The sequence below is a fragment of the Schistocerca cancellata genome, chromosome 6 (genome assembly GCF_023864275.1).
Source record: "Schistocerca cancellata isolate TAMUIC-IGC-003103 chromosome 6, iqSchCanc2.1, whole genome shotgun sequence".
NCBI lineage: Eukaryota > Metazoa > Arthropoda > Insecta > Orthoptera > Acrididae > Schistocerca > Schistocerca cancellata.
The window spans coordinates 721,136,450-721,208,538 of record NC_064631.1 but is presented as its reverse complement, the minus strand read 5'-3'; positions in this window follow the sequence as shown (position 1 = coordinate 721,208,538).

Below are 72,089 nucleotides of genomic sequence, written 5' to 3'. Positions count from 1 at the left end.
GACCATGGAGCAACTCAGCCGGCGAGCGACCATCGCGGGGCTGAGAGCGATACGAAGACAAAAAGAGCAACAACGCGTCCTCCCGAGAATGCGACTCTTTCAACTTCAACATCTGTGACTTGAAAGTCCGGACCAATCGTTCAGCGGCACCGTTTGACTGAGGCGAAAACGGCGCGGACGTCAGATGTTGAATACCATTGGCCTTGCAGAATGACTGAAATTCTGCAGACATGAATTGTGGGCCATTGTCGGAAACAATAGTCCGTGGAAGACCTTCAATGCAAAAGATAGCAGACAACGCTTGGATGGTGGCAGATGTCGTGGAAGACATCCGGACAACAAAAGGAAAATTACTGAAGGAATCGACAACAACCAACCATCGAGCATTCCAGAATGGACCAGCAAAATCAATGTGTAAGCGTTGCCAAGGGGAAGTGGCTTTTGGCCATGCAAAGAATTTCCGCGGCGGTGCGGATTGTTGTTCGGCACACGCCATGCAAGAAGAGCACATATGCGTAATCGCAGCATCGATTCCGAACCAAGTACAGTGCTGACGAGGAAGTTGTTTCGTACGCACTATACCCCAATGTCCTTGGTGGAGAAGCTTTAAGACAGATGACTGTAACGAACGTGGGACCACGACCCTAGACTGATCATTATCAGAACGCAACAACAAAACACCACGTCGTACAAAAAGTCTCTCCTTGCAAGCAAAAAATCGGCGAACCATCGGATCCTCGATCCGCGACTTCGACAAGGGCCATTGCGTAGCAACAAAACGCAAAACGGTAGCAAGGACAGGGTCTGCAGCTGTGGCAGTAGCTACACGACGAAAATCAACCGGAAACGATTCGACCACGTCATCGGTTTCCGCATCAAGGAACATGCAAGCAAGTTCGGAAAAATCAAATGCGTTATCCTCGGCAACAGGCAAACGGGACAACGCATCAGCGTTGCCGTGCTTAGCAGTGGACCGGTACAAGATATCGTAGCGGTACTGCGAGAGGAAAATAGACCAGCGAATGAATTTCTGCGCTGTACGAGGAGGTACAGGCTTGTCCGGATGAAAAAGCGATGTCAAAGGTTTGTGGTCTGTGATGATGGTAAAGTGACGACCATACAAGAAATCGTGAAACTTTGTAACACCCAACACGAGAGCCAAAGCTTCTTTCTCTATCTGGGAATAATTTCTTTGCGCTGACGAGAGCAATTTGGACGCAAAGGCAATAGGGCGATCATGCGAACCATCTTTGTGCGCAAGCACAGCACCGATCCCGAAATCCGAGGCATCTACCATCAACAAAAGGGGTTTCTGGGGATCGAATGGCGTAAGGCAAGTATTTGAAAGCAACGCCGATTTCAATTGGCGAAAGGCGCGTTCGCATTCCGTCGACCAGACGAACGGAACACCTTTACGGCGTAAGCGATGAAGCGGAGCTGAAATGGAAGAGGCATGAGGAAGAAATTTATGATAATAGTTAATTTTTCCCAACACACTCTGTAGCTGCTTCACATTTTGCGGCGAAGGCAAGTCCTGTATGGCACGGAGGTGCTCCGGACTCGGATGTATGCCTTGGGCATTAATTACATGTCCCAGATATGGCAAGTCACGAGCAAAAAACACACATTTGTCCTTCCTCAAGCGAAGACCATTCTGTCGCAAGACCTGAAATAATGTTCGGAGATTTTGTAAATGTTCCGCTTCCGTCTTTCCGGAGATCACTATATCGTCCAGATAGTTTGCTGCAGTAGGGACCAACGCACAAATAGTTTGTAAATATTGCTGAAACAATGCAGGGGCGGATGCACACCCGAATGGCAGTCTTTTGAATCTGTACAGTCCAAGATGCGTGTTAACCACTAATACGCGCTGGGATTCTTTGTCCACAGGTATTTGCAATTACGCATCTGCTAGGTCCAACTTTGAAAAATATTTTCCCGGGCACAGTTTGTCAAAAAGATCTTCCGGGCGGGGCAAAGGAAAAGTAGCAGTCACTAGTTGTGGATTCACTGTTGCTTTGAAGTCCACGCAAAGTCTCAATTTGCCGGAAGGTTTTTGCAAAATCACTAAGGGTGAGGCCCAGAGAGAAGCCTGCACACGTTCAATGACACCTTGGGATTCTAGCTCGTGTAATGTTCTTGCGACCTCATCACGCAATGCGTGGGGAACATTGCGCGCTCTGAAAAATTTCGGTTGCGCGTTGACTTTGAGTTTCAAATGTGCTTCATAGTTCTTAGCGCAACCAAGGCCCGGTGCAAAAATGTCTGCAAATTCCTCACATAGTCGAGAAACACTGGCTGAAGGCACAGTCTGGTTCACTGATAGGACCTGATTTACGATAGACAAGTTAAACAATTGAAATAAATCTAAACCAAACAAGTTCACTGCAGCAGAAGAACGAAGAACGTAAAACGACACAAGTTTTGTTTGTCCCTTGTATGTTACAAGAAGGCTGCACTGTCCTAAGACAGGGATATGCTGTCCTGAATAACTAGTGAGCTGAACTTTTGCGGCACGCAACGGCGGTGCGCCCAGTTGTTTGTACGTGGCGTGATTGAGCAATGAAACTGCAGCTCCGGTATCGAGCTGGAACGGTATCACTTGTCCGGCAAAGTCCAAATCTACAAAAAGTTTATTGTCCTGCTGACGACAAGAGCGACTGTTTTGTGCAACTTGAACAGACACTGGGACAGAATCACTTGCGACGTGACGGGATAGCCGTCGACGACGGCGCACACGTTTCGTGGGACAAACACAGTCACTATTAGAGAGAGGAACACTGGACGGAGTGGCATTAACTACATGAATGTCCATGAGCGAAGGTTCCCGAGCCTGAGTGTCCTTGGTTTGATTCCGGCGCGAAGCAAAGGGCCTGGAATGGTTGGTAGTGTCCGATCGGAGCTTTTTCTGGCAAACACTTTGAACATGTCCTTTCCTACTACAGAAAAAGCAAATAGCTTGGCGTGACGGGCAATTCCCACGCGAATGTCTAGTTGCACACCGCGGGCATGATTTCAGCACTGCATTTGCTCGCTTTCGCGGGACACGTGTTTTTGCACTTGGCGTGCGCGAAGGCTGTTTACAGTTCCTTGCAGCGCGCCCGGCGGGCCGGTTAATGCGACACACAGCTGGCGAAGTTGCAAATGATTCCTGAGCAAAGTCAAGTGTGTCTTGCCTATCCAATATGTCTATCACTTGTTGAAGGGAGGGATTGACGAGTTTCAAAATCTGTTCCCTTATGCGAACATCAGAAACGTTCTGTGCTATTGCATCACGCACCATTGTATCTGAATAAGGAAGGCCACAGTCACATTCAAATGCGCAATCCCCAGTAAGGCCTTGCAAAGTTGCAACCCACTCCCTATTAGTTTGACCGGCCGTACGTTTGGTACGAAAGAACGTATACCTTTTTGCAACTACATTGACTGTTTCGTTGAAATAGGTATCTAAAGCCGACACAATTTCTTCGTAGGACAGAGTTGCTACGTCGCGTCGGGGAAACAATTTCACTATCACACGGTAGGTGGACACACCTACACACGAAAGCAAAAACGGCTGCCGCTCATTACCTTGAATTCTGTAGGCGGCGAGATGGAATCCAATCTGGCGGGACCACTCCGTCCAGCTTTCGTCGTCAGGACGAAATTGACGAAAAGAGGGTGCAACTGCGTGTTGTGGCTGCGGGAGCGATGAAGCGGCGGCTGCCGCATCGGTTTGAATGGCACGTTGACCCTGGACGAGCTGTCCAAGGGCATCCAATAACGCCTGCGTCTGCTGATTCTGCAAGCGATAAAATTCGGACAGTACATCTGGAGATTGTGGCGAAGCCATGACACAAGCAAATTAATACAATACGAACGCTAAAGTCTCTTTTAAGACTCGTCGCCAAGGTTGTGGACTGTCAAGGCAGCCAGTCCACAGTGACGGGTAGCCGAGAAAGGCACGCGTACACACACGCCGACTGGTGTGATTTCTGGAACGGGATAATTAGTGAATGCGATAAAGAAAAGATCGTAGCTACTAGAACACTTAACTTTTATGCTTCCTTTGGTATACAGCAATCTTGATGATACAAGTGAGACTCATTAAGATACATGCAATGTTACAAATGGCGCCTTGCTAGGTCGTAGCCATTAACTTAGCTGAAGGCTATTCTAACTGTCTCTCGGCAAATGAGAGTAAGGCTTCGTACGTCTAGTCGCTAGCAATGTCGTCCGTACAACTGGGGCGAGTGCTAGTCCGTCTTTCTAGACCTGCCATGTGGTGGCGCTAGGTCTGCAAGTACTGACAGTGGCGACACGCGGGTCCGACATGTACTAATGGACCGCGGCCGATTTAAGCTACCACCTAGCAAGTGTGGTGTCTGGCGGTGACACCACAAAAATTACTTCGATGCTGTACTTTACCACAAATAACTACGAGGTATGTATATGATAGCGGTACTTTTTGTGAGCCCACAGCGTGTCTATTTCCTTTGCCCTTTTCCTATTTAGGCCCAGCGGCTGTAGGCGCTTCAGTCTGGAACCGCGCGACCGCTAGGGTCGTAGGTTCGAATCCTGCCTCGGCCATGGACGTGTGTGATGTCCTTAGGTTGGTTAGGTTTCAGTAGTTCTAAGTTCTAGGGGTCTGATGATCTCAAACGTTAAGTCCCATAGTGCTCAGAGCCATTTTTTTCTATTTAACAATCACTTACGCTTCAGAAATTATAGATCCGACGTTGCGATTAAGTATGACTGAAGAATCATCATTAGCTGATAAATTTAACAGTAATCTTGTATGAGTAAATCTATAGATACTGCTCCGAATTTGTATTTTGCAGAAAAGCTGTTTAATTCAAGCTGCTTTGTACCCTACGATCGATAATAATGTGACAAATAAGTAGAGTCTGCAGGATTCGTAAGATTACAAAGGCGTTGGGAAAATGTCAATAAAATTATTTTTCGTAATATCACCAGCTTTGTGAAGAATTTATAGCAAGAAGAATGGGCGCTAATATGAAAACTTCATGGTTTAGTTCTTTTCCATTGATGTCACATTCATGACCATTAGATAACACAGTCTGAAGACCATGCTGTGGCTTTTAATTTTCCACCAACCCATTGTCACATATCGTGAATATCAAATAGGAAGCTGGAGCTCTCATTATGGGTACCCATAAGCTCACATCTGTAATTTAGTGTGCAGATACTGTATTAACAATATGACAGAAAAATGACATTAAGATGGAAAATATGTATCTTAAAGGGGAATTATTCTAGACCTGTATGAACAGGTGCATTTTTTGATTCACTGATAAGTTTCATCTTCAACCTTCTGTTACGAATTTTCTTTTCTTTTTCAAAGTCTGAATAAGAGCTGAGTTAGTCAGCATGAACTTTTGCATCCGTTATCACACTATTAAAACCTTCTTCTGATCTTATATCCTTCAAGAAACCGCCAACTCTTTCAGCTGGATCCACAGCGATCAGTAGGTTTACAGTAACTCTTTGGAGAGGTCTTTTGATATGCTTGATCCGTAATATAAAAATTTCATCGCTCACGAAAAAGTAAATCTGTTTCTAGGCATCCTTCTCAGTTTGGCTCTCTATGTGGCAGTTTGAGGGCTTGAAACCAGCCCTGTGTGTGACCCCTCTCATCTTAGGGGTGAAAGGCAACAAATAGCACGGGGTTCGGTTGAGCATGATAAACCCTATCTGTAGCTTTGTGAGAGAAATGGTATTAACTAGTAAAAACGAAATGTTGCAACTGTTAAACTTTATTGAGAAAGATTGAGGGCTTATTGAGAAGTGAACAAAGGGGTAAATCTCGCAGTTGTCATAGCGAGTCATAGCTTGTACCGTGCTTCGTTGGATGTATTATAATAATTATTATTTTTAGTTACGTTTGCGTACGTTAAGATCTTGAATTATTGTTTGTGTATGTAGTGGTTGCAAGTATGTTTCGTCACGTTAAGCTCCTGAATTACTGTATCTTTATGCTTCTGTAAATTGTTTTATTTTTCAATCGCTTACTGATATCAAGTACCCTTACTAGAATTGGTTGAGACCTCATTTTATGTTGGCGTTCATGTTGCAAAAAGGGATGAAGTGAGCGGTTCTCAGAACATACAAATGTAGCAACAGTTGCTTGGGCGAGTTAGTGCGTAAAGGAGTAGCAAATGACTTTCGTTGCTGGAGTACTGTGTCAAGAAGACACGAAAAACTCGTTGCACATATGAGACACACGATGCACAAATGTATTCATCTGTGGTGTCATACATCCGCTGATTCCTGTGCATTCGTTGTGTAGGAGTTCTGAGTATATAGAATAGAAACTCGCGCAAAAAAGAATGTCTTTCGAGCCGTCTTCAACACACTCCAGCATATTTCTCTTGAGGAATGCAACAAAAAACGCCCACCTTGCTTTGTTTTTCCAGCTTTCCACCTTACCTACTGCCGCTGCTTTAATTATTGAAATGTTGCGTTCGGTGAGATGGATAACGCTAGAGCGTATCACACCCTCAGCTTATGGAAGAATCCGCGCGGGGCATCAACTACACTGCCTGATGTGTTAGCTAGCCTGAGTGTGGCACTTAAGCTACAAAAGGATGGGGCCCCTCCACGCCCACACCAACGTGGTGACCAAGCCAAAAGTTCTACTGTCACCTCCGTAAACATGTTAGTTCTTGAATCAGGCGTCACAGGATACGGGCTGTGATGTTGTCCATGCGTCTGGATAAGATTACTCATTAACATGGTCCATCAGGAGATAGAAGTGGTCGAAAACGATTGAAGGGTAGCGGTTGTAAGGGCAGAGGAAAAAAAGTGCCAAGGCAAGAACCAAGGGAAAAAAACCTCTGCAACAGTAGGGCGGGTAATAAGGGCAGTAGCGGCTTGCTATCTGCGACAGTGCATGCAAGGTGTGGTTGTGTTAGTTCGAGGTATCGTGCATCGTTACCTTTGCGTTGTTGGAGCTTGTTGTGGCGCTTGCTGCAGTTGCTGCGTCCCTGCAACAGTCAAGGTCGTTATAGATTAGTGGGCGATCGGTCATAGATCGGCTCACAGACGGTGTAGGGGGTGTGTGTGGCTGGTTTACGTGCTGTGTACAGTACGGTTTCCCTGCGGTTGCCTGTTTTTCGGCTGGTCGCACATCTGGGTTTCCAGTAATAACTGTGTTGCATGGACTCGCAAGTACTGTCGTGTTAGCGTTCTATGGACCATAGATGTTTAGTTCCTAGCCAGTAATGTCTTTGGTCTGTTATGCTTCCATCTATGGTTGTGGTCGTAGTTACCCAGAGAAAGGATGAACGGGTTGCGCGAGTGTCTCGTGTTATTGTACAGTCGTGTGGAGAGTTTTTGGAATACCTGCAAGATAGTATCTAGCCGGTATTCCCGGTGAAGGTCCGCGATGCGTGTGTATCGTGGAGCGTTGCTTATGATTCTGAGTACTTTGTTCTGTATGAGCTGCAGACGGCGCAGGCGAGTCGGCGCAGCGTATCCCCAGACAGGAGCTGCGTACGTCATCAAGGGTCTAATAAGTGTCATGTACATGGACCTGGACTCCCTCCTGTTCAGTGTGCTACGCCTGTTAAGCATAGGGTAGAGTTGTTTGAGCCTCGCGTTAGCTTTGTTGGTCACGTGTTGAATGTGGTCCCCCCAGAGTAGTTTCCTGTCCAGCCAGACACCGAGGTATTTGACCTTCTCGCGGAAACGTATTGGGCGTGTGTGTAGTGTTATCGGGTTGCAGTGCTGATGATTGCGCAGTTGCTTCGGTCGTCTAGTGAACAGAACGGCCTCGCACTTGTCGACGTTTACTCTAACACGCCATTTCACCAGCCAAGGCTCCACCGTTCTGAGTGCAGTCTGTAGTCGTGAGTTAATGTTACTCGGCATACAATCTTGCGCAAGGATGGCAGTGTCATCCGCGTAGATTGCTACCGTCGTGTTATGTGTAGCTGGGAGGTCGTTAATGTAGAGGTTAAACAGTAAGGGCCCTAGGATACTTCCTTAGTTCGTTTTGTCTTGTCTTTGTCTCAGTTTCTCTTGTTCTGTATCGTCTGTGATCTATTCTGTTCCTCGTTTTTATTCTCTGTGGGTGTTCTTTGTATTTGGAAAAAGGGACCGATGACCGTAGCAGTCTGGTCCCTTTCATCCCCCAAACCAACCAACCAACCAAATCCGATGATAACGCATTTTACACCTCAGATAATTTGTACGCAGGCTACCTACGGCACGCCTCACACTCAGGAAATTAGCTGACGATCCATGACGTACTTAATGCACTTAGCATTGCTGGCTCGATCGTGTAAAACGCTCATACCGTAGTTTTTAGTTATGTAATAAGCAGGTTTTCGACTGGTTTGGCGTTTCCCGTCAGTATTAGGAGGGTTCCCCGTAGCGTCATTGAAACTTTCCTGGTCATTAATTTGCAGAATTATGTTACGAACGTTTGTGCCTGGCCAAAGCACCGAATGGAGGTTGGAATTTCGTAACATCTAGTGTTCAACGAATAAAAATACCCATGTATAAGACACGGTGGTCATTAGTATTTCTGAGACAGTTAACCCTAAGTGTAATAAGGTGTGGCTAACTAAACTTTAGAATGAAAAACGTTTTTTAACAAATTTATTTTTAAAATGACAAAAGATAGAAAATATTTAATTTTTGTAGGTATTTTATTAAACTATGAATTAATGAGTCAGGGACAATTGGTACTGCTTATTTCTAACAACACTTTGAGAGGCACCCACATGCCTTGCTTATACTGTGGCATCAAGCAGTCAGGCCTGCAAGATGAGTGGTCTGCCGAGCGAGTGGATTCATTGTTATTTATCGAGTAACATGAACTCTCGTACTCACAGTTAAGTTACAAATTATCCTCCTTTATGAATAATACGCAACGGAAACGCACATCTGACTATCAGTGATTTACAGAACTCAGACTGTTCACTACTCACTGGCAATACCACATTTTCTTTTTGTCTTTTATTTAACGGCTTTTATCAACACGTGGCCACCGCACTGAATGTGAATGGCGCACACATTATAAATTCGGGACATCATGACAACATGCAATTCGAAGGAAAAGTCCACCAATCTTTTTCTTTTCACTATCTTATTTATTCCGATAAATTCTATAACCTAAACACACAAATTCTATTACCTACAACAATAACACATGAGAAATTCCGCCCAGTGGGCATGGCTATACATTGGTGAATCTCTATATTATGGTCTCGTAATTATTTAACGCTACAGTGCACTTTCTGTATAGGATGGTGGATCTTTTACTATACCTCACACTTCGACTCTCACAATCATCATCACGAAACTTTCCTCCTGACCGAGCGGTACAGAAGGAACAAGCATAACCCACTAATCTTTTGAAACTACCTTGCTACTCTCCCATGCAAACCACACATACCCAAATTACATGACATACATCACACTGTAATAAGAAATATAAAACACTAAATAGTCACAACACTATCACTTTCAGCTTTCCCACTTCAAGTAATATTTATCCTAGTTTCACATGACACTGCCCCACTTCGTAATTCTACTTTCCTACTATGAACTCTGGAGATATATGCACGTTTTTCCTGTGCAATGCAAGCCAAGTGGCGTTGCTGGATAGACGGCCGACTCACCTTGCTTCTCTCTCAGAGTTTGAATCTAGCGTCACACGGAATCGTATCACGCAAAGTAATATTAAGAACGTATTAATCACACACGCGAGTCCTCAACTGATACCATGGACGAGTACTTCTCTTTATTTTTTGTCTCATACACAGTTTGAGACTCACACAGTACTCACCACGTGGAAGTACTCGTCTCTAATTTCAAGTCCTGCACACGCCATTTCTTAAATATTTCAACTTATGGTACACACGCTATTTCTTAAATATTTCAAATTATTGTACACACGCTAGTAATTCAGCTTAACTTAAGCACACGGAAGTATTTCAACTTATTGCTACACGTGGTTTCATTGTGACCGTTGGTCACTTCCGAAGGTTACTACAATCCCATTAATATTACCTGCCTGACATTTAATTCTCCCCACAAAAGTTCCTGAAATAGAGAAATTATTATTTCAAACTAGTCTTAAATATTCCACATGCATACCATGTCTCCACTCTTTCGTCATTATGGAGCACAACTAAAACAGGTGTTAACAGCACAAGATCCAGCGGCAGAGTGCTGAAATATGGCCGTTCTCCAGGTCATCTCGCACCTACCTCGAGGTGGGGGAAGACCATGCTACCGTATTGGTCAGCCACATTTCAGGCGCTCAAAGCTCAGGTAAATTTCATCTCTTTGGTCCCACCAAAGGTGGCCAAAGGATCGACTCAAAGATGATCATATATTCACATTTACTATCTGCAGTTAGCAGACGACCATACATTCATTCATTTCAACAGATCTCACCAAACTGGATGTAGGGATTTATTTTGTGGGAGTGCACATATGATAAATTAAATAAATAAATTGTCATTCTTTCCTACACTGGTATCCGGCTTCGCTGTATTAATTGAAATTGAGTTATATTACAAAAAAATGTGTTGTTCTGACAAAAATAATGACGTATGTTGTACCTATTTTCAATGTCGGGCGGTACTGTACCCTTTCAACTCACTCATAGAATGATGAAACAGTTTACACTTCCTACATCTCCTCAGAAAAGGAAAGGTAACTATCCACATCGAGGGTAGACACTTGTTACTAAACGTGCTTCCTCTGAAATATTGCGCTCTCTACCGATACATGCTTCACCCAGAACCTGCACTCACATGTAAAATGAACAAAGTTAAAATTTTGTGCACTACGCTTATGTTCGTAAATCGCTTGATTGATGTACTCCTAACTTCTTAACTGGCAGAAATTCGAAGACTTGAAACTCGCAATGCTTGTATGACGGCTGCCACTGATAATAATAAATAATAATATTGTGTAGGGCTGTAGGTACTGTTGCAGTGTAGTAGACTATGTTCAGGGTGTCCTTTCTAAAGGAAGACAGGTTCATTTTCTCCAGTGTTCTACCAGATATTTGCTAGTTCATTCTTACAATGTATAGATGGTGCAACACCCCACCCGTCACTTATCTGGTTTTGGTGTGTGTTCACGCCAGGTAAATGACAAACAGATCAACAGAGCCATCCGGTGTGGCCGTGCGGTCTAGGTGCTTCAGTCTGGAAGTGCGTGACCGCTCCGGTCGCTGGTTCGAATCCTGCCTCGGGCATGGATGTGTGTAATGTCCTCAGGTTAGTTAGGTTTAAGTAGTTTTAAGTTCTAGGGGACTGATGACCACAGATGTTAAGTCCCATAGTGCTCAGAGCCATTTGAACCAAGATCAACAGAGAGTGAAAAACTGCTGCAATGTCAGATAACACAAAGAAAATAATAAGACCCTGTGACTCCTGACTGAACTGCGGTGGCAGTGTTGACATTAATCGATTCAGAATTGATCCCTTTTAATTAAAAAGGGGTGTACATTAAAATTTATTAAGAAAGTGACTTGGGATTTCAACTACTTGATTGAAAACAGATGCAGTCGATTAGCACAAATTTATTTTAACTCACGACCGTCAATCATCACATTACATGACTCTCCTAACAGTCAGTAGTAATAAATTGCGTTTGCGTGGAGTAAAGCGCAATAAATCAAAGGTAATTCCTATCGACTGACCCAGGCGTAATGCGAAGTGCGAGAAGAATTCTACAATACATGGCCCATGAAACCCTCGTGGAAACTTTGCCGACGTGATCCAGCAAATTAATCAGTGACCGTAGCGAGCGCAATGTCACCGAATTCAGCGTGACGGAGTGGCGTCGTTGTGTGGACGTCGGCCGACCTCGTGGTGCTGCAAGGTTGCGCTCATCTATTCACTCCTAGCTATCTTGCTCAGTACATAGCTGAACCAAAACTTTCTATCTCCAAGCTCAATCGTTCCATTTGCTAAGTCCTAAACTGCAGAGATGCTCACTCTTTCTCAGACAAGCTGAGTAAAGGACGCCACGTCCGCACTCTAGGCAAGCTGGGAAGGGAAGACCTCTATGGAGACTTCTCACAGTCCGCTCTTCACCTCGGTTTCCCCTCCAGCAAAATCACTTACGCCAATTGTAGCGCAAGTCGCGTTAATTATGCATTGCTTCCCAGTGCCGACCAATGCCTACTCTGGGAAGTGAACAAATTCCCACAAAATTTCCCTTCCTCTCAACTTCCGTTATTTAGCTCCTCCCAGGCCACCCATCAAGGTTAGCGTCTGCACAAGCACCAATTTTTCCGGAATTCTGACTGCCAGGAGAGTACTTCAAATTCCTCGGTCGTACGTTCCCATCGGAGGCCGGCGTATTTCATTCTGTCGCTCTTCACCTGATTTACTTCAGACTCCGCGGACCGTGAATTCAGCGTGAAGTTGCTATAGTCAGGAACACGCATATTTTGACCTCTGTTGACCGCTCCACCGTAGCTTTGCGCGGCTTTCTCGCATGTTTCCCTGAAAACGGGACGATGGACATTTATCAACAGGCGTACAAGTTCTCCGTCTGCTTCACGGTACATCAGCATGGAGTCGGGGTCAACCACCCATGCTGTCACTCATCTTGAGGCGGCTGGTTGCCGCGCCGCGTTACCGCTTTCTCAGAGCTTGAGCTGCCCTAAGCTGCCTATTGTCGCTTCCCTTCGCCACTCCCCAGCCGGCCACGGTCAACTCTAAATACGTCACTGGGGTAAACTAGCGTCCAGTAAATCAACTCGTTTCCACAAAGTTTTCATGTCGTGTGAATTACTTCAAAACCATAACCAGATATTAATTATTCCAATACGTCCATACTATACCCTTTACAAGATGCACTGTGCCTTGTCATTCATTTTTTTGTTCAGCCCTACTGTTCGCTCAACGTGAGTTAGGTGATCTTTAATGACTTCATGTGAGGGGCATGGTTCTTGCAATCTTACAATGGAGTCGACATAAACAAATGTGGCTTGTCTCCTCTTTCAGGCGTTGCTGCCTCTGTTTCATGGGGTCCCGGGTTCGATTCCCCGACGGGTTGGGGATTTTCTCTGCCCGGGGACTGGGTGTTTGTGTTGTCCTCCTCCTCCTCCTCCTCCTCCTCCTCATCACCACCACCATCATAACCATTTACGGCAGTGGCTAGATTGGATTGTAAAAAAAATTTAGACTGTGTAAAAGTTTGGACTTTGTACGGGCGCTGACTACCGCGCAGTTGAGCGCCCCACAAACCAAACATCATCGTGTTGTTCTTCTTTCAGGCGATGCCCTCTGTCGACAGACAGCGTCTGTTTCCCGTTGCAAACAAAATGATTTTTTAAACGGAATTTTACGTGCACATACGATAAAACGGTCCCGTGTCAGTCTATTGTGATATTCGTGTTATCGATAAGTGCTAGTAACGACAGTAAACCGAGAAGAATGACCGGTACTCCAGCGACTGAGCAGCGCTGCTGCGTGGCGGTATCAGCATGGGCCAAGGCGGTGTTGTCGCTCATTGAACATTGCTTATTAGTCGTATTTTAGTGTGGCTACTTGTGAATATTAATAAAACGAGTATCGCACTAGACTAATTTGGGACCGGTCTGTGGAACGGACACGTAAAATTCCATTTAAAAAATAGTTTCGCTTGTAAATGGAAACAAACCGAAGGTTTCCGTCAACAATGGGCGTCGCATGAAAGACGCGATGAGCAGCATTTGTTTATGCTGACTCCATCTGTAAAGTGGAAAAAGTAAATGGCAAATACCTGCCGGAACCCCAGATAAAGTGCACCTGACGACTGTTACGAGGGGCGCAGTGTGTAGTTACTGTTGCGTGCTGATGTCGATATGTTGGTTCATCTGTTGCGAAGTAAATAAGTAAGCGACTTCTGCTCCATTGCAGGAACTAACTACAACTCGCAGAAGGAATTTTCATGAGACAATTAAGTGTATGTGACTTATACGTCTCTATCTTACCGTCGTAGATGGGTGGTACAAGGCAGAAATTATATAATAGGTTTGTCTCTGTGGCCATCTTCCGCAGCAGCTGTTAACGTCTGTTATTATAGGCTATCTGTCTTGAGCTGACTGCAGTGTGATTAAAAAGAATTGCACCAGACGCGTTTCGCTTTTATTTACAAAGCTTCTTCTGTGGTATTCTGTAAATTGCATACACACGTTTGTACATTTATTTTTTGATTCTTTTATGTTAAAAACAGCAATTTCTTTATGAAGTTGATCTGCAAGCTACTTACGGTGTTTCTTTACATAGTCTGCACCTTCCCCTCTTGCTGGCAGTGGTTGGTGTCTACAGGCTTCATTTCACGTCCGCACTTCGCAGTTTTTGGCACATGTGAAATGAAGCCTGTAGACACCAACCACTGCCAGCAAGAGGGAAAGGTGCAGACTATGTAAAGAAACACCGTTAGTAGCTTACAGACCAATGTCATAGCCGGCCGCGGTGGTCTAGCGGTTCTGGCGCTGCAGTCCGGAACCGCGGGACTGCTACGGTCGCAGGTTCGAATCCTGCCTCGGGCATGGGCGTGTGTGATGTCCTTACGTTAGTTAGGTTTAAGTAGTTCTAAGTTCTATGGGACTTACGACCTAAGATGTTGAGTCCCATAGTGCTCAGAGCCATTTGAACCAACCAACCAATGTCATAAAGAAAACGCTGTTTTCAACATAAAAGAATCAAAAAATAAATGTACAGTCGTGTGCATCCAGTTTACAGAATACCACAGAGGATGCTTTGTAAATAAAAGCGAAACGCGTCTGGTACAATTCTTTTTAATTACACTGCAGTCATATGAAGACAGATAATCTATAACAACAGATAAAAATTATATTTTCGTGGCAAGTTGACTACGTGAGCAAAATGTTGTTCATATTGACGTTTCACATGCTGCAACCTCCTACATAATGAGTCACGCATTTGTGCTAGCATTGGCAAAAAATTAAAATATGTTAGCTGTTGGTAATATGTAATCGGTATTACAGACTTGCGACATAGTTATAACACCAATGGTCTTTTAAAGAACAGTTTACTTTCGTGACAGAAACACAATCTAACCGCTTGGTTTTTATATATGACAAAATTTCATTACACACTTCCGGGAGTATGGTGCGGAAGGGGGGGGGGCGGGTGTTGAGGCGGGATGGGGAATTTCCCCCACATTGGAACTGCTGCTCTATAATAAGGGCGCTGACTGGCTAAAAGGCCTAAATCTTCAACAAATTTTGGAAGTTTCCCTGGTCTCACAAAATTGGCGGGTCGATAGCAGACCGTCGTGGAGTGTAGACGACAAGCACGGTGATATCAAGACCAAAATGTTACGTTCAATTTCTAATTTTCGTTGTAAGTAGGCTGTTTAGGTTTTCTTATTGGTAACGCCACGTAGCGCTCTGTATAAAAAATCACTGGCTGTGCTGTGTGCAGTCTGTGGTTGGTTTGCATTGTTGTCTGCCGTTGTAGTGTTGGGCAGCTGGATGTGAGCAGCGCGTAGCGTTGCGCAGTTGGAGGTGAGCCGCCAGCAGTGGTGGATGTGGGGAGAGAGATGGTGGAGTTTTGAAATTTGTAAGACTGGATGTCATGAACTGTTATGTATATTATGATTTTTCAACACTATTAAGGTAAATACATTGTTTGCTCTCTATTAAAATCTTTCATTTACTAACTATGCCTATCAGTAGTTAGTGCCTTCCGAAGTTTGAATCTTTTATTTAGCTGGCAGTAGTGGCGCTCGCTGTATTGCTGTAGCTTGAGTAACGAAGATTTTTGTGAGGTAAGTGATTTGTGAAAGGTATAGGTTAATGTTAGTCAGGGCCATTCTTTTGTAGGGATTATTGAAAGTCAGATTGCGTTGCGCTAAAAATATTGTATGTCAGTTTAAGCACAGTCATGTATAATTATTTTAAGGGGACGTTTCATCGTAAACGGAGACCGTGTTGTTAGCACAGGCACACTTCATTTTACAGCTGAAGCCTTGCTGTAGAGAAAGTTTTTGTGATTGTGAAGCTGAAGTTTACTTGCAGGAGATGCTGTTTTAAAACGCAGGTTGGTACAGATTTATGTGCACTGGAGTGTTTACGTTTGTGTCACTTCGTGACCTTCAAATCTTTTATCTAACACGTGATAATTTTTTTTTTTTTTTTGAGGATGGAAGGACATCGCAACGAACTAAACGAAACTTAAACATAACTGTTAAGATCTGGGTATCTTGGCGATGTTCACTACTAATTTGGAAGTTTTTGTTATTTGTTGCAAACTGTATTTTTTCCAACATTATTTGTTTGACGTCGTATTTACATCACTCACAGATACCTTTGAATTTTGGAAGGATAGAGCACACCCTAAGTAACAACACTTGCTTGTGGCAGGACTCCAACTCGTGATCTCCGCTTCACGAAGCAGCGACGATTCCCCAAAACCACGGATTTTGGGTATAACGGACGTGTGATTGATTTTCACGACCGACACTGCAACTATGCTAAGGCAGTGTTTTCAGTAACTGCTGAGACTTCTCTTCTGTAGGCAATGGTTACATAATTGATCATTGTTATTATTTATGCGAAGTAAAAATAGTGTTGTGATAATCTGCGCATAAACTGAGTGCCTATGACGAGAAATTCCACCATAGTCAGTCTAATTGCTGAGGACACTAGCAATTGAAACGTGAAGCAGGTGGCCCGAAAATGAGAAGGAAATCACCGGAGGGAGGGAGGGAGGGAGAGAGAGAGAGAGAGAGAGAGAGAGAGAGAGAGAGTCAATCCCAGGCGTAGTTCATCGGCTGTTGCGATTCATCTCAATAGCTCTGCAAACGAAGATCATGAGAAGTATTTAACTACGCAGGATAGTGCTGCCTTAGTGGATTTAGACCTTCAATAGGCTTCCAGCATGAACGTTTCAGCGTCCAGCAAAACCACTTGGTTGTAAGACAAGTATTTTCTGTCTGTTGACTAAATATTCACGATTTCTTTCTTTTTTTTCAGGTAAGCCGCTGTTTCGTACTTCCTTAATAGGATGATTCGTGACGGGTCGTTATGGCGGAGCTGGGGTACGAAGGTAAGTATTCTCGATGTTAGAAATAATGCTGTTTCGTACGGTTTTTATTAACTACACTGTTGAAGTTACTGTAACTTTCAAACTTTGATACTATACAAATTATCATCGTACAATCTTTGTATATGTGTGTTTATGTAACACGCTTTCCTCGCAGTAGTTAACAATGCTGGTGTTAAAAGATAGTGTGCTACGGCCATATACATTTTACAAGCTACTATATTTGTATGTCCGTTAGAGCAATCGCAGTTGTAACAGCCACGTTAATTTTTTTAAAGATCCAAGTCATACCGGCTTCATTAAAAGAACAAAGTAGATGGTAATGCGGCCTGTTCCCTGTGTTGCATGCCAACCTTATATAGGGAGGCAAAACGGGGAAAATTTGGAAATCCCACAGCGAAGCTATCTCGGTACACTACGGCCTTGTCGACATGAGGCACAAGTCTGTTGTAGATTTTCTGCACGCTACGGGCAACAACATCCGCTATTTGGAGAGATGGCTACCTCGCCATTACCACCAGTCGCAGAGTTAAATCCCACGGTCTGGCTCTGTCACAGATGGTTCAAATGGCTCTGAGCACTATGGGACTTAACATCTATGGTCATCAGTCCCCTAGAACTTAGAACTACTTAAACCTAACTAACCTAAGGACAGCACACAACACCCAGCCATCACGAGGCAGAGAAAATCCCTGACCCCGCCGGGAATCGAACCCGGGAACCCGGGCGTGGGAAGCGAGAACGCTACCGCACGACCACGAGATGCGGGCGTCACAGATGGGAGGACCTGCAGGTATTCATTCCCCACCAGGATCAGAACACCAACGTTTCTGACATTCCGGCGAACTGAATAGGGCCTACCTGGACTGCAGGCCATTATCGTCGAACTTTGACCACACGATAACCGTCGTCGCAGTACGACGGACGACGAAGAACGGTGGTGAACGGGAGAGGCAGAGCACCTTGTAAGCCGGTGTGTGTAAGTTCAAACCGTCCGCTGCCGTCATTTACTGCCGCGACGTTGCGGTACAGCCAGTGCAGCAGTCGGCTGGAACCAAGTGTGCGGCGCCAGAGGTCCTATTCTGTATCGTTCATACCGATCGGTGTAGTAGGTTAGTCTCGGAAGTGACGTCATTTTCGGTTCTTTATAGAAATATCCTATTCAGTAAGCTTCTGAGACCTGTTACCGAACGGTCCTCCTCCCGATTTTACGACAATTGCACCGAGAGGTATTGGATTTCGGTGTGGCCCTGTCGGTCGGTGAGCTGTGGTTTATGTACACCCATAATTTGTTATTTTAAACATTTAGCGGTTTTAGCTTTGGATTTAGTGATTGTGTTACTGAAGGATCACCAGAGGACTCATCCAGTGGGAAAGTGAGTTCATACTAGACGTTTGTTAGAAATAACGTTAGGTTGTTACTGTGAATGATTACATCCAAAAAAAGTTTTCGGTCAATATCCTCTCAAAATACGTGTTATTTTTATGCAGATAAGAGTTTAAAGATCACTAAATATCAAGACATCGGCTCTGTATATATATTACATGAGTGTGAACTGACGTTACTAGTGACTTTGTGCACTTTTTCCCACAAATGGTTTAGTTAGTAATTATCGAAACGTGTTTACAACTTTCAAGTAACAATGGAAAGCAATTATGTGAAGCCTGATATTGAAAACTTTCCAAACTAATCACACATTTATGACTTACGCAGCACCGTTTGGTAACGAAGTCAGCTTACGTTCCTCTACAAAATAGTACAATTGAGCACAGTGATATACGAGTAGTTGTTTAGTGTGGCTAAGTGGTCAGCGCGCGGGAATGCCGTACGGAAGAATACGGGTTCGCTCACGGATGGGTGAAAAAATTTTTTTTTCCTCTTCATATATGCAACACCCCCGCCACCTTCAGCATTTTAAAGAGAGTATTCCATTCTGAAGGTGGCAGGGGTAAAATACAGGGTGCGAAAAGCTACACTCCTGGAAATTGAAATAAGAACACCGTGAATTCATTGTCCCAGGAAGGGGAAACTTTATTGACACATTCCTGGGGTCAGATACATCACATGATCACACTGACAGAACCACAGGCACATAGACACAGGCAACAGAGCATGCACAAGGCAACAGAGCATGCACAATGTCGGCACTAGTACAGTGTATATCCACCTTTCGCAGCAATGCAGGCTGCTATTCTCCCATGGAGACGATCGTAGAGATGCTGGATGTAGTCCTGTGGAACGGCTTGCCATGCCATTTCCACCTGGCGCCTCAGTTGGACCAGCGTTCGTGCTGGACGTGCAGACCGCGTGAGACGACGCTTCATCCAGTCCCAAACATGCTCAATGGGGGACAGATCCGGAGATCTTGCTGGCCAGGGTAGTTGACTTACACCTTCTAGAGCACGTTGGGTGGCACGGGATACTTGCGGACGTGCATTGTCCTGTTGGAACAGCAAGTTCCCTTGCCGGTCTAGGAATGGTAGAACGATGGGTTCGATGACGGTTTGGATGTACCGTGCACTATTCAGTGTCCCCTCGACGATCACCAGTGGTGTACGGCCAGTGTAGGAGATCGCTCCCCACACCATGATGCCGGGTGTTGGCCCTGTGTGCCTCGGCCGTATGCAGTCCTGATTGTGGCGCTCACCTGCACGGCGCCAAACACGCATACGACCATCATTGGCACCAAGGCAGAAGCGACTCTCATCGCTGAAGACGACACGTCTCCATTCGTCCCTCCATTCACGCCTGTCGCGACACCACTGGAGGCGGGCTGCACGATGTTGGAGCGTGAGCGGAAGACGGCCTAACGGTGTGCGGGACCGTAGCCCAGCTTCATGGAGACGGTTGCGAATGGTCCTCGCCGATACCCCAGGAGCAACAGTGTCCCTAATTTGCTGGGAAGTGGCGGTGCGGTCCCCTACGGCACTGCGTAGGATCCTACGGTCTTGGCGTGCATCCGTGCGTCGCTGCGGTCCGGTCCCAGGTCGACGGGCACGTGCACCTTCCGCCGAGCACTGGCGACAACATCGATGTACTGTGGAGACCTCACGCCCCACGTGTTGAGCAATTCGGCGGTACGTCCACCCGGCCTCCCGCAAGCCCACTATACGCCCTCGCTCAAAGTCCGTCAACTGCACATACGGTTCACGACCACGCTGTCGCGGCATGCTACCAGTGTTAAGGACTGCGATGGAGCTCCGTATGCCACGGCAAACTGGCTGACACTGACGGCGGCGGTGCACAAATGCTGCGCAGCTAGCGCCATTCGACGGCCAACACCGCGGTTCCTGGTTTGTCCGCTGTGCCGTGCGTGTGATCATTGCTTGTACAGCCCTCTCGCAGTGTCCGGAGCAAGTATGGTGGGTCTGACACATCGGTGTCAATGTGTTCTTTTTTCCATTTCCAGGAGTTTACAATTCGTACAGAAACCAGATGGCAGTTATAAGAGTCAAGGGCCATAAAAGGGAAGCAGTGGTTGGGAAGGGAGTGAGACAGCTTTGTAGCCTCTCCCCGATGTTGTTCAATCTGTATATTGACCAAGTAGTAAAGGAAAATTCGGAATAGGTATTAAAATCCATGGAAAAGAAATAAAAACTTTGAGGTTCGCCGATGACATTGTAATTCTCTCTGAGACAGCAAAGGACTTGGAAGAGCAGTTGAATGGAATGGGTAGTGTCTTGAAAGGAGGATATAACATGAATATCAACAAAAGCAAAACAAGGATAATGGAATGTAGTCGAATTAAGTCGGGTGATGCTGAGGGTATTAGATTAGGAAATGAGACGCTTAAGGTAGTCAAGGAGTTTTGCTAGTTGGGGAGCAAAATAACTGATGATGGTCGAAGTAGAGAGGATATACAATGTAGACTGGCAGTGGCAAGGAAAGCGTTTCTGAAGAAGAAAAATTTGTTAACATCGAGTATTGATTTAAGTGTCAGGAAGTCGTTTCTGAGAGTATTTGTATGGAGTGTAGCCATGTATGGAAGTGAAACATGGACGATAAATAGTTTGGACAAGACGAGAATAGAAACCTTCGAAATGTGGTGCTACAGAAGAATGCTGAAGATTAGATGGATAGATCACATAACTAATGAGGAAGTATTGAGTAGGATTCGGGAGAAGAGAAGGTTGTGGCACAACTTGACCAGAAGAAGGGATCGGTTGGTAGGACATGTTCTGAGGCATCAAGGGATCACCAATTTAGAATTGGAGGGCAGCGTGGAGGGTAAAAATCGTAGAGGGAAACCAAGAGATGAATACACTAAATAGATTCAGAAGGATGTAGGTTGCAGTAGGTACTGGGAGATGAAGAAGCTTGCACATGATAGAGTAGCATGGAGAGCTGCATCAAACTAGTCTCAGGACTGAAGACCACAACATCAACAACATATGCAACACGTTGTGAGATATTGTTATTCGTGTAAGTTAAGATTTTTCTGCAATATTCATTGTTACTTCCATGTAAGGGCGCACTTCCTCAGTAATGATTTCGTGATTTCTGTGTGTTTAAAAACCCAAATATGAAATTGCTGGAGATGAAATTGCTGTGGGTGAAACAACCGACAGTGAACTTTATATTTTTTCTTGTCAGAAATAATTCACCATTTTTTTCGGATATGTAGCGATTTCCGAGTTGCGGTGAGACTGGAATCTAAGATCACAACTTAAGTTACTGGGAATGTAACTAGCAGCAGCCATCTTCATAATCTTGCTAGTCACAACTGTTAATCTGCAATCGAATCCGCGACAACAATAGACAGAGATGAAAGATCTCCACCGTAATATTTTCAGACTGTAGCACCATACACGAAACATTTGCATTCATGAGCTGCATGTTATAAACTTCGACGAACTGCAGCAGCTCTCGAAAACGCGTTTTTTTTCAATTTTGTTATTAAGACCCAAATCGTTGACGTATCATATAGCGAAGTGGGCTACTTAATCATTTAGATCTCTAGGAAGGAGTTATAACACATTATGTTTTTCTTCTTCTTCTTCTTCTTCTTCTTCTTCTTCTTCTTCGAAACTCTCAGGATCACTTTTTCGGGTGTTTTTATAGATGTATTAGTGGAATGTGGTACTACATACTATTCCTAAGTCATTTTCCAAATACGCTATCGTTATTATGCATGCATGGAAACATGCAGTCAGGGAAACTGTAAAAATTTCTATGCATTTCAGCTGAGAATCATGGAAATGGATATACTGCTCGACACTGTTAAGGAGGAGGCAAGAGCAATGAAGGCAGGCACGCCAGCTCGATGGTTCAAATGGTTCAAATGGCTCTGAGCACTATGGGACTCAACATCTTAGGTCATAAGTCCCCTAGAACTTAGAACTACTTAAACCTAACTAACCTAAGGACAACACACACATCCATGCCCTAGGCAGGATTCGAACCTGCGACCGTAGCAGTCCCGCGGTTCCGGACTGCAGCGCCAGAACCGCTAGACCACCGCGGCCGGCGTCAGCTCGATGGAATGCGGCGTCATGCGTTACGGCAACGTAAACGCAATTTTCTGTACGTGGGAGAATAGCGCGCCTGTGTCGTCGGCTAGCCGCTTTGTGTTCGTTGCGCTGTGCGCGCTGCAGTGCGCATGCGCGGATCTGCAGCCGCTTGCTTTTGATTGGCTTGTGTAACACGAACTGACAACAGCGCTTCGGTTCACTAGACCCGAACTGTATCGCTACCGAAATGCATATCGGATAATGCACTGGCTCTAATTCGAGTACTAGACCGTTCGGTGCTCTTGAGTACCGAAACGATCGGCACAATGGCGGAAAGATACAGAATAGGCACCCAGCTGCCGTGGGCGGCCTGAAGGCCGCATACGACGCGACTCCTCAATGGGCATTGACAGGCGACACCAACGACGAGTCCCTGTAATTTTATGAAAATAACTAATTCTGAATCTTCTTTCACTGCGCCTAACGGGGACCACAGGTCACGACCATCCTACCGGGGAAAACTGGCAAGAAGCAAACTGGGAGAGCGCCTCCTGAAACAGAGCCAACTCTACTTATAGCCGCCCAATAGTTGACTCTTGCACCTGTGTCATCACAAATAACAATGTCTTTGGTCAGTTACATCGCTATCAGAAATTCTTGTGTTATTATTCCCAATTTTGCAGAGTGCCTTACCATGGGTGGTACTCGCAGTGGTCCCCGATGTCAGTCTGAACAGCTGTTACGTCAGGTCATAAACTTGCAGTTTTTGTCGCCTACTGTGGTTAAAACTTTAAACTTCCAGAGTATCTATTCCCCAGCGTGTTCGAACGTTACATAGTTATGGTAGTGTCCACGATTTACGGAAAGAGCTGTACCGGGTGACCTTACTGATAATCAACTCGATCTCCACAGAATCAAGTGAATGTAATTACAGGTGTTGTGCAACAGATAACTTAATGAAGTTAATTTGTTAAACACCTGTGGCCATAGCATACGTGAAACATGGGTTCTGTAACTCACAAAATGCTAAAATAGGGAGTTTCATGAAACGGTTGAATGAAACAATGGTCACAATAAACCCTATGTGTTACAATTCGGTGTGGAATTAAAGTTAAACCTAAGGATGCGAAATTGTTACATTCCTTGAATATTAATACATGTTACAACAGAATTAAAACACTAGCACCTTGGCTAAGGTGCGGTAATGAGGTGCTGGTGAATATGTTTAAGTAAACTTAGCATTCGGGGGAACGATTAAGTTCGGAGACGTCGCACAGCGATTGCCGAATATTAATCAGTGGATTAAGAAAGAACTACAGAAAGAATCTTCTATTTACTTACTATCCTGATTGAGCACATGTTGAGTTAGAGTTTACTGGTAAAGTATTTGGATTGAAACTGTAAGGCCCTAACGTCAGAATGAAAACTTGGCATACATCCCATCATTTGTTTTGCGAACGCTGCAATTTCTCCCCATACTTAATGCTACTGATACTTGTGGCTGGGGTGTTTGAAAATTACACTCCTGGAAATTGAAATAAGAACACCGTGAATTCATTGTCCCAGGAAGGGGAAACTTTATTGACACATTCCTGGGGTCAGATACATCACATGATCACACTGACATTGCCCGCATCTCGTGGTCGTGCGGTAGCGTTCTCGCTTCCCACGCCCGGGTTCCCGGGTTCGATTCCCGGCGGGGTCAGGGATTTTCTCTGCCTCGTGATGGCTGGGTGTTGTGTGCTGTCCTTAGGTTAGTTAGGTTTAAGTAGTTCTAAGTTCTAGGGGACTGATGACCATAGATGTTAAGTCCCATAGTGCTCAGAGCCATTTGAACCAACACTGACAGAACCACAGGCACATAGACACAGGCAACAGAGCATGCACAATGTCGGCACTAGTACAGTGTATATCCACCTTTCGCAGCAATGCAGGCTGCTATTCTCCCATGGAGACGATCGTAGAGATGCTGGATGTAGTCCTGTGGAACGGCTTGCCATGCCATTTCCACCTGGCGCCTCAGTTGGACCAGCGTTCGTGCTGGACGTGCAGACCGCGTGAGACGACGCTTCATCCAGTCCCAAACATGCTCAATGGGGGACAGATCCGGAGATCTTGCTGGCCAGGGTAGTTGACTTACACCTTCTAGAGCACGTTGGGTGGCACGGGATACATGCGGACGTGCATTGTCCTGTTGGAACAGCAAGTTCCCTTGCCGGTCTAGGAATGGTAGAACGATGGGTTCGATGACGGTTTGGATGTACCGTGCACTATTCAGTGTCCCCTCGACGATCACCAGTGGTGTACGGCCAGTGTAGGAGATCGCTCCCCACACCATGATGCCGGGTGTTGGCCCTGTGTGCCTCGGTCGTATGCAGTCCTGATTGTGGCGCTCACCTGCACGGCGCCAAACACGCATACGACCATCATTGGCACCAAGGCAGAAGCGACTCTCATCGCTGAAGACGACACGTCTCCATTCGTCCCTCCATTCACGCCTGTCGCGACACCACTGGAGGCGGGCTGCACGATGTTGGGGCGTGAGCGGAAGACGGCATAACGGTGTGCGGGACCGTAGCCCAGCTTCATGGAGACGGTTGCGAATGGTCCTCGCCGATACCCCAGGAGCAACAGTGTCCCTAATTTGCTGGGAAGTGGCGTTGCGGTCCCCTACGGCACTGCGTAGGATCCTACGGTCTTGGCGTGCATCCGTGCGTCGCTGCGGTCCGGTCCCAGATCGACGGGCACGTGCACCTTCCGCCGACCACTGGCGCCATATCGATGTACTGTGGAGACCTCACGCCCCACGTGTTGAGCAATTCGGCGGTACGTCCACCCGGCCTCCCGCATGCCCACTATACGTCTTCGCTCAAAGTCCGTCAACTGCACATACGGTTCACGTCCACGCTGTCGCGGCATGCTACCAGTGTTAAAGACTGCGATGGAGCTCCGTATGCCACGGCAAACTGGCTGACACTGACGGCGTGGGTGCACAAATGCTGCGCAGCTAGCGCCATTCGACGGCCAACACCGCGGTTCCTGGTGTGTCCGCTGTGCCGTGCGTGTGATCATTGCTTGTACAGCCCTCTCGCAGTGTCCGGAGCAAGTATGGTGGGTCTGACACACCGGTGTGAATGTGTTCTTTTTTCCATTTCCAGGAGTGTATGTCGCCTGGCCTGCACCAAAGGCTGCTCTTCCTTATACGTCAGAATACCAGTCGTCCTCTCGGCTGAACCTTCCCCTGGCGAGCCTCAGATGGAAGTAAGTTCCAGAGAGACCTCCTACCAGGAAGCTGGTTTTTTACTGGTGCGTGATGATTCTGTGTGTTAACGAAAGTTACTCCTCCGAGTGCCAACCATTCAGGTCAGGCCTAAAAATGTAGCCATCTCCATTCCATACTCAGTGTACTTGTAATAAAACCAGTCATGTGGGTTTTCAGTGCTGGAGCTCAGAAAGAAGCAGTTCCTTACTCCCACCGTCTGTTCTGTCCCGTGTTTAGGCAACCAGACCATGCATAGCTCATAGCGATTTCTTTTTTTTCACTCTAAACTTCATTCATATTGTCCAATGATAGCTACTCTTACTATTTCTAAAACTAGTAAGGCCGGCCGGAGTGGCCGTGCGGTTCTAGGCGCTACAGTCTGGAGCCGAGCGACCGCTACGGTCGCAGGTTCGAATCCTGCCTCGGGCATGGATGTGTGTGATGTCCTTAGGTTAGTTAGATGTAACTAGTTCTAAGTTCTAGGCGACTGATGACCTCAGAAGTTAAGTAGCATAGTGCTCAGAGCCATTTTTAAAACGAGTAAACAGCAACGCAGTTAACTCGGGGCCAGCCTGGAAGTTACTACCCTAGTGGAGCCAAGCAAGATCGTAAGAGATGGAAAAGAGCCACCGTGGTACAACAACCGAGTTAGAAAACTGCTGCGGAAGCAAAGGGAACTTCACAGCAATCATAAACATAGCCAAAGCCTTGCAGACAAACAAAAATTACGCGAAGCGAAATGTAGTGTGAGGAGGGCTATGCGAGAGGCGTTCAGTGAATTTGAAAGTAAAGTTCTATGTACTGACTTGGCAGAAAATCCTAAGAAATTTTGGTCTTACGTCAAAGCGGTAGGTGGATCAAAACAAAATGTCCAGGCACTCTGTGACCGAGATGGTACTGAAACAGAGGATGACGGACTAAAGGCCGAAATACTAAATGTCTTTTTCCAAAGTTGTTTCACAGAGGAAGATTGCACTGTAGTTCCTTCTCTAGATTGTCGCACAGATGACAAAATGGTAGATATCGAAATAGACGACAGAGGGATAGAGAAACAATTAAAATCGCTCAAAAGAGGAAAGGCCTCTGGACATGATGGGATACCAGTTCAATTTTACACAGAGTACGCGAAGGAACTTGCCCCCCTTCTTGCAGCGGTGTACCGTAGGTCTCTAGAAGAGCGTAGTGTTCCAAAGGATTGGAAAAGAGCACAGGTCATCCCCGTTTTCAAGAAGGGACGTCGAACAGATGTACAGAACTATAGACCTATATCTCTAACGTCGATCAGTTGTAGAATTTTGGAACACGTATTGTGTTCGAGTATAATGACTTTTCTGGAGACTAGAAATCTACTCTGTAGGAATCAGCATGGGTTTCGAAAAAGACGGTCATTTGAAACCCAGCTCGCACTATTCGTCCACGAGACTCAGAGGGCCATAGACACGGGTTCACAGGTAGATGCCGTGTTCTTGACTTCCGCAAGGCGTTCGATACAGTTCCCCACAGTCGTTTAATGAACAAAGTAAGAGCATATGGACTATCAGACCAATTGTGTGATTGGATTGAGGAGTTCCTAGATAACAGGACGCAGCATGTCATTCTCAATGGAGAGAAGTCCTCCGAAGTAAGAGTGATTTCAGGTGTGCCGCAGGGGAGTGTCATAGGACCGTTGCTATTCACAATATACATAAATGACCTGGTGGATGTCATCGGAAGTTCACTGAGGCTTTTTGCAGATGATGCTGTGGTGTATCGAGAGGTTGTAACAATGGAAAATGGTACTGAAATGCAGGAGGATCTGCAACGAATTGACGCATGGTGCAGGGAATGGCAATTGAATCTCAATGTAGACAAGTGTAATGTGCTGCGAATACAGAGAAAGATAGATCCTTTATCATTTAGCTACAAAATAGCAGGTCAGCAACTGGAAGCAGTTAATACCATAAATTATCTGGGAGTACGCATTAGGAGTGATTTAAAATGGAATGATCATATAATGTTGAGCGTCGGTAAAGCAGATGCCAGACTGAGATTCATTGGAAGAATCCTAAGGAAATGCAATCCGAAAACAAAGGAAGTAGGTTACAGTACGCTTGTTCGCCCACTGCTTGAATACTGCTCAGCAGTGTGGGATCCGTACCAGACAGGGTTGATAGAATATATAGAGAAGATCCAACGGAGAGCAGCGCGCTTCGTTACAGGATCATTCAGTAATCGCGAAAGCGTTACGGAGATGATAGATAAACTCCAGTGGAAGACTCTGCAGGAGAGACGCTCAGTAGCTCGGTACGGGCTTTTGTCAAAGTTTCGAGAACATACCTTCACCGAGGAGTCAAGCAGTATATTGCTCCCTCCTACGTATATCTCGCGAAGAGACCATGAGGATAAAATCAGAGAGATTAGAGCCCACACAGAGGCATACCGACAATCCTCCTTTCCGCGAACAATACGAGACTGGAATAGAAGGGAGAACCGATAGAGGTACTGAAGGTACCCTCCGCCACACACCGTCAGGTGGCTTGCGGAGTATGGATGTAGATGTAGTGTTCTTCATCACAGAAGGGCCGGGTGGCCTCCCATCTCCCTTCGCTTCAGAGAACTTACCTTCGACCTACTTTGGTGTAGCATTTCCCAGAATTCTGGTTTCCTGCAAAGGGCAGGGGGCCACGGTACTGTGATCCCTCACTCTGTGTTCAAGGTGCATCCTCTTGTCGCCAGTGGACTACCCACACTAAAAGCGCAGTACAGTGGCTTTCTATCATTTACGACACAAAACAGACTTCGCCTCCTTCGAAGAGTTCAGGCCGCACGCAACATACTGTTCCCAACTAGCTACCCGCTGTCCTCGTTCCCCTAGAGATGTTTTCTGAAAAGAACTACAGCCCCTTTTAATGGCCAGACACTACTTCCCATAGCCAGCTGGCCTCTGTTCAAGCTTTACTCACTAAGATTCCCGACTACATCCAAACGCACCTCCACACGTTCAGAACAATTTAATATGGAAACATAGCAGTTATCTATGAAAATCACTGAAATGGACCTGAATCATGTTTGTACTCTCGCGTCTAGCATGGAGCTCACTTAGATTGGTTGGGATCCTTAATTTATTGGAATTTAATTATGGCATATGGTAGTTCTGACAAAAACGGTCAAGTAACATTAGGAATGTTAGCTCGCAGCCTACTTGGATTTCCGTAACGCGGCTAGTGATACAACCGTGTTCAACCTTATTACTATCGTCATTTTGCTCGTCTAGCACATAATACTTACTTTCACAGACTCGAACCAGGATTTCCCTCTTACGGCGATCGGTCACACATTAACAGTCTCGGCTAACCGTGCACCCTTCCAGGGCCGATCCAAATCTCCATACTCTATCTGGGGATTATTATTCTTCAATGCATGGCGTAGAACTGGCTTACCAAGCTGGTAACTGTAATGTTTACAAGTAGTGGCCTGTAATTTTTGTCACTTTCATCACGTGTGGTTAATTATTTGAAACCTGATGGCTATAATACTCACATTCCTGTTTGTCTTATTTCCTTCAACAATGTGACACAGTTGGCTATCGATTTTTCACAGGCACTTCATTGTTGCTTATTACAAATGCTGTCTGTTTTAATGAGCGCCAAAATGACACAGTATGAAGCAAAACTGTAAACTCGTCACGGTTTGTGTGTATGTGTATACGTGTGTGTGTGTGTGTGTGTGTGTGTGTGTGTGTGTGTGTTTTGAGGGCGGGTGGGGTTGGAGGAGGGTTGTTAATTCATAATATGAGACGAGATATTGTTCAATTACGATAGCAGTTTTAGATTTTCCAACTGCTGACTTTTTGAGACGGCGATCCCGGAATTTGCTTCTAGCGATATACGAGAATGTCTTCCAGTTAGGCCTAACTAACTTGGAGTTATGGGAACACAAATCCAGCATGCCATTATGATTCGTCTTTCGGTCCCGTTGTATGTAATTCGTTATTGCAGTACAGAAAGCCACTGGAAAAATATGAGTGGGAATTGACAGTTTTCGCATTTTATCTGATAAATAATGAAATACTCAGTGTATTAGGAAAAATAAAAGTTATTTATTGGCAAATGATGCTTCGTTTTTTCAAGTATTATTATACCTTTGGACTGCCGACACCGTCCTAGAGGTAGGTAGCTACCAATTTCTTTATTACTGAGAGAGGTGGGGAAGTGCTTATAGTATGACATACATTAATGAAAAGCTGCGTGTAATCGTTGATTGTCATATAGATATACGTACCGCGTGGTCGTACTGGAGCAGGGAGGTGTAGGTACTAGGTGGTGCTGAAAAGTAAAGCCTTCAATTTTTTTAATGTGAAAACTCTCAAGGCTTTTTAAGCATAACAAATGTTGTTAACGTTCTTCATGTGTGCATATTTTCAGCCCTCTGCCGCTAAAGGGCTCCGAATTGCAGATTTTAACATGGCAGTGTGTAACGTAACTATGTCGGTGCGTGAGAAACAGCGTGCTGTAGTCAAGTCTCGAAAAGTTTAGAATTCAAAGAGTCCACACACGAGCGCTGCGACATCTGCAACAATCCATCGCTTTAGGTTCACTGACATCGATCATCCTCCGTGTAGTCCTGACTTTGCCCCAGCCGATTTTATTTATTTATTTATTTATTTATGCATTTATTTTACCTGGCAAGATTAGGGCATTCAGGCCCTCTCTTACACCTAACCAGGCATACTCAGATTGAACGAATTTCAGTTTCTACAGAACATTAAGGACATATAACATACAGTATTAATGTTAAAGAAAGAAAATAGAGATTATAACAGTAGTACAATGATAATTATAACAATCAAAAAAATAATTATAACAATCAAGAATAATAATAATAATAATAATAATAGTAATGACTATGTATATGAAAGTAAACATATTTTTCTTTTATGAATGTCAGTCCTATTGCTAGTTGGGAATTTTCTCGTTATGTTCTTGCAGCTTGTGAGTTATTCTCAACGAGCAGAGACATAAGACGATAGAATGGGGTGAAAGAGATACAGAAGAGGTAGATAGGTTAGAGGAAGAGAAATAGAATGGTAAAATTCGAAGCTATGATGGAGAGGAGAAAGAAAGAGATGAGAGGGGCATAACAATGGTGGCTATACCGTCCCTAATATGTAAGTCTTGAGTTCCCTCTTGAATGTTGAGTGGTTCTGGATAAGACGCAGATCACAGCGGAGCGCGTTCCATAGTCGTATGGCTGAGATGGAGAATGACACGGAAAAAGATTTTGTGTTATGTAAAGGTACAGCCAAGATGCTAGACGTATCCGATCTGGTATTGCGGTTGTGGAATGATGATAGGTGTTTAATGTGGGAAGATAAGTATTGGGGGCACCAGTGGCTGAGAAATCGATGAAGTAAGCACATCGTGTGGAGATCGCGTGCCTTATGTGGGCGTATCCAACCTAGCTGGGAGTATGAAGGGCTGGTATGACCATACAACCGTATATTGCACACGTAGCTAACGCAAGCATTCATCACTAGCTCGAGGCATCTCGAATTTTCACTGTTTGTGCCGTGTTGAACTACATCACAGTAGTAAAGATTAGGCAAGACTAGTGTTTGGACTAATTTTTGTTTAACATGGGTTGGAAATATTTTTCTAAATTTTTGAGTTGCATGTAGGGAGGAGAACGATTTCCGGCAAGCTGTGACTGTTTGTTTTTCCCAGTTTAGGTATTCATGCAAGATTATTCCTAGGTCTTTTACTGTTTTTTGGTATGGTAGTTGAGAACCATTGAGGAGTATTTGAGGGACTGTTTCGCGAAAGTACCGGCAGATTACCTTTGGATGAGATATAAGTATGACCTGGGATTTCTTGGGGTTTAGTTTCAGACCTAGGTTCTGTGCCCATCGAGAAACAGAGCAAAGATCTGCGTTAATATTCGCTACTGCGTCAGCAATGTTCTTGGGGCTTGCACTTATGTACAGTTGGATGTCGTCGGCATATAGATGATAGTTGCAGGAGTGAATCACTAAAGAAATATCATTAATGAACAGTGAGAAGAGTAATGGGCCATGGACGGAGCCTTGGGGAACTCCAGAGCGCGCGTTTTTCCTTCATTACTTTTCCGACCCACAAATGACTTGTTGACTTCTGTTTTTGAGGTAGCTGTCGATCCAGTGTATTGCACTGTTTGAGAAATTCAGCTGTTTCATTTTAATTAGTAATATTTTTCACATACTTCAAAAGCTTCAAGAACACCTTCGAGAAATTCACTTTGATAGTTATGATGTGACGCAAGCAAATTTGAGGTTGTGGCTTCGTGAACAAAGTCAAACATTCTGCATGACGGATTAACAAGCTGGTCTCTCATTGGGAGAAATATATTCGTCGCCAGGGTGACTATGTTGAGAAACAAATACGTAGACAGGAACAATAAAGATGCAGAATGTTCATAAACTTTTTTTTAACAGCTTTATGAGTTTTCACATTAAAAGTTAGGAGGCATTATTTTTCAGCACATACATGCAGATGCCAAAACCGTAAGAAAAAATTTGTTGTTGTTGTTGTTGTCGTCTTCAGTCCAGAGACTGGTTTGATGCAGCTCTCCATGCTACTCTACCCTGTGCAAGCTTCTTCATCTCCCAGTACCTACTGCAACCTACATCTTTCTGAATCTGCTTAGTGTATTCATCTCTTGGTCTCCCTCTACAATTTTTACCCTCCACGCTGCCCTCCAATACTAAATTGGTAATCCCTTGATGCCTCAGAACATTTCCTACCAACCGATCCCTTCTTCTAGTCAAGTTGTGCCACAAATTCCTCTTCTCTCCAGTTCTGTCCAGTACCTTCTCGTTACTTATGTGATCTACCCATATAACCTTCAGCATTCTTCTATAGCACCACACTTCGAAAGTTTCTGTTCTTTTCTTATCTAAACTGTTTATCCTTAATGTTTGCACTTCCATACATGGCTACATTCCACACAAATACTTTCACAAAAGACTTCCTGACAAATCTATACTCGATGTTAAAAAATTTCTCTTCTTCGGAAACGCTTTTCTTACCATCGCCAGTCTACATTTTATATCCTCCCTACTTCGACCATCATCAATTATTTTGCCCCCCAAATAGTAAAACTCATCTACTACTTTAAGTGTCTCATTTCCTAATCTAATTCCCTCAGCATCACATGATTTGACTACATTCCGTTTACCTCGTTTAGCTTTTGTTGGTGTTCATCTTATATCCTCCTTTCAAGACACTGCTCTTCCAGGTCCTTTGCTGCCCCTGACAGAATTACAATGTCATCGGCAAACCTCAAAATTTTTATTTGTTCACCATGTATTTTAATTCCTACTCCAAATTTTTCTTTTCTTTCCTTTGCTGCTTGTTCAATATATAGATTGAATAACATCGGGGATAGGCTACAAACCTGTCTCATTCCCTTCCCAACCACTGCTTCCATTTCATGCCCCTCCACTCTTATAACTGGCGTCTGGTTTCCATACAAATTTTAAATGGCCTTTCGCTCCCTGTATTTTACCCATGACACCTTCAGAATTTGAAAGAGTGCATTCCAGCCAACATTGTCAAAAGCTTTCTCTAAGTGTGCAAATGCTAGAAACGTAGGTTTGCCTTTACTTAATCTATCTTCTAAGATAAGTCATAGGGCAGTATTGCTTCGAGTTTTCCAACATTTCTACGGAATCCAAACTGATCTTCCTCGAGGTCCTCTTCTACCAATTTTCCATTCGTCTGCAAAGTATTCGCGTTAGTATTTTGCTGCCGTGACTTATTAAACTGTTAATTTTCACACCTATCAATACCTGTTTTCTCTGGGATTGGAATTATTACATTCTCCTTGAAGTCTGAGGGTATTTCGCCTATCTCATACATCTTGCTCACCAGATGGTAGAGTTTTATCATGACTGGCTCTCTCAAGGCCGTCAGTAGTTCCAATGTAATGTTGTCTACTCCCGGGGCCTTGTTTCGATTCAGGTCTTTCAGTGCTCTGTCAAACTCTTCACGTTCTATCGTATCTCCCATTTCATCTTCATCTACATCCTCTTCCATTTCCATAATATTGTCCTGAAGTACACCGCCCTTGTATAGACCCTCTATATACTCCTTCCACCTTTCTCTGCATTCCCATCCTTGCTTAGAACTGGTTTTCCATCTGACCTTTTGATATCCATACAGGTGGTTCGCTTTTCTCGAAAGGTCTCTTTAATTTTCCTGTAGAGAGTATCTATCTTACCCCTAGTGATATATGTCTTTACATCATTACATTCGTCCTTTCACCATCCCTGCTTAGCCATTTTGCACTTCCTGCAGATCTCATTTTTGAGAAGTTTGTATTCCATTTCATCTGCTTCATTTACTGCTTTCGTTTTTTCTCCTTTTATCAATTAAATTCAGTATCTCTTCTGTTAAATTTTCGTATCCCTTCACTATGTGCATAATTTCTCTTCGTCATCTGCGGAGCTAGTTGGCATATAAACTTGTACTGCAGTGGTAGACGTGGGTTTCGTGTCTGTTTGTGCTACTGCGACAACTACGCTGTTCGTAGTAACTTAAACTCTCGTAGTTTTTTATTCATTATTTAACCTACTCCTGCATTACCCCTATTTGATTGTGTGTTTATACCCTTGTATTCACCTGACCAGAAGTCTTGTACCTCCTGCCACCGAATGTTACTAATCCCCACTACATCTAACTTTAACCTATCGATTTCCGTATTTAAATTTTCTAACCTACCTGCTCGATTAAGGGATCTGTCATATGACGCTGCCGATCCGTAGAGCGCCAGTTTTCTTTGTCCTGATAACGACGTCCTCCTGAGTAGTCCCCGCCCGGAGGGCCGAATGGTGGACTATTGCACCTCCGAAATATTTTACCCAAGAGGACGCCATCATCATTTAACCATACAGTAGAGCTGCATGTCCTGGGAATAATTACTGCAGTAGTTTCCCCTTTCTTTGTCCAGTTTGCAGTACCAGAACAGCAAGGCCGTTTCGGTTTGTTACAAGGCCACATCATTCAATTATCCAGACTGTTGCCCCTGCAACTGCTGAAAAGGTTGCTCCCCCTCTTCAGGAATCACACGTTTTGTCTGGTCTCTCAACAGAGACTCCCCCCCCCCCCCCCCCTTGTGGTTGCACCTACTGTAAGGCTATCTGTATCGCTGAGGCTCACAAGCCTCCCTACCAACGGCAATGTCCATGGTTCATGGGCGAGGGGGGGGGGCGTTAATTTAAAATGGTTGAATAATAGTGAAATACTAATTGCTTTTCAGTAATATAGTTCTGTCGAGTTCAAGTAACTTCCGTTCTGATTTCTGCAAATATATATTTTATATCAGCCTCCATGTCTCACTGAATTCTATTTCTCTCTTCGGCTCTCGCCATCGTAAATGACCTGCTGTTCTCAACGCACTGCACGAGTTTGCAGCACATAACAGGCGCATACACAAAATGCTCCTCTCCTCTTAGCCATTCTGTTTGTGGCTAGCTTTACGATGTGTTGCTAATTAGTCTGTTCACACAGTATGCCACGCTCCACCACGCGGCAATGGCACACCACAATAGACTTGTACACATTTACCAAATGAGGCGACTCAGCCTTGCATAGAGTCCTCGTGGCCGGGATGATTTGACTAGCGGTACCAGAAGCGAGATAAATCTCTCGGGTCTCTCATGATTAGTGCAAATAAGCTGCTGTTTTGGTCCGTTAGTTACGGCTTGGCGTTAGAATGGAACGGTGTGGGGGCACAGAGTGGGAGCGTGCGGCATTGTTAGAAGAAAAAGTGACAGTGGGGTAGGGGGTGGAGGGGGGCAGGGAGGAACAGAAACTTGAGAGATATGTGAACAAGATGAAGTTAAGTGTTGTCGGGAGTAAGGAAATTAAATGGAAGGATATTGACGAATGAAGCGTAATAAACACCTCAAAAGTGAATGGACCATGAGCAGCTGGAATGTTTTTGATTCTGTAAGAGGAGGTCAGAGAAAAATGCTGTAAGAATTTGCAAATATTTCCCTCCTCCGAATAGAATGAAATCAATGGGTTCAAATGGCTCTGAGCACTATGGGACTTAACTTCCGAGGTCATCAGTCCCCTACAACTTAGAACTACTTAAACCTAACTAACCTAAGGACATCACACACATCCATGCCCGAGGCAGGATTCGAACCTGCGACCGGAGCGGTCGCGCGGTTTCAGACTGTAGCGCCTAGAACCGCTCGGCCACTCCAGCCGGCATGAAATCAATACTTCTGCTCAGACTCCCTATCATGTCGCTAGCTAAAGATAGCCAGTGGAGATAATGTTTTAGGAAAATAAGATCCAGGAGACAGGAAAATTGTACGCTGGACAGGCTCACGTTATGGTCTGAGGCAATACCGATACCTGAAGTCTCCAGGTGGGTTACCCATTTCGGAAAAACTCACACTACTTAAAGGCTACACGCTCTTCGAAGATCAAAATAAAATCGTGCTTAGCAACGGAGAGATGATATAGAAAGATGTCAGCTGGACTACGTCATGGTTTAATGAATATTTGACAAACAAATAATGGTCTTCGCTCAGATCATAGCCCAGAAATGATGAATCGTAAGGCGAACCCTGAAAAATTAGCAAACGCTAAGATGAAACTGAAAGACAGTTACCACTGAGTTAGGCAAACGCAAAAGAAGTGATATATAGCGTTTTGCAGAGAAGTGTTATAGGCCCCCTGCTGTTTAAAATCTATGCAAATGGTTTAGGAGACGCTCTCAGCAGGTCTTTCAGATTGTTTTCAGATGATGCTGTCGTTTACCGCCTGGTAAAGTCAAAATATCAAGACTTGGTAAGTGAATTAGACAAGGTACCTGTATATACGATGCGATATATACGATATTGCAATGCCAGTGTTATTCTGATTACGATACAAAGTTCCTTTAGACATGCAGCCATGTCCAAAGGAACAGGCCCTGCGGCGACTGTGCTTTTCAAGGCTTAAATAAGATGGGAAAGCGATGAATGCACCAGCTAATCTGGACTTCAGTAACGCATAGATATTTAGTAAGCAGAAATTTTTATCATTTAAAAGTTCTTGACGTTTCACTTGGCTCTGATAGGTCCTATTTCTTTAGTTGCTTTCATTTTCTTAAAGTCAAACTCTGGTGTATGTACCGACATTTCCCCATCTATAGTGCTGGTGCTTGTTCAGTTTAGAAGTGATGAATGTATAACCTCTGCTTTCCAGCGGTATATTTCTGTGTTGAAAGCTACTCAGTATAGAAAATAATAGTGCAGTAACTCTGAATCATTTTTAGAAGTGCTTCGAGTAGAAGCGATGCTGCTGATAATGCGCTGATGATTATTCATCACAGAAATGGAATTTGATATAGCACTAGACTTGGGCAGTATTCTATTGTAGATACTAAAGTATCTTGCTGGGGAGATGAGCTTGAGGTTTCATATTCCAACGGGTGTAGCCCCAATAAACTTCTATGCAACTATTAAACCCTATAGGCACTAAAAACATAGCGTATTAACATTTCCGAATATCAGATGATAGCGCGCAAAAAGAAGAAAAACTAACGCCGTCTAAAGATAGTAATGATGCGTACATGCAGGAGAAATACGACAAACGTTGCGAGAAACGCCAACTTGCTCAGACGGTGACACAGTTTCAGTTAACGGAAAGAGAAAGTGCAAGTAAGGAACCTGTCGTTAATCCCAGATGAATTTGTACATTAAAAAGAAAACTACACGGACGGGAAAAAAAGAACGCACCACCAAAAAGGAGCAGTGCGACATAAGCGAAAGTTGATAAGCGACTTTCTATATCTAAAAGATGTCTATTAAAAATTCACGCCAGGCCATAAGAGTGGCACTACTAACGCCATTATGAAGGTGCAAATCAGGTTTGCTTCAAATACATGCTGTGACGGACATGAGCGTTAGTTACCTTTGAGACTGGACATGTTCAGCTCATGTTAGTCAAGCCCTTTTAAGCCCTTAAGGTGAAAAGCACTTGTAAGGTGCCTCTTACGTGAGGAAGACATTTTACCAGTTTTAATAAATAATTCTCTATTACTGATGTATTCACGATAGTTAGGAAGTGCTGTAGTCCGTAGCCGGCCATGAGTCGGAGAGCATTTCCCGCGCTGGCTGGCTGGCTAGGTGACGAAGCGACCATATGTCGCGCGTAGTGGGGTGGGGCTCGGCGTGACGGGAAGTACCGCCATCTTGGCGCCAAAGTCACCGATTTTGTTTATTTATATTTAAAAATGAACCACCATGGTGTGGGTTCCTGTAGTCATGTCCTAGTTCATGAACCACGGGCAACGTATGAGTCGCCAAGTAAGTGGTCCCGACAGTCGGGATACCAGTTACTTTGGAATAAGGCTGGGCATCTCGGACATATTCTGAGTCTTGGTCACCTTTGTGCTCATACGGCAAAGACTACCAAATCCACCGGTTAGACCCTCAGCCGTTAGGGGTAAAACCCAATGGGAATCGGGGCAAGTAAGGCTAGCAACCTGCTTCCCTGGTACTTTAAATATGATGCTGGCAACAATCAGAGCAAAATGCCTCGGACCTTTGGAGGTGACGGAGTCCCACCTCTAACTGACAAACCAGGGACTCCTAAGATACGACTTGGCAAACAAATGGTAATGAGATGGGGAGCTATTAATATCAATGGTGGCTACTCTGGGAAGAAGGTAGAGCTGGCAGAGGCTGCAAGTAAGATGGGGCTGGACGTTTTAGCTGTTAGTGACATTCGGGTAAGGGGTGAGAAAGAAGAGGAAGTGGGAGAATACAAGGTCTACCTGTCAGGAGTCAAAGCAGGAATAGCACAATGGGGTGTAGGGCTTTACATCAGGAAAGAAATGGAACCCAACGTAGTTGCAATAAGGTATGTAAACGAACGACTGATGTGGATAGATTTGACAGTGTCTAGCAAGAAAATTACGATTGTGTCAGTATATTCGCATTGTGAAGGGACAGATCAAGATAAGATGGATAGTTTCTATGAGGCACTCAGTGATGTAGTTGTTAGAGTAAAGGACGAGGACAGTGTTCTGCTCGTGGGTGATTTTAACGCCAGGATTGGAAATCGAACAGAAGGGTATGAAAAGGTTATGGGTAAATTTGGAGAGGATATGGAGGCCAACAGGAACGGGAAACAACTCTTGGATTTCTGTGCCAGTATGGGCTTAGTAATCACAAACTCCTTTTTTAAACACAAGAACATTCACCGGTATACTTGGGAAGGCAGGGGAACCAGATCTGTCATTGACTATATAACAACAGATCAGGAATTCAGGAAGGCTGTGAGGGACACACGTGTATTCAGGGGATTCTTTGATGACACTGATCATTATTTAATCTGCAGTGAAATTGGGATTGTGAGGCCGAAAGTGCAGGAGGTCAGGTCCATATGTAGGAGGATAAGAGTGGAGAAACTTCAGGATAAGGAAATCAGGCACAAGTACATAACAGCGATCTTAGAAAGGTACCAGTTAGTTGAATGTAGTCAATTACAGTCATTGGAAAAGGAATGGACAAGGTACAGGGACACAGTAGTAGAAGTGGCTAAAGAATGTCTTGGAACAGTAGTGTGTAAAAGTAGGATGAAGCAAACAGCTTGGTGGAATGATACAGTCAAGGCAGCCTGTAAAAGGAAAAAGAAGGCGTATCAAAAATGGCTACATACCAGAACCCAGGTAGACAGAGAAAGTTATGTTGAAGAAAGAAACAAAGCCAAACAGATAATTGCAGCATCCAAGAAGAAATCGTGGGAAGACTTTGGAAACAGGTTGGAGACTATGGGTCAAGCTGCTGGAAAACCATTCTGGAGTGTAATTAGCAGTCTTCGAAAGGGAGATAAGAAGGAAATGACAAGTATTTTGGACAGGTCAGGAAAACTGCTGGTGAATCCTGTGGATGCCTTGGGCAGATGGAGGGAATATTTTGAAGAGTTGCTCAATGTAGGTGAAAATGCGATAAGTAATGTTTCAGATTTCGAGGTAGAATTGGATAGGAATGATGATGGAAATAGGATCACATTTGAGGAAGTGGAAAAAATGGTCAATAGATTGCAGTGCAATAAAGCGGCTGGGGTGGATGAAATTAAGTCGGAACTCATCAGATACAGTGGAATGTCAGGTCTTAATTGGCTACACAGGATAATTGAAATGGCCTGGGAGTCGGGACAGGTTCCATCAGACTGGACAAAAGCAGTAATCACACCAATCTTTAAACATGGAAACAGAAAAGATTGTAACAATTACAGAGGTATCTCTTTAATCAGCGTTGTGGGTAAAATCTTCTCAGGTATTGTTGAAAGGTAAGTGCGAGTATTAGTTGAGGACCGATTGGATGAAAACCAGTGTGGGTTTAGGCCTCTTAGAGGTTGTCAGGACCAGATCTTTAGCTTACGGCAAATAATGGAGAAGTGTTATGAGTGGAACAGGGAATTGTATCTATGCTTTATAGATCTAGAAAAGGCATATGACCGGTTTCCTAGGAGGAAGTTATTGTCTTTTCTACAAGATTATGGAATAGGAGGCAAACTTTTGCAAGCAATTAAAGGTCTTTACATGGATAGTCAGGCATCAGTTAGAGTTGACGGTAAATTGAGTTCATGGTTCAGAGTAGTTTCAGAGGTAAGACAAGGCTGCAACCTGTCTCCACTGCTGTTCATATTATTTATGGATCATATGTTGAAAACAATAGACTGGCTGGGTGAGATTAAGATATGTGAACACAAAATAAGCAGTCTCGCATATGCGGATGACTTAGTTGTGATGGCAGATTCGATTGAAAGTTTGCAAAGTAATGTTTCAGAGCTAGATCAGAAATGTAAGGACTATGGTATGAAGATTAGCATCTCCAAAACGAAAGTAATGTCAGTGGGAAGGAAATATAAACGGATTGAGTGCCAAATAGGAGGAACAAAGTTAGAACAGGTGGACGGTTTCAAGTACTTAGGATGGATATTCTCACAGGATGGCAACATAGTGAAAGAACTGGAAGCGAGGTGTAGCAAAGCTAATGCAGTGAGCGCTCAGCTACGATCTACTCTCTTCTGCAAGAAGGAAGTCAGTACCAAGACTAAGTTATGTGTGCAACGTTCAATCTTCCGACAAACTTTATTGTATGGGAGCGAAAGCTGGGTGGATTCAGGTTACCTTATCAACAAGGTTGAGGTTACGGATATGAAAGTAGCTAGGATGATTGCAGGTACTAGTAGATGGGAACAATGGCAGGAGGGTGTCCACAATGAGGAAATCAAAGAAAAACTGGGAATGAACTCTATAGATGTAGCAGTCAGGGCGAACAGTCTTAGATGGTGGGGGCATATTACACGCATGGGGGAAGCAAGGTTACCCAAGAGACTCATGGATTCAGCAGTAGAGGGTAGGAGGAGTCGGAGCAGACCGAGGAGAAGGTACCTGGATTCGGTTAAGAATGATTTTGAAGTAATAGGTTTAGCATCAGAAGAGGCACCAATGTTAGCACTGAATAGGGGATCATGGAGGAACTGTATAAGGGGGGCTATGCTCCAGACTGAACGCTGAAAGGCATAATCAGTCTTAAATGATGATGATGATGATGATGATGATGATGATATTTTAAAATTAAAGTCATTTATGACAACATGAATACTAGGAGGAGCCTCTGGATGTTTGAAACTATTTATCATAATTTTGCCTCGTTAAAATTCACACCCGTTCATTAAAAAATTCATATCTTAGTAAGTACGAACTTGATCGGAAATCCACGAACTGTGACGAAACTAGTAAGAGATACGGACTGCGCGCCAAAGTCGGCAGTCGGCGTCAAGAGCTCTTCCTGTCTTGTTTGATGGTAGCCGTGCTCTCGGTTACGAGTGGTTTGTGACACGAGTGTTTCATTATTGATCTAATAGGAATTAAAATGATATTACGGCATTCTGAATGTTAATTTCGAGTAAATAGATACCGCAAAGTTGATCGGCAGCAATATCAGATAATTAGCTTCCACCGACGGAGACAGCCAATGCGCCAATGAAGAATATGCACGGGACGACATTTACGAGAGCTGCACCGCGCACAGGTAGGAGGAAATCAGAGGACACGACCCACCGAGGCGGATCAAGGAAGGTCCGACTTACACTCGCAAATTCCGGGTGGACATGCTGAGCAGTTATACTGTACGTCACATATACCACCCTCTACGGACTCGCGGCTGAGCTGAGTAATAACAGTATCAATTTAGAAGCGAGGGGATCTTGCACACTCCACTGTGTTTGAACGAGGTCGTATAATAGGGCTCATAGGACCTGGATGTTTCTTCTGCGACAGTGCAGAAATACTAGGCAGGAATGTAGCCCCTGTACATGGTTGCTGCCAGTGGTGGTCACGAGAATATACAGTAGCAACAAGAAGGGGCACCGGACGGGAACGTGGCATTACCGAGAGGGAAGACCATCGTGTTCGGTGTGCGGCTCGGGCGGATCGTACTGCGTCTGTAGCAGCAATTTGAGCACCAGTTGGCACCACAGTGACAGAGCGAACTGTTACAAATCGGTTACTCGAAGGACAGCTCCGAGCCAGACGCCCTGTAGCGTGCATTCGACTGAACCGAACCACAGCCATTTGCGACTTCGGTGGTGTGAAGTTGTAACGCCGGAAATGCGTATCCTCCTATTTCCATCTACTGTACTATAAATTTGTTTTCCTTATTTTTGTTACCTGAATATAAGACATTTCAGTGTCTTTACATATTGTAATTGTTTTACTATATATATATATATATATATATATATATATATATATACTTACTTATCGCGAATGGACCCAGAAGGATCACGCAAAGCTTTCTGACGTCGTTTATTCCATACTTCTTTCATTCGTTCTCCATGTTTTCTTTTTCTTTCTTCTGTCCATTTTGTTCCTGGTCTCTTTAGTGCTTCCTTCTCCGACAATACAATCCACTTTTCCACCTTATTTCTAAAAGTTTTTCTATCTTTGACATCTTTAAGTTCAATATTTGCTTTTTGTAAATCTAATTTTACTTGGCTAATCCATGGTGTTGTTGATTTGACTTTTTCTATGTAAGTGAGAATTCTGTTGGTGAGTCGTGTGGGGGGAAGTCTAGTGACATGTCCATAAAAATTTTAATCTTCGCCTTCTTATGTCTGCTGCCAGGTTTGATATAGTTTCTGTGGTTCTTCTTGATTGTATCCGGTATCCTTCTTCTGTTAATTTTGGACCTAAAATCTTTCTCATAATTTTGCGTTCTTCTTTTAGTATTTTTTCTAAGTCACATTTTGTGTGGAGTGTGAGCGTTTCACTAGCATATAGTGCTGCTGGCTTAATTACTGCGCAGTAGTGTCTGATTTTTGTGTTCGAGGAGATGCATTTTTTATTGTATATTTCATGTGTCATACCATATGCTCTCTTCATTTTCTGTTGTCTGATCTTTTGTGCAACTTTCTCTCCTCCGGTTGGCTCCAAAATTTCACCTAGGTATTTAAAATGTATATATATATATATATATATATATATATATATATATATATATATATATATGCATTTATGTCGATGTATAATTGGTTTGTTTCGTAAATATTATTTGTATTTTTACGCTGGGTCTTGCCTAGGGAAAACTGCTCTCGAACGATTACATCGATAGGTCATGTGAAGAAACGAAGTGTGTAGGATATTTGGTGTGTAGGATCTTTGGTAGTGTTAGTTCTGCCGCGTGGAGCGCGGGCAGAGAGAGGGTCTGGCTGGGGTGGTGCAGTGGAGCAGATGTGTTGTGTGACGCTCCCGCGAGTTGCCGCGCTTTCGGGGTTGGGCAGCATGCAATTGCGCTCGACTTGCTATGATAGTTTCTGACACGGTGTCGCGGACGGGGAAGCATTAGCTGACGCACATCAATAGCCCGTTTCGCCTGGTGACCGTGTCGAGAAGGAGGCGCGCCAACATCCAGCTTCTGCAACAGCGACGGCCGACAATGAGTGACTGTCGCCACCTACTCGATCGACGGCTTCAAACCTTCAATCAACCAACAAGGAAGACTGGAAGCACGTAAAGTTTTAGAACTGTATGGCAGACCTCAGCTTTTCAAACTGTTCAAATCACAAAATTACAGCAATGTAGCATGAACCTTTGTTGCTCATTGTCCCAATTGCATTACCAAGCAGGGTCCCTTCCTTTTCCGGAATGAACCCGAGTGTCGTTGAAATTCAAAAATCATTCGATTTCACTGCTTTAATTTCAAAGATCAGTTGAAGTATTCATAGCTGGCTACAATTTTTAGATTACACAAGCACAAATTAAGAGTGCGAGTTTTGTTACCATATTTTAGCTTACCTGTGACTGCAGCTGAGCTTGGTATGTACTAAATTTTACTATTGTTAATTGTTCAGAATCATTTAATTCAAGTTCAAAGTTAAATCTCTTATTTCTAAATCGCTTGGATGCAAGTAGCTTTTGAAATGATTGTTGAGGTAGTCCAAGACTAACCGTTTTTTACTGAATTTCGATGTGCTTCACAAAGAAAGCTCACTATTAATTTCAGTCACTAAATTAACTTTCGATTTTCCGGTTTTATTAATTCTTTTGCTAAATTAAGTCAGAGTGTAGCGAAATTTATTACTTCTGACAAACTTTCAGTTTTCACACTACGCTTGTCAACCTTCAGTTGCCACACTTCTAGTGCTAATTATATGTGTAATATGCTTTCTTTTTCAGTTACTATAGTAATTGTCCTTAGGACTGGCGACCATAATTTCCCCCAAATCTCAAATATCTAATTAACGCTAGTTAATTGTTAGTGTAACGGCCGCACATTTACTTTCTTTATTAACTTTACCCCTTTTCAAAATTAATTTCCACCAGTTTCATTTGCATTTTTCCTTTCATTTAGATGTAACCCTTTCCTCCCTCTTTACCGACAAATAAACTTCGGTGACGATTGCTTTTCCCAAATTTTCATTAGGTACACGCGGTTTAATTTTTCACTGTCATTAAGGTCGATAAGTGAGGGGGAGGTTACAAAGTGAGGGCTCGTTTGAGGGTAACAGGGTAGTCTGTTGTGTTTTCTGATGAAAGCTGGTTCTGCCTCGGTGCCAGTGATGGCTGTGCGTTCATTAGGAGGCGGCCAGTATAGGGCCTGCAACCAACCTGTCTGACTGCAAGATACACTGGACGCACACCCGGAGCGACGGTCTGGGCTTCGATTTTGTGTGACAGCAGGCACATCGCTGTTGTTATCCCACGCATGCTGACTCCAAATTTGTAGGTAAATCTGGTGATTCGCCCTGTTGTGCCATTCTTGAGCAGCATTCCAGCGTGTATTTTCCATCAGGATAACACTCCCCGCATATCACTGTAGTAAGCCAACATGTTATGTAGACTGTTGACAAGTTGCCTTTACCTGCTCCATCACCAGATCTGTCTCCAATCGAGCACATATGCGACATAGTGAGACGACAACTCCAACGTCATCTACAAACAGCAGCAACCGTCCCTGTATTGACCTACCAAGTGTCACAGGTGTGGAACTCCACCCCACAAACCGACAACTAGCACCTTCATAACACAGCGATGCACGTTTACATGCTCACAACAATCATTGTGTTTCTTTGACCGATTACTTGTATACCAGAGTTTCACTTTTGCCGTGTCTTATCTCGTGCTTACGTTAACTCGTGATCTTGTCAACTTAATGAGTTACCTACGTTACCTAGACAAATACAGTCCAGAAATTTTATTACTCTACATTTATCATTTTTTGGTGGTGCGATTTTTTCCGACAGTGTATACTGAAGCAGTATACAGGGTGTATCAAAAAGGATGGCGCATACTTACTCGGCTGAAAGTACACAATAATAGAAGCACAAATGTCAAGTAAACATGAGCTGTAAAACGCATACTGTAAGAGCTATGGTATATTCTTGATTTTCAATATTGTGAAACAAATCTCTTCTACTCCAAGCTCTTTGCTTTCCATATTTTAGGAAGTGGTAGTATGGACCAAAACAAAAAAAGTCCAGTAAACATCTACTTTAAAATGCATGTGCAATTGTTCATCTTCGGTACTTTGGAACGCAACTCTTCTGATGAACAAGTGCTCATAACTTTTAAGGTATGCAGTCAAGAGCACATGTGTACTGGACAGTTTTTTCTTGTTTTGCTGCATACTACCACTTCCCGAAATATGGAAAGCAAAGAGCTTGCAGTAGAAGAGATTTGTTTCGCAGTAATCAAGAATATCTCGCAGCTCTTACGGTATGCCTTTTAGAGCCCATGTTTACTCGACATTTGTGCTTCTGCTATCGTGTACTTTCAGCCGTGTAAGTATGCGCCATCGTTTTTAATACACCCTGTATAGAAGTCCTGTACGAGTGGAACGAAGGCAGCGGGCATGTGCCAGTGAAAGATTTATTGATGTTGTGGTGTTGTAGCTATTATCCTTCATTCCAGTAAACATCATAAAAAAGTTTACTTTCGATGGCGAAGTGTGGAGCCTAAGCCGAGAAGCAACAGGCCGCCAAACTCCCCAGTAGTGGAGGCTACCGTCCAAATACGCAATACGCACACGTAAGATTTTAGTGCTGTGCCGTCTGTACTACAACCAAATTAGGAAGTAAAATTTTGCATGTGTGAAGATCTACAGCCTGTAAATGCTTAATAAAAGAAAACATGTTCTGCAGTAGATTGTAATGTAAACGATCTTCATTTAAATCGTACGATTAGCTAATTTTGACGACTTGTCATTTTCAAGCACATTTGTGCTCTTACGTATTACATGTCGTCATTGTCAAAATATTTTTATGTGGAGTGAAAAATAATTTGGCAACAAAGACATGTAGTTCGCAGTATCACACATGTGCTTGAAAATGATAAGACGTCGAAAGTAACTAATCACCCGGTTTAAATGAAGATCGTTTACATTCCAGCTTACTACGGAAAGTGTTTTCTTCTATTAAATAAGGAAGTGTTTCAGGGAACCCGCTGATTCATAGAGTCACCGACGAGGCACATCTGAATGTCGGAAGTAAAACTGTCTTGGATATTAAAATAGAAAGAAATTAAATAAACCAACATGTACATGAGACAGGGACTATGCAGATATGTAAATTATATATATGTGTGAGAAAGAGTACAAGTTAACATTACCGATTGAAAAACTATTACTGCTGTCTGTCAGACATTTTATTTCATCTGGAAATTCATCGAAAAGTTTTACAGCAGCTTATTTTACCCATTCCTGTACCAAAGTTAGATTAAGTAGAGGATAGTGTAAGTCTTTCTTTCTTCTGGCATTATAATCATGAATGTTACTGTTGTTTCATTAGTGAGGAAATGTACTGAGAGGCTGTTGTAACAATTTCTAACGTTTCAAACAGATGCCTACAAGATGTGCGACTATGAGCCCCACACATTATTGTAACAACTTTCTTTTGAGCATTAAATACTTTTTGCCAAAGGGTTGAATTACCCCAAAATATTATTCCGTATGACATCAGAGAATAAAAGTACGCAAAGTATGTTAGCTTGCTAATTTCTGTATCCTCAAAATTAGCAATTATTCTGGTTGCAAAGTTGCTGAACCTGGTCGCTTTAGGAGATTAAAAATTCGAATTTTCCAATTTAGATTCTCATCCGTATGTACGCCCAAAACCTTAGTATGCTTTACCCTGGCTACTGACTTCTATTGATGTGTTATTTTTATTGAAGGAACTGTACTCCCTGCAGTGGAAAATTGGGTGTACTTTGTTTTTTCAACGTTCAGAGCAAGCCCATTCGCAGAAAACCACTCAATAAATTTTCCAAAGACATTATTTGTATCATTTTCTATTAGAGTTTCTTTTACTGGATTAATAATGATGTTTGTATCATCAGCAAACAGTGTCAGTTTAGCTACTTGTTTGAGATAAGAAGGGAGGTCATTCACATATATCAAGAACAAAGGGGACCTATAATTGAACCCTGTGGAACACCTAATCTAATTTAACCCCAGTTACATGAAGCAGGAAACTTCATTAAATCACTTAACCCATATAAGCTATTTGCTTCCTGTTCTGTAGATATGAATTAAACCACTTATATGCTGGCCCGTTTATACCATAGAATTCTAATTTCTGTAATGTAATGTTATGATTCACATAATCAAATGCTTTGGATAAGTCACAGAAAATTCTTATTGCTGACATTTTACTATTTAAACACTCTGTTACGTGGGCAGTGAAATTGTTTATTGCTGTTTCAGTAGAACAGCATTTTTGAAATCCAGACTGTGATTTAATAAGCATCCATTACTGCTGCGATGACAAACCACACTTGAGTACATTACTTTCTCTACGAGTCTTGAAAATGCTGTAAGCAAGGATACTGGGCGGTAATTATTGACATTTGTGGTGTAGAGAGGCTCGACAGTCGCATATATTAACCTGTCTGGGAAAAACCGTGAATCAGTGTTGCATTACAGATGTGACTCAGAACACCAGCTGTAACTGCTCCACATTGTTTTAATATGTCATGTCGGCACCAATGACATGTGTCGCTATGGATCGGAGGAAATCCTCTCTGGCTTCCGGCGGCTGTCTGATTTGGTGAAGACTGCCAGTCTCGCTAGCGGGATGAAAGCAAAGCTCACCATCTGCAGCATCGTCTACAGGACTGACTGCGGACCTTTGGTACAGAGCCGAGTGGAGGGTCTGAATCAGATGCTGAGACGGTTCTACGACCGTGTGGGCTGCAGATTCCTCGACTTGCGCCATAGGGTGGTGGGGTTTCGGGTTCCGCTGGATAGGCTACACGGGTAGCAGGGGTTGTGTGGCGTGGACTGGGCGGTTTTTTAGGTTAGATGGCCTCGGGCAAGTACAGAAAGGGCAACAGCCTCAAAGGGTGCGGGGCAAAGTCAGGACATGCGGGGACCAAGCAGCAATCGGTATTGTAATTGTAAACTGTCGAAGCTGCATTGGTAAAGTACCGGAAATTCAAGCGCTGATAGAAAGCACCGAAGCTGAAATCGTTATAGGTATAGAAAGCTGGCTGAAACCAGAGATAAATTCTGCCGAAATTTTTACAAAGGCACAGACGGTGTTTAGAAAGGATAGATTGCATGCAACCGGTGGTGGCGTGTTTGTCGCTGTTAGTAGTAGTTTATCCTGTAGTGAAGTAGAAGTGGATACTTCCTGTGAATTATTATGGGTGGAGGTTACACTCAACAACCGAGCTAGGTTAATAATTGGCTCCTTTTACCGACCTCCCGACTCAGCACCATTAGTGGCAGAACAACTGAGAGAAAATTTGGAATACATTTCACACAAATTTTCTCAGCATGTTATAGTCTTAGGTGGAGATTTCAATTTACCAGATATAGACTGGGACACTCAGATGTTTAGGACGGGTGGTAGGGACAGACCATCGAGTGACATTATACTGAGTGCACTATCCGAAAATTACCGCGAGCAATTAAACAGAGAACCGACTCGTGGAGATAACATCTTGGACCCACTGATAACAAACAGACCCGAACTATGTACCGACTTGACAGAAAATCCTAGGAAGTTCTGGTGTTACGTTAAATCAGTAAGTGGCTCGAAACAGCATATCCAGACACTCCGGGATGATGAAGGCATTGAAACAGAGGATGAGACGCGTAAAGCTGAAATACTAAACACCTTTTTCCAAAGCTGTTTCACAGAGGAAGACCGCACTGCAGTTCCTTCTCTAAATCCTCGCACAAACGAAAAAATGGCTGGCATCGAAATAAGTGTCCAAGGAATAGAAAAGCAACTGAAATCATTCAACAGAGGAAAGTCCACTGGACCTGACGGGATACCAATTCGATTCTACACAGAGTACGCGAAAGAACTTGCCCTCCTTCTAACAGCCGTGTACCGCAAGTCTCTAGAGGAACGGAAGGTTCCAAATGATTAGAAAAGAGCACAGGTAGTCCCAGTCTTCAAGAAGGTTCGTCGAGCAGATGCGCAAAACTATCGACCTATATCTCTGATGTCGATCTGTTGTAGAATTTTAGAACATGTTTTTTGCTCGAGTATCATGTCGTTTTTGGAAACCCAGAATCTACTCTGTAGGAATCAACATGGATTCCGGGAACAGCGATCGTGTGAGACCCAACTCGCTTTATTTGTTCATGAGACCCAGAAAATATTAGATACAGGCTCCCAGGTAGATGCTATTTTCCTTGACTTCCGGAAGGCGTTCGATACAGTTCCGCACTGTCGCCTGATAAACGAAGTAAGAGCCTACGGAATATCAGGCCTGCTGTGTGGCTGGATTGGAGAGCTTTTAGCAAACAGAACACAGCATTTTGTTATCAATTGAGAGACGTCTACAGACGTTAAAGTAACATCTGGCGTGCCACTGGGGAGTGTTATGGGACCATTGCCTTTCACAATATATATAAATGACCTAGTAGATACCGTCGGAAGTTCCATGCGGCTTTTCGCGGATGATGCTGCAGTATACAGAGAAGTTGCAGCATTAGAAAATTGTAGCGAAATGCAGGAAGATCTGCAGCGGATAGGCACTTGGTGCAGGGAGTGGCAACTGACCCTTAACATAGATAAATGTAATGTATTGCGAATACATAGAAAGAAGGATCCTTTATTGTATGATTATATGATAGCGGAACAAACACTGGTAGCAGTTACTTCTGTAAAATATCTGGGAGTATGCGTGCGGAACGATTTGAAGTGGAATGATCATATAAAATTAATTGTTGGTAAGGCGGGTACCAGGTTGAGATTCATTGGGAGAGTCCTTAGAAAATGTAGTCCATCAACAAAGGAGGTGGCTTACAAAACACTCGTTCGACCTATACTTGAGTATTGGTCATCAGTGTGGGATCCGTACCAGATCGGGTTGACGGAGGAGATACAGAAGATCCAAAGAAGAGCGGCGCGTTTCGTCACAGGGTTATTTGGTAACCGTGATAGCGTTACGGAGATGTTTAACAAACTCAAGTGGCAGACTCTGCAAGAGAGGCGCTCTGCATCGCGGTGTAGCTTGTTCGCCAGGTTTCGAGAGGGTGCGTTTCTGGATGAGGTATCGAATATATTGCTTCCCCCTGCTTATACCTCCCGAGGAGATCACGAATGTAAAATTAGAGAGATTAGAGCGCGCACAGAGGCTTTCAGACAGTCGTTCTTCCCGCGAACCATACGCGACTGGAACAAAAAAGGGAGGTAATAACAGTGGCACGTAAAGTGCCCTCCGCCACACACCGCTGGGTGGCTTGCGGAGTATAGATCTATATTTAGATGTAGAATATCTTGTTAGAGATGTCATCTACTCCAACAACGTTTATTTTCCAAAGATTTAATGATTTTCCTTATTTCAAAAGAAGTTGTTAGATGAAAATTAACCTGACAAGGATGTCTCAGAACTGACTCTTCCACGTGCTGCTTGGCTTTTTCTTTTGAACTGTTCTCACAAATTTTTTCAGCTTCACTTAAGAAATTGTTGTTAAATACATTAGCTACTTGTGTTCTATTGGTTAAGAGGGTATCATTCTCTTTAATAGTAATACTAGTTACCCCAGTGGTTACTTCTTCTGTCTATCTTCTAACAACATTCTATACTGATAAGATTTTACTACCCGAGTTGTTAATTTCATCTCTAATATACATATTTTTTGATTTCCTGAAAACTTTTCTCAGTATGTTGCAATAATTTTTATAGTGTAAAGTTACTTCTGGGTCTTTACTAATTCTTGCTGTCTCATAAAATTTTCATTTTCTTTCTGACGACAGTTTAGTACCTGTAGAAATCCAAGGTTTCTTTGAAAACTGTTCGGTGTTACATTTAAGTGTACAAGCGTTGACGGATTGCATCCACGTCATGTTGTGCACAGACACCGTATGGGCTCCCTACAACCTCCTTACACTGGGCCCTACCAGGTACTGCGACGTTCCCAAACTATAGACATTTCACAAAATGGAAAAACTTTCATGGTGTCCATTGAAAGAGTGAAACCGGCATGGATCTTACAATCGCCGAAGCATGAAAGCATTCCTCCAGGATGATCGAGGATCAGGCGAGCCTATACCCAATAGAACTGAAGAGACAACGCCAAGATGCCAGAGGTCTACAGAGCAATCAGTCACATCTGTGCTCACAACGACACAACAACTTGTCGTCCGTACAAGAGCTGGATGATTAGTCAGATTCAAGTACCCTTACATTCCAGGTGCCACGCACTGTAAGGGGGACAGGGTGGCTGTGTCGGAACAAGAACCCGGCCAATGAAGTGCACTGTATATTCCTTGGAAGAGTAGCTGAGTTTGGATGGTTTGATGTTTATTCCTTGTTGTTTATTAGAGCTGTACTTCCAACTTTAATCCAAGTAAATAACTGTCTCTAAGCATATGTGGGTTTGATTTTCTGATCTACAAGTGGATGTTATGGTTTCAAAAAGTCGCATTAAATGAAATTGTCCCCTCACATAAAATATACTCAAACTACCCCCCAAGAACCATGGACCTTGCATTTGGTGGGGAGGTTTGCGTCCCTCAGCGATACAGATAGCCGTACCGTAGGTGCAATCACAACGGTGGGGTATCTGTTGAGAGGCCAGACAAACGTGTGGTTCCTGAAGAGGGGAGCAGCCTCTTCGGTAGTTGCAGGGGCAACAGTCTGGATGATTGAATGATCTGGCCTTGTAACACTAACCAAAACGGCCTTGCTGTGCTGGTACTGCGAATGGCTGAAAGCAAGGGGAAACTACAGCCGTAATTTTTCCCGAGGGCATGCAGCTTTACTAAGCAAAGGAGGGAAAGCAGAAAGGTGGAAGGTATATATATATATATATATATATATATATATATATATATATATATATATATATATATATATATATATATGGTCTATACAAGGGCGATGTACTTGAGGACAATATTATGGAAATCGAAGAGGATGTAGATGAAGATGAAATGGGAGATACGATACTGCGTGAAGAGTTTGACAGAGCACTGAAAGACCTGAGTCGAAACAAGGCTCCGAGAGTAGACAACATTCCATTAGAACTACTGACGGCCTTGAGAGAGCCAGTCCTGACAAAACTCTACCATCTGGTGAGCAAGATGTATGAAACAGGCGAAATACCCTCAGACTTCAAGAAGAATATAATAATTCCAATCCCAAAGATAGCAGGTGCTGACATATGAAAATTTCCGAACAATCAGTTTAATAAGTCATGGATGCAAAATACTAACGCAAATTCTTTACAGACGAATGGAAAAACTGGTAGAAGCCGACATCGGGAATGATCAGATTGGATTCCGTAGAAATTTTGGAACACGTGAGGCAATACTGACCCTACGACTTATCTTAGAAGCTAGATTAAGGAAAGGCAAACCTACGTTTCTAGCACTAGAGAAAGCTTTGGTCTTTCAAATTCTGAAGGTGGCAGGGGTAAACTACAGGGAGTGAAAGGCTATTTACAATGTGTACAGAAACCAGATGGCAGTTGTAAGAGTCGAGGGACATGAAAGGAAAGCAGTGGATGGGACGGGAGTGAGACAGGGTTGCAGCCTCTCCCCAATGTTATTCAATCTGTATATTGAGCAATCAGTGAAGGAAACAAAAGAAAAATTCGGAGTAGGTAATAAAATCCAATGAGAAGAAATAAAAACTTTGAGGTTTGCCGATGACATTGTAATTCTGTCAGAGACAGCAAAGGACTTGGAAGAGCAGTTGAACGGAATGGATGGTGTCTTGAAGGGAGGATATAAGATGAACATCAACAAAAACAAAACGAGGATAATGGAATGTAGTCGAATTAAGTCGGGTGATGTTGAGGGTATTAGATTAGGAAATGAGACACTTAAAGTAGTAAAGGAGTTTTGCTATGTGGGGAGCAAAATAACTGATGATGGTCGAAGTAGAGAGAATATAAAATGTCGACTGGCAATGGGAAGGAAAGCGTTTCTGAAGAAGAGAAATTTGTTAACATCGAGTATAGATTTAAGTGTCAGGAAGTCGTTTCTGAAAGTATTTGTATGGAACGTAGCCATGTATGGAAGTGAACCATGGACGATAAACAGTTTAGAAAAGAAGAGAATAGAAGCTTTCGAAATGTGGTGCTGCAGAAGATCACATTACTAATGAGGAGGTACTGAATAGAATTGGGGAGAAGAGGAATTTGTTGCACAACTTGACTAGAAGCAGGGATCGGTTGGTAGGACATGTTCTGAGGCATCAAGGGATCACCAATTTAGTATTGGAGGGCAGCGTGGAGGGTAAAAATCGTAGAGGGAGACCAAGAGATGAATACACAAACAGATTCAGAAGGATGTAGGTTGCAGTAGGTACTGGGAGATGAAGAAGCTTGCACAGGATAGAGTAGCATGGAGAGCTGCATCAAACCAGTCTCAGGACTGAAGACAACAACAACTACAACAACAACAACCACCCACTTAAAACATTCTGTAACATCTTCCTCTGCACTGTCTTGTGAAAATGAAATACATCCTTTCATCTATTTGGTAAAAATAAAGTGCAGCATACTAATACATCCTTCCAGTATTCTCCAGAATTATTTAAATGCAATAAATGAGCATCTGCAATTGGCAGTGAACACTAACTTTTTATTCTTCTTGAGGTACACTGTTCATATATCTAAAACATCTTCGTAATAACTGAATCACATACATACAGCACAAAACAACAAATTATGCAACTTCTTTTCCCACACGTATTATAAAAATAGATTGTGTATGTTTTCGTATGTATGCATGTATGTTCCATTTCTTCCCCATGTATGTTCCATATCTTCTCAACCACACCTCGTACACTCTTCATTTACTGTCTGGAGAGAATCACTGTGACGATAAGAAACTCCCACATACCAAAAGGGGGGAGGGTTAGGGGTACAAAAGCAGTGTAGCGAACGATGCGAAAATAGCCATAATTTAGTTATGCAGTATTTGGGAACGAGAGCAGTTTGAGACTTAAAGCAAACTACTTGTTATTTTAAACCTTCACGAAATTTTTTCTCTTTGACGACCCCCCACAAAATGATTAAAGGAACAAAGTTTGTCGCTTATTACGTTTTCGTTGTTCATTCAGTAACATCGGCACAAGAAGGCTGACGTTTTAATTTATTACTTGTGTACTACTTATTATATTCGTCCCACATATTGTAGACGGTATTTACATATGCCACTGAATGTACCAGTAAAATTACACCGTTGTACGACACTTAGTTCAGTAGATACGTCATAAACACTGAATGCGTGAAAAACTACGGCATCACACAAGATATTTAAATTAATTACTTCTTTAACTCCAATTATATTCGCAGCGCATACTGTTGATGGTATCCACATATGCCGCTGAATGTACCTAAAAATATACATCATTGTACAGAATACAGTTTAGGAAGTACGACGTGATAAACAAAGAGCCGCGGGAAGATGAAACTTCAAGGCGAAATTCGATAGACATACAGGTGAAATATGTCTACAAATGAGCGTGAAATATGTTAAACATGTGTGAAATGTATTTTTCATATGCATATGCAAGCAAAGCCATGGGTACGAAACTCAGCCTAAACCCCTGAAAAGATTTCCATCAAATTTGGAACACATACTAGTTACAATCTGGAAAGAATGGAAAGAAATACAGTTGCGTTAAAAACCACCATGCCCCTATTGACGTGCGATGACGTGGGGAGAGAGGGGCAGGCAAGGAGATGGGCAGACAGCGAAGGGGAAGGAGGAGATAGGCGCAGGTGGGAAGAGGAAGAAATGGACTGAGATAAGAGAGAGAGAGAGAGAGAGAGAGAGAGAGAGAGAGAGAGAGATGGACAGAGAGAGAGCGGAGAGGAGAAATGGACAGAGAAAGGAAATACAAGAAGATGGACAGAAACAGGGGGAGTAAGAGAAAGGCAGAGAATGGAGGAGGAGCAGGAGGAGGAGGAGGAGGAGGAGAAGGAGAAGGAGACGAACAGACAGAAAAGGCGGTGGAGATGGACAGACAAATGGGAGAGGAGGAGGAGATGGAAAAAGAGAGAGGGGAGAGGAAGAGAGAGACTGACACAGAGCACAAGGGGGAAGGAGGAGGAGGTGGAGGAGGAGGAGGAGGAGGAGGAGGAGGAGACTGATGAAGAGAAAGGGAGAATGAGATGGAATTCGAGGGTGTAGGTGGCCCTTGGAAGAAGGAGCAGGTTGATAGAGAGTGCCAGACAAGGGGGCAGGAGAAGATAGACACAGAGGGGTGGCAAGGGGAGCTGGACAGATAGGAGCAAGAGGAGAGGAACAGAGAGAGGAGGAAAGAGGAAGAGTTTGATTAATAAAAGTTTCGAGTACATGAATACCAGGGAAACTCTAGGTTTTGCAGCTAATGAAAAGTAAATATTACAACAATCGGAGGAGTGATAATCGGTTACATGAAAAGAACATAAAATTTTTATAGTCACGTAGTACAGCTACTTTAATTCAAAACATAATAAAAATTAGCGTTGTAAATAACTTTGGGTTGCTATAGTTTGCTCCAAGGGACAACACTATCTCTCATTTTCATTAACGTTGTTACAATAGATACTCACTATATTTTTAAGCCAGATATTGAGATTTTTTAAAATTTCGACGACTTGTACATTTATACCACTAGCCACGACTTAATTCAAGGGAAATGAAGGATGGATAGAGCATTAACGGATGTCAACAACTGCCCAAGTGTAAACAGTTCGGACAGTTCGCCGAGTATATCGTCCGTCTGTATTTATACAACTCACATACAACAAGAGATTCAAGAAATAAAACTCTGTCCTTACCTATTCCATACAAAATTTGGTAAAATATCTGGGACGTTACATCGACAGTAGGCTGAGATGGGCTTCACGTATTAGACAGATAATGAGATGTGAGAAAATGACCAACGTGATACGGATGTACGGATGAAAACTGACACTGCCTGAGGATCAGATCAAGTGTGCGTCATAAAAATATATGCGCCCTTTGAACAGTCAGAGAAAATTTGTTTTCCTACCGTCAGTGTTAAATTTCTGAGAAAAGACGTTTCCTCAACAGGTGGCAACACTATCGCCGATTTAGCTGCGCAACCCACTTAGTGTCAGAGAACTTCCACATGGCGGAAAACGTTTGAGCTTTCAAGAGCGGAAGTGGGTTATTAAGTGATATTGGAGGTTTGTGATGTTAATGCGGTTTAGAGACAGTGGAGAAGTGAGTAGGGCATTGATCAACAATCAAGGTTAGCAGTTACAGGTCTAACACACAAATTAGACATTCGCGTAATAGTGTGTGGCGTGCATAAATCCGATTAGGGCAACATCGCATGGCTACAGCAAATGAAACCTCGGTTGCGGCGCTGGAACTGTATCGGCGTACAAAAAGCAAATCTTCGGCGCAAGGGCCACCTGAGAGTGATGCAAGTACTAGTAGTGTGCTAGACACACGGAAGAACTTCAAATTGTCTGGGTAAATTCCACGGCTGATGCGATAGCTATGTGATGACGACGCAGATTGCCGGGTACAATCTTGTGAATGGGTTCAGAAGATTGTTAGACGTGAACACACTGAATGATGTGGTGTATCATAGAAAACCACGTAACTTGGACACACTATGGGATGACATTCCTTACCTTTCCCAGAAATTTAACGCTGTGGATTGGAAAGAAAATTTATATTATGTTTCAAGATATGTATAACTTTATCTGACGCTCCATGTATACAGTGTGTTCATGTTGCCGGCCTTCTAGTAATAAATTAGGTGTTAATTCCGTCACGTTTGCACTTCGAACCACTGCTTATTTTGGAGAGAAACAAACGAATAAGTTAACATGTTTTGTGTATTTTTATTCAGGAATGGAATGCGGGATAATATTGTGTGGCAACTAATCTTTAAGAAAGAATTACGCCATTGCTCAAAAACATGCTGGTAGAATTAAACGTGATCCTCACGCAAGATCATCACGCGGACATCTGTTTAAGGAGTTGGCATTTTGACTACTTTGCCACAGCATATTTATTCTCTCATGAAGTTTATTGTGAATAACGCACTACGATCAATGACATATGTAATTATAATACCACAAGAAGCAGTGGCTTCATGGTTGCACGTTAAGATTGTCTTTAGCACAGAAAGAGGTGCACAATACTGCCACCAAAGTTACTGATCACTTATCCAATGGTATAAAACATCTGTCAGACATTAGAGCCATATTTGAAAACAGTCTGAAAAAGTTTCTCCTTGCCAGCTGTTTCTATTGTGCAGCAGATTTTCAACTTTTATAAAGCGTAAAATGAGGTGAGTGAGAATTACTAATTTACATCTTCATTTTAAAAAATAAAAATAAAGAAAATGCCTGCAAAAGATCAGAATGTTGCAATATTTACATGCGAGAGTGTAATGTCTGATCTATCCTCTTCTAGAGGAGCCAGACTCGCTGAAGTAAGACGTACACTTTGCACTAATAGCTGTCTATTCCAAGAACTAAGCTAAATGCAACCTCTGAGAACAATGCCTACTAAACCTGAGAGCAGCAATGTACGTCGAAGCAGAGAAAATTACCAACGACACAGCCTCACGACTCTGGTAACTCACAGGCAGTCTCCTGAGGAGCGGCAGGTGCTGTGACGGCGCGGTCCTGTCAGACTGAGAGCTCGTAGCCAGTCTACTGGCAACTATGCCGCCCGACAAGGCGATGGGCACGTGGGCAGTCACAACAAATACTGTAAAGCGGCACCCTCAGTGGAGCTGGTAGAAGCGCAGCGTCGGACTTGGCTGACGACGAGGGTGTGCAGTATCCCAGCGGGCAGTGAAGTGGGGACAGCAGCAGGCGGTGTCCGCAGCGGAAACGTGGGGCTGCCGGTGGTTGCTCGAAGCTTGGGACACAACTGACCCTCCGTGTTTTTATTTACGTCCGAGAGGGGGAAGGGCGGTCTGTTTGTGTTTGAATGCCTGCGATACCCTTTGCACCCTTTGGATTTAGGACCATCAGTGCAAATAATTAATTATTAACAATATTGAAATTTTGGTTTCATACTTCAGTTTAACAAATTTACTGAAGCTATATTGTTGTTGTTGTTGTGGTCATCAGTCCTGAGACTGGTTTGATGCAGCTCTCCATGCTACTCTATCCTGTGCAAGCTTCTTCATCTCCCAGTACCTACTGCAACCTACATCCTTCTGAATCTGCTTAGAGTATTCATCTCTTGGTCTCCCCCTACGATTTTTACCCTCCACGCTGCCCTCCAATACTAAATTGGTGATCCCTTGATGCCTCAGAACATGTCCTACGAACCGATCCCTTCTTCTGGTCAAGTTGTGCCACAAACTTCTCTTCTCCCCAATCCTATTCAATACTTCCTCATTAGTTATGTGATCTACCCATCTAATCTTCAGCATTCTTCTGTAGCACCACATTTCGAAAGCTTCTATTCTCTTCTTGTCCAAACTATTTACCGTCCATGTTTCACTTCCATACATGGCTACACTCCATACAAATACTTTCAGAAACGACTTCCTGACACTTAAATCTATACTCGATGTTAACAAATTTGTCTTCTTCAGAAACGCTTTCCTTGCCATTGCCAGTCTACATTTTATATCCTCTCTACTTCGACCATCATCAGTTATTTTGCTCCCCAAATAGCAAAACTCCTTTACTACTTCAAGTGTCTCATTTCCTAATCTAATTCCCTCAGCATCACCCGACTTAATTCGACTACATTCCATTATCCTCGTTTTACTTTTGTTGATGTTCATCTTATATCCTCCCTTCAAGACACCATCCATTCCGTTCAACTGCTCTTCCAAGTCCATTGCTGTCTCTGACAGAATTACAATGTCATCGGCGAACCTCAAAGTTTTTATTTCTTCTCCTTGGATTTTAATACCTACTCCGAATTTTTCTTTTGTTTCCTTTACTGCTTGTTCAATATACAGATTGAATAACATCGGGGAGAGACTAAAACCCTGTCTTACTCCCTTCCCAACCAAGTGCTTCCCTTTCGTGTCCCTCGACTCATATAACTGCCATCTGGTTTCTGTACAAATTGTAAATAGCCTTTCGCTCCCTGTATTTTACCCCTGCCACCTTTTGAATTTAAAAGAGAGTATTCCAGTCAACATTGTCAAAAGCTTTCCCTAAGTCTACAAATGCTAGAAACGTAGGTTTGCCTTTCCTTAGTCTAGCTTCTGAGATAATTCGTAGGGTCAGTATTGCCTCACGTGTTCCAGTATTCCTACGGAATCCAAACTGATCTTCCCCGAGGTCGGCTTCTACTAGTTTTTCCATTCGTCTGTAAAGAATTCGTGTTAGTATTTTGCAGCTGTGGCTTATTAAGCTTATTAAGCTTTATTACATAATAAGATTTGGTGAAGACTGATGACCCAGTGGTTTAATCTCTTTCTCTTGTGATATTCCTGGCTGTGGCCCCCAGTATTTTATTTTGCTACAAGGTCGCTTTGATGCAGCTTGATACATGTGAAGTAGCATATGGTACAAAGTGGAGTGAGGTACACGCAACAGATGTTACAATAGTACCAGTCCCGTGGGAGAGTCCGCCAATTGTACTGAACTTGATTCCGACTGGTCGGCACTTTCGGGTGCTAGGCGTCAAAAAACCTAACTTCTCTTATTAATTATTTATATACTTCTCATTATGTTTAACCCAGTTTTTAGTATGACAATCTCTCATGGCTACCCTACGAGTCTGTCGTTTTTGTTTATTAAATTTCACTAGTTTTGAGGACCGTAAGAGTAACGATATTGCAGCCGAAGTGCTTCGCACGCCATAGGGTCGCTTTGGCGCGCCTGGGACTCGAAGTAGTGTATATCGGCTGCGGTAGTCACTCTTTCAGAGGGTCTTCAGAGCCGGAAATGTTGTACAACATATCGGGCGTAACTTAGTTGTGGATATGTAATACTCATTCTCTCTCTAGTGCGTACCGGAGAGCCGGACATGTGTAACATATTTCCGAAGTTGAACAGAAAAGTTACCATACATTTAAAAAAGCTATGTCGAGTGTTGCAAAAGGCAGTATAAATGTGTGAATATTTGAATACTAACGAAACAGGATACATTAATGAGAAGTTTCGCCTATTATCATAGTGAGTATTACATATCTTGCCCTCTGAAGATGCAGAGACTAGCCTCGGCAGGTGGCATCCCGCAAAAAGCACAGTCCCAGGTTCGAATCCACAGCGTAGCAGCCTCCGCCGAAGAAGATCGCACGACCGAGGAGCTGTCTTCTGCGCTGGGGACACGGCTTTAGAAGACGACAGGTTGGTAGCGAGAACGGTCAGAGACAACTTATTCAGTCTTTCCGTATATCTCCAGCTTCCATATCTGACTTCCAAAGCGACACATAATTTACACTATCCTAACTAACTAAACAACCAACCGTTTGGTCACTCATTATGTTAGAATCATACATAACGATAAGTAATATTGAAGTACTGAAAGTAATAAAATAAGTTGAGAGTAAAATTAATTTGATTGGGTAAGACATGAAACTTATAGCATATCACACTGGAGAGGCAAAGAAACTGGTCCACGTGGCTAATATCGTGTAGGGCCCCCGCGATGCAGCAACACGACGTGTCACGGACTCGACTAATGTCTGAAGTAGTGATGGAGGGAAATGACACCATGAATCCTGCACGGCTGTCCGTAAATCCGTAAAAGTGGCCCAGCATTGAAATGTTCTAACGAGTGGGAATTCCTAAGGCACCAAACGTTCTCTTCGTTTCCGGTTGGTGGAAGTCAACCCAGGATTCGTCCCCAGCAACGATTCTTGCAAGGAAGCCATCACCTTCTCGTTCAAAGCGCCGAAGAAGTTCTTCACAAGCATCAACACGTCGTTCTCTCATTTTAGGAGTCAGCTGCCGTGGCACCCATCTTCCAAACACTTTGTGAAACTGGAGCACATCATGCACAATGTGTGTGCTGACCCATGACTAATCTGTAAACATGCTGCAATGTCATTCAGTGTCACTCGGCGGTTCCCCTTCACTATGGCTTGGAATGCTGCAATGTTCTGTTGAGTCACAACTCGTTGTGCGTGACCTGGACGAGGAGCACCTTCCACTGATGTCACACCATTTGCGAACTTCCTACTCCATTCGTAGAGTTGCTGCTGTGACAAACATGCATCACCGTACTGAACCTTCATTCGTCGATGAATTTCAATAGGATTCACACCTTCACTACGCAAAAACCGAATAACAGAAGCTGTGCTTCCCTGGTGCAAGTCGCAAGTGGGGCGGCAATCTTTATACAGATACTGCAACGGTATGTCAGCATCTGCACTATGCTGCCACATACAGGCCATTCTGCACGCTGTTTTTAGCACGATTACTAACTTACAGGATAACGGCGCGAAATTTCGATTTATTACAAATTTAAGGTTTTCGTTTGACTCACCCATGTAAATTAGTGCCCGCAACTGCAGGGCCGTGTGCTGCTACTCGTACGCCACACAGTGGCGAGATTGGCGGCTTTGATTGTACACGACAGCATCATGACTCTTCTGTTTGCATATAACGTCATAGGTGAGGCAGGCCCATACCTAACCTCCGAAACATACACGTATATGGGGTGGCGGAAATACACAGGAGGCAGCGCTACATACTCAACAGTGTGGACGTAAAATGACTCGTTTTACTTCAGTACATTAATCTTAGAAATGATCCCTGAAACATGAACCAGTTTAGCTACACGCCCATCTGTCGAGGACTACTTACGCCATGCACGGTTGAACGACGTACAGAATATGGATGTAGCTGTAGAAAGCAAAACACGGTGCTGGTTGTCATGTCACAACAAAGCCAGTGGTGTCATAAACGCAGACACCGGTCGTAGTCGTAGATATTTACTATTTCAATTGTAAATGAAATTGTGTTCTAAACCATGGATGTTCATCCAGGTGTTGCCCCCTGAATTCTCATACTTAAAATACACATTCCTTCCACTAATCGACCATTAACAAAATTTCCGCTTCTCAGTGGTTCGTGGTTGCCTCGATGCTTAATATTGGTGATCAAACAGGCGGTAAATAAGTCAGCATCAAATATTCGGTGGTGAGGACGAAGGTGTGGAACACAAGTGGAGAAAGTTCAAAGGAATCATGCTATTTGGTTCAAATGGTTCTGAGCACTATGGGACTCAACTGCTGAGGTCATAAGTCCCCTAGAACTTAGAACTACTTAAACCTAACTAACCTAAGGACATCACACACATCCATGCCCGAGGCAGGATTCGAACCTGCGACCGTAGCGGTCGCGCGGTTCCAGACTGCAGCGCCTAGAACTGCTCGGCCACTCCGGCCGGCTCATGCTATTTGCCCTAGATAAATGTGTTCCGAGTAAGGTGTTAAAGGCTGGAAAAGACCCATAGTGGCTTAATAGCCGTTTTAGAAAACTACTGTGTAAACAAAGAGAACTGTATCTCGGATTCAAGAGAAGTAAGAACCTAGCTGACAAACGAAAGCTGAACGAAGCGACAATGTGCGTAAGGAGAGCAATGGGAGAAACGTTCAATGCCTTTGAAAGTAAAATTTTGTCAACCGATCAAAGTAAAAACCCCCAAGAGGTTTTGGTCGTATGTAACATCAGTAAGTGGGTCAAAATCATCTATTAAATCACTCAGTGACAACAGTGGCACCGAAACGGAAGATAACAGGTAGAAGGCCGAAATACTGGATTCGGTCTTCCGAAATTGTTTCACCACGGAAGATTGTAAACCGGTACCTCCTTTCAATCGTCGTACGAACGTCAAAATGGTAGTGTAACGCCGGAAATGCATATCTTCATATTTCCATGTATTGTACTATAAATTTGTTTTCCTTATTTTTGTTACCTGAATATATGACATTTCTGTGTCTTTGTACATTGTAATTGTTTTACTATTTGTATATATTTATGCATTTATGTCGATGTATAATTGGTTTGTTTTGTGAATGTTATTTGTATTTATACGCTGGGTCTTGCCTAGGGAAAACTGCTATCGAACGATTACATAGATAGGTCGTGTGGAGAACCAGAGTGTTTAGGATCTTTGGTAGTGTTAACTCTGTCGCGTGGAGCGCGGGCAGAGAGAGTCTGGCTGGAGTAGCGAGTGGAGCAGGTGCGTCGTGTGAAGCTCCCACTAGTTGCCGCGCTTTCGGGGTTTGGCAGCATATAATTGCGCACGACTTGCGATGATAGTTTCTGACATGGTGTCGCGGACGGGAAGCATTAGCTGGCGCACATCAAGAGCCCGTTTCGTCTGGTGACCGTGTCGAGAAGAAGGCGCGCCAACATCCAGCTTCTGCAACAGCGACGGCCGACAATGAGTGACTGTCGCCACCTCCTCGATCGACGGCTTCAAACCTTCAATCAACCAACAAGGAAGACTGCAAGCACGTAAAGTTTTAGAACTGTATGGCAGACTGCAGCTTTAAACTTTTAAAATTGTTGCATCACAAAATTACAGCAACTTAGCATGAACCTTTGTTGCTCATTGTCCCAATTGCATTGCCATGCAGGGTCCCTTTCTTTTCCGGATTGAACCCGAGTGTCGTTGAAATTCAAACGCCAGCATCATTCGGGTTCACTGCTTTAATTTCAAAGTTCAGTTAAGGTATTCATAGCTGGCTACAATATTCAGATTACACAAGCACAAATTAAGAGTGCGAGTTTTGTTACCATATTTTAGCTTACCTGTGACTGCAGCTCAGCTTGGTACGTGCTAAATTTTACTACTGTTAATTGTTCAGAATCATTTGATTCAAGTTCAAAGTTAAATCCCTTATTTCTAAATTGCGTGGATTCAAGTAGCTTTTGAAATGATTGAGGTAGTCCAAGATTAACCGTATTTTACTGAATTTCGATGTGCCTCAGAAAGAAAGCTCACTATTAATTTCAGTCACTAAATTAACTTTCAATTTTCCTGTGTTATTAGTTCTTTTGCTACATTAAGTCAGAGTGTAGCGAAATTTTTTACTTCTGACAAACTTTGTTTTCACACTGCACGTGTCAACCTTCAGTTGCCACGCTTCTAGTGCTAATTATATGTGTAATAACCTTTCTTTTTCAGTTACTATAGTAATTGTCCTTAGGACTGGCGACCGTAATTTCCCCCAAATCTCAAATATCTAATTACCGCTAGTTAATTGTTAACGTAACGGCCGCACATTTACTTTCTTTATTAACTTTACCCCTTTTCAAAATTAATTTCCACCAGTTTCATTAGCATTTTTCCTTTCATTTAGATGTAACCCTTTCCTCCCTCTTTACCGACAGATTAACTTCGGTGACGATTGCTTTTCCCAAATTTCCATTAGGTACACGCGGTTTAATTTTTCACTGTCATTAAGGTCGATAAGTGAGGGGGAGGTTACAGCAGGCAGGGAGATAACCCATCGCGGAATAGGAAAACCACTACAATCGCTTAGTAGTGGAAAGGCGTCAGGACGAGATGAGATACCTATAAGATTCTTCAAAGATTATGCGAATGAACTTGCTCCTCTTCCAGCAGTAATTCATCGTAGATCGCTTGAGCAACGAAGAGTGCAATGGGACTGGAAGAAACCGCAGATTATTCCCGTTTTTAAGAATGCCCTAGAATAGATGGACACATATCGTTGACATCTGTCCGTTGTAGAATTATGGAACATGTTCTATGCTCAAGAATTATGACGCTCTTGAAGAAGGAAAATCTCCTCTACAAAAATCAAAATGGATTCAGCAAACAGAGATCCTGCGGAACTCAGCTCCCTCTGTTCCTCCATGAGATCCCACAGCCCCGTAGACAGTGCCTCTCAGGTTGATGCTGTGTTTCTTGACGTGAGGAAGGGATTTCACACTGTCTCCCACTGCCGTTTAGTGAAAAAAAAATTAAGAGATTACCGAGTATCGGAGCAGACTTGTGAATGGGTTCAAGTCTTCCTTTCAGACAGATCTCAACACGTCGCTGTTAACAGATCAAAATCCACAGATGCAAAGGTAATTTCTGATGTAACCCAATGAAGTGTGATACGACCGTTACTATTTACAGTATGTATCAGTGATCTAGTAGAAAGCTTCGGACGCTCTCTAAGGCTGTTCGCAGGTGATGCGGTTGTCTACAACAAAATAACAAAGACAGAAGATAGTAATGATTTACAGAATGACCTCCAGAGAAATGATGAATGGTGCAGGCTCTGTTAGTTGAGCCTGAACGTAAATAAATGTAAAACATTGCGCGTACGTAGGAAAAGAAAACCACTAATGTGTAGCTACACTACTGATGACAAACCGCTGCGAACAATATCTTCCTGAAAATATGTAGGAGTTGCTATCCAGAGCGACCTAAAGTAGAATGACCAAACAAATAAGTAGAACAAACAGTAGGAAAAGCAGATGCCAGACTCAGATCCGGAGAATCTTACGGAAATGTAACTCATCAACGAAGGAACTTGGTTATAAGCCTTTTTGTTCGACCGATTCTTGAAGATTGTTCATCTATCTTGGATCCCTACCAGATAGAACTGATAGAAGATATACAGAACGTCCAACGAAGATCGGCGCGTTTCGTCAGTGGATCGTTTCGTCGACACGAGAGCGTTACGCGGATGCTCAACAAACTCCACCTCCCAGGAAGAGTCGGACGAAATATCACTTCGACCCACAATACCTCTCGTGTAATGACCATGAGGAGAACATTCAAGAAATTAGAGTCAATACAGATGCTTACCGACAATCATTGATCCCACGCGATATTGGCGATTGAAACGGGATTGGAGGGCTCATTTAGTGGTACAAAAAATACTCTTCCCCACAGTCCATTAGGTTGCTTGCGGAGTATGGTGTAGGTGTAGATTGAAAAACGAGTGTAATTTTGCTGTCCGATTTTTTCAGACGCTAACGAAAGGCAATTTTTTGGAAGAAGCATGTTTTTTCGTGAGAATCAGAATAATGATTTCTGGAACTACCATTTTAGAACAAAAAACTAGCTCCGTTTACCTTCGTTAGAAGAGAATGTGACGAAAAAGTGACAAAGTTATGAATTAGGACGCTATTTTTTTTTACCATTTAATTAGTTATACAGGGTAGTCCATTGATAGTGACCGGGCCAAATATCTCACGAAATAAGCATCAAACGAAAAAACTACAAAAAACAAAACTCGTCTAGCTTCAAGAGGGAAACCAGATGGCGCTATGGTAGGCCCGCTAGAGGGCGCTGCCATAGGTCAAACGGATATCAACTGAGTTTTTTTTTTTAAATATGAACCCCCATTTTTTATTACATATTCATGTAGTACTTAAAGAAATATGAATGTTTTAGTTGGACCACTTTTTTCGCTTTGTGGTAGGTGACGCTGTAATAGTCACAAACGTATAAATACGTGGTATCACGTAACATTCCGCCAGAGCGGACGGTATTTGCTTCGTGATACATTACCCGTGTTGAAATGGACCGTTTATCAATTGCGGAAAAGGTCGATATCGTGTTGATATATGGCTATTGTGATCAAAATGCCCAACGGGTGTGTGCTGTGTATGCTGCTCGGTATCTTGGACGACATCATCCAAGTGTCCAGACCGTTCGCCGGACAGTTACGTTATTTAAGGAAACAGAAAGTATTCAGGCACATGTGAAACGTCAACCACGACCTGCAACATATGATGATACCCAAGTAGGTGTTTTAGCTGCTATCGTGGGTAATCCGGACATCAGTAGCCGACAAATTTCGCGAGAATCGGGAATCTCAAAAACGTCGGTGATGAGAATGCTACATCAACATCGATTGCATCTGTACCATATTTCTGTGCATCAGGAATTGTATGGCGACGACTTTGAACGTCGTGTACAATTCTGCCACTGGCACAAGAGAAATTACGGGACGATGACAGATTTTTTGCACGCGTTATATTTAGCGACGAAGCGTCATTCACCAACAGCGGTAACGTAAAGCGGCATAATATGCACTATTGGGCAACGGAAAATCCACGATGGCTGCAACAAGTGGAACATCAGCGACCTTGGCGGTTTAATGTATGGAGCGGCATTATGGGAGGAAGGATAATTGGCCCCCATTTTATCGATGCCATTCTAATATATGCTGATTTTAAAAATGGTTCAAATGGCATTTTATCGATGGCAATCTAAATGGTGCAATAGATGCTGATTTCCTACGTAATGTTCTACCGAAGTTACTACAAGATGGCTGTATGGTAGGTCCGCATGACACAATGGCGATGTACTTCCAACATGATGGATGTCCGGCACATAGCTCGCGTGCGGTTGAAGCGGTACTGAATAGCTTATTTCATGACAGGTGGATTGGTCGTCGAAGCCCATACCATGGCCCGCACGTTCACCGGATCTGACGTCCCCGGATTTATTTCTGTGGGGAAAGTTGAAGGATATTTGCTATCGTGATCCACCGACAACGCCTGACAACATGCGTCAGCGCATTGTCAGTGCATGTGCGATCATTACGGAAGGCGAACTACTGGTTGTTGAGAGGAATGTCGTTTGACTTATTGCCAAATGCCTTGAGGTTGACGGACATCATTTTGAGCATTTATTGCATTAATGTGGTATTTACAGGTAATCACGCTGTAGCATCATGCGTTCCCAGAAATGATAAGTTCACAAAGGTACATGTATCACATTGGAACAACCGAAATAAAATGTTCAAACGTACCTACGTTCTGTACTTTAATTGAAAAAACGTACCTGTTACCAACTGTTCGTCTAAAATTGTGAGCTATATGTATGTGACTATTACAGCTCCATTTATAACAAAGCGAAAAAAGTGGTCCAATCAAAACATTCATATTTCTCTACGTACTACACGAATATGTAATAAAAAATGGGGATTCCTATTTTTAAAAAACGCAGTTGATATCCGTTTGACCTATGGCTGCGCCATCTAGCGAGCCAACCATAGCGCCATCTGGTTTCTTCCTTCAAGCTAGACGAGTTTCGTTCTTTGTAGTTTCTTCGTTTGACCCTTACTTCGTGAGGTATTTGTCCCGGTCACGATCAATGGACCACCCTGTATATAATTGCTGACTGACATTATAGCTAAATTTGAAAGTAAAGAGAGAGACACTTTCAGGGCAACTTATTATACGTGCAAGCCCTTTTGCAGAAACTTGTAGGTTGTGTGATACAAAAGAGCTACTTACTTACCTGTATTACTGAACTAAAAATTTTGTTTTCGATACCTGAATTGTACTATAAGTGGTCAGCATTTGTGCAACCACAGCACACATACGAATCGATTTAATAGCCTATAAATTACTCGTTTCGAGCCATTATGATGCACTGTGTAAATAAGAGACGGAACACGCGAGTAACAAACTGAGGGATAGGTAGAAAAGAAGGAATTCATTAATGGCGGGCAATTAGGTTCCGGGATGTCAGCAAGGAAATGGCGCAGGTGCGCTTTTAGCGGAACTGCCTGCAGCTGCGTCGGAGCACTCAACGAGTTCGTAAAACTCAAGTTTGTGAGGAGGAAAGCTGCAGGCGCAAACGAGAGGCCGTTCAGCTTTCGGGAGCCGATGAGTGCTGAATATTTATGTGCGGCGAGATCCCGGGAGTTGTGTTTCAGCTTCTGTCCGTATTAACATAAAGCTCAGTGGCCGCTGGAATTTTAACAGCGTATCATGGCGGTTCGCTGTCACGAGGAGCCACCGGTTTACGCCAAACGAGTCGTTGCTCCCAAACTTTCCTCCACAGAATCAGCAAAGTGACCTCACTAAGGAAGGTCGAGACCCTGCCATGAAATATGCCACTTTTTACCTACGCAAAGAAAATGTTTGTCTGTCTGTAGTAAGTTAAAGCTGTAAGGTGCTATCAAGAAGTTTCCGTTCGAAGGTCGTAGAGTCAAGAAACGGTGTGGTAATCAGATAAAATCGTCGTAAGTGTTGAGGCAGTCATACCACCGACGCACGTGATAGAAGAACTGGATTGCTTGCGAGTGTTTTACGCCATTCATATTCGTAAAATGTATACTTTTTTTTTCTTTCTTGTAATTTTATCACCTCATACAGGCGGGCTGTCAGCAGCATAGTACGCCGCTCTTCAGCCTTAAGTGGTACAATCATATGACAAAGAGGCGACATAGACAATACAATGAAAATGGCGGGCAAAAAAAGTAGAGACAAAAAACAATAAACATGAAGCCGTTCACGCTGGACGATAAAAACACTAACACTTGTTTACACGGCGCACAGAACACGGAGGACGGCGACGGCACATGCGAACAGTGGTGTTGGAACTGCGAAAGAACGCGAAACACAAAACGAAGCACACACACGAGACACTGATGGCGATGATCTCCGGCGCGCGAATGTTCACCATGCGTGTGCGAGTCCGGGGACCCGCCAAGAGAGGTGGAGGAGGAAGGGGAGTGGGAGAGCGAGAGGGGAGAGCAGAGATGCCACAGGCAGGGGAGATAGGGGGAGGGAGGAACGAGGAGGGGAAGCCCGGGGGAAGAGGGGTGGAGGGAGGGGACGGGGGAAAAGGAAAGAGAAGGGAAGGGAAGAGAAGGGAGGGAGGGTGCCGAAAGGAAAGGACACCGGAAGTGTGGGGTGGGGCAGCGTCAAAGTTGATAGAGGGGCAGATGGAGGGGAGGAGGACATCATCAGGGAGGGGGAGCTGGCGGAAGCCACCTTGGGAGAGGGTAAGGAGGGTGGAGAGATGGAGACCGGGTGGGACGTGGGAATACAGGCGCGGCAGCGGGCGGGGGTGGGAGAGGATCGGGGAGACGAGCGGGTGAGGAGGATCGAGTTTATGGGAGGTGTACAGGATCCGTATCCTTTCAAGGAAAAGGAGAAGGTGGGGGAAGGGGATGAGATCGTAGAGGATCCGCGTGGGGGAGGGGAGACGGATGCGATAGGCGAGGCGGAGAGCATGGCGTTCAAGGAATTGGAGGGATTGGTAAAAGGTAAGGGGGGCGGAGATCCAAGCAGGATGGGCATAACAAAGGATAGGGCGGATGAGGGATTTATAGGTGTGGAGGATGGTGGGGGGGGGGGTCCAGACCCCACGTACGGCCAGAGAGGAGCTTGAGGAGACGGAGTCGGGAGCGTGCCTTGGCTTGGATTGTCCGGAGGTGGAGAGTCCAGGAGAGGCGACGGTCCAGGGTGACGCCAAGGTACTTAAGGGTGGGGGTGAGGGCAATAGGACGGCCATAGATGGTGAAATGTATACGTTTTTTTTTTCCTTTATTGTTATTTTAAAACCCGTACAAAACAGGCAGGCTGTCAGCAGCATGGTACGCCGCTCTTCAGCCGTAGAGGAGATATGAAAAACAGAAAGAATACACAGATGCGACATAACGGTGGTTAATAAAAAGGAGACACATAAAGACAAACACGGAGCCGCTCACACTCGACGATAATTCACTACAAACTGTTGTCACGACGCACGAACACTGAAGATGGCGATGGCACAGGTGAACGATGGAGTACGATGGCAACACTGAACACTAAACACGACGGCACACACGATACACTGATGGCGACGACCTCCGGCGCGCGAATGTTCACTCAGCGTGTACGAGTCCGGGGACCTGCCAAGAGTGGAGGTGAAGGAGGAAGAAGGGGAGATGGGAGAGGGGAGAGCAGAGAGGCCATGGGCAAAGGAGAGAGGGGGAGGGAGGAAGGGGGTGGGGAAGCCCGGAGGAGAGGGTAGGAGGGAGGGGGGAAAGGAAAGAGAGGGGAAGGGAATGGGGGGGAGGGAGGGTGCCTAAAGGAAAGGACACAGGAGGCGGGGAGGGGAGGATCAAAGTTGATAGGAGGGGTATATGCAGGGGAGGAGGACATCATCAGGGAGGGGAAGCTGGCGGAAGCCACCTTGGGAGAGGGTAAGGAGGGTGGAGAGATGGAGACCAGGTGGGATGTGGGAATACAGGCGCGGCAGCGGGCGGGGGTGGGAGAGGATCGGGGACACGAGCGGGTGAGGAGGATCAAGTTTACGGGAGGTGTACAGGATCCGTATCCTTTCAAGGAAAAGGAGGAGGTGGGGGAAGGGGATGAGATCATACAGGATCCGCGTGGGGGAGGGGAGGCGGATGCAATAGGCAAGGCGGAGAGCATGGCGTTCAAGGATTTGGAGGGATTTATAAAAGGTAGGGGGCGCGGAGATCCAGGCGGGATGGGCGTAACAAAGTATAGGGCGGATGAGGGATTTATAGGTGTGGAGGATTGTGGAGGCGTCCAAACCCCACGTACGGCCAGAAAGGAGCTTGAGGAGACGGAGGCGGGAACGTGCCTTGGCTTGGATTGTCCGGAGATGGGGAGTCCAGGAGAGGCGACGGTCGAGGGTGACGCCAAGGTACTGAAGGGTGGGAGTGAGGGCAATAGGACGGCCATAGACGGTGAGATAGAAATCAAGGAGGCG